The 70141-nt window shown below is 48.2% G+C and overlaps 2 protein-coding genes across 9 annotated transcripts in view; one reads left to right on the plus strand and one right to left on the minus strand.

The window, feature by feature from the left end:
• Positions 1-406: 406 nt before the first annotated feature.
• PRDM11 (PR/SET domain 11) lies at positions 407-51865 on the plus strand. Of its 6 annotated transcripts, XM_074809769.1 has the most exons (9): positions 407-1176; positions 18750-18868; positions 19448-19551; positions 20473-20735; positions 21705-21772; positions 37702-37889; positions 40988-41638; positions 42474-44239; positions 45102-51865. In XM_074809769.1, exons 1-9 carry the CDS (start codon positions 928-930, stop codon positions 45111-45113), a joined length of 3420 nt encoding a protein of 1139 aa, XP_074665870.1. In that variant the 5' UTR covers positions 407-927; the 3' UTR covers positions 45114-51865. The 6 variants fall into 6 exon arrangements, with proteins under 6 accessions (XP_074665870.1, XP_074665868.1, XP_074665871.1 ...); XM_074809767.1 differs by having other exon boundaries at positions 42474-51865; XM_074809768.1 differs by having other exon boundaries at positions 643-649; positions 42474-51865.
• A 5551-nt stretch (positions 51866-57416) lies between these two features.
• The window catches only part of SYT13 (synaptotagmin 13), a 20117-nt gene continuing 7392 nt past the window's right edge, over positions 57417-70141 (minus strand). Inside the window, exons 3-7 of one of the 3 annotated variants that reach the window (XR_012621223.1) lie at positions 69728-69868; positions 67827-68140; positions 63601-63730; positions 60506-63321; positions 57417-60378 (exon numbers count right to left, since the gene is read on the minus strand). Coding sequence is in view for 2 of the 3 variants with exons in the window: in XM_074809802.1 (XP_074665903.1) it covers positions 63017-63321; positions 63601-63730; positions 67827-68140; positions 69728-69868 (890 nt within the window). In the remaining variant the exon portion in view is untranslated. Of the gene's footprint in view, positions 63322-63600; positions 63731-67826; positions 68141-69727; positions 69869-70141 lie in introns of all 3 variants that reach the window. The other 2 variants (XM_074809803.1, XM_074809802.1) reach the window with 2 other exon arrangements.

The following is a 70141-nucleotide window of genomic DNA, read 5'->3' on the forward strand; positions in this document are numbered from 1 at the left end:
CCTACGTTTTGTCATCCGTCGTGTTGCCCGTAATTTCTGCACAGCGCTCGAGGGTAGGGTTTGTTGGTTGTTGTTGCTGTTGGGTGGGTTGCTTTTTTTTGGGGGGGGAGGGGGGGGGGGGGGGAGGTGTAATTTGAAATACTACCGAGCTCCGAGCATCGGGGAGACACCGCGCCTTCGCATTTCTCTTTTTGCTCGCAGAAGGCCATGAGCCTCCAGACGGGCGACCAGAGGCGCGCACCGGCGGGGGCCAGCGGCCCTCGCCCGGGGCTACTCGGACTCGTGCCCCGGCCGGCGGAGGCTCGAGCCCCGCGACACGGCCCCGGGGGGGGTTGGAGGCGGGGGGGGGCGCGTCTCACCGCCGTCGCCCAGCGGCGGGCGGCCCCGAGGGCGCGGGCGGGCGGGCGGCTCGGTCCCGTTCCGCGGTCGCCGAGCGGCGGCAGGTGGTGGCCGCGGGGTGTGTGTGTGTGTGTGGGGCGGGGGGAGCCCAGTGGCTCCGCCGGGCCGGGCCGGGCCCCCTCGGCCGGCGGCTCCCCCCGAGTGCCGCCCGGACGGTTTTTGTCCTTAAGAGCCCCCCCGAGCCCCCGGCCGACCGCGGGCGCAGATCGCCGCCGGCTCCGCGCGGAACTCGCCGGCTCCGGAGCAGGAGGTGGGAACCGGGGACGGTTTGGGTTTGCTCGGCTTTTTTTTTTTTTTTTCCCTGCTTTGTGCGGCTTTTTGGGTTTGTTTTTTTATTATTTTTTCCCTCCCCCTCCCCTCTCTCTCTCGCGCTCCACCTCGGGTATTTGGAGGGAAGGCGGGAGCGCCGCGGCCCCGGGAGAGCCCTGGCGGGCCGGGCCGGGCCGGGCCGGGCGGGCCGGCGGCGCCTCCCCCCGGTTCGGGGGGTCCCCGGGCTCGGCCCCCGAACGCCCCTCTCTTCCGTTCTCCATGTCATTTCCTGTGCTAATAAGATGGTGGTCACGGCCGGGAGGGAGGGAGCCGCCGCCGCCGCCTCCGCCGAGCCCGGCCCGGCCCCGGGACCCGTCCTCGCCTGGGACTAGCCAGCGGGGCCGGCGGGGAGGGAGGGCGCAGCCAGCCGGGCTCTCCCCCCCCTCCCCTTCCCCTCCCCTCCCCATCTCCCCGGGCGGAGTGGGCCCCCCGACGCCGAGGCGGGCCCCCCGCGCCCGCAGCGCCGAGGTGAGTCAGCCCCGCTGGTAGCCAAGGTGGCCACGAAAATGGCTGCGGAGCGCTGGGCGGAGGGGGGGGGGGGGGAGACCCGGCCAAGCTCCGGCGCGGGGGAAGGGGGTGTCCGGGTGAAGGGTGCCCGGCGGAGGGGTGCCCGCAGCGGGCACAGGTAGCCCCCCCTCGCCTCCGCTTTCCCCTACGGGGCGGGCGGCGCTGGGCCCGGCCCGGCCCGGCCCGGCCGCTCCCCTCCCGCCCTTCCCCTCATCGTCCCCCCCCTCCCACTCCTTCCCCTCCTCCCGCCCTTTCCTTCCCCACGGCCGTTAGACGGGGCCGGTGACTGACGCGGCCGGCGGCCAATGGGCGGCGGAGGCGGGCGGGCGCGCGCCACATTGGAACGCGCGGTGGGGCGGGGCCACGCGGGGCGCTCCCCGCGGGTGACGGCGGCGGCGCCGGGAGCCCGCCGGGATGTTGCACCGGCGGTTGTTTTGGCGGGGCCGAGCGGCTTCGTCGCGGTATTCCCGTCGCTCCGGGCTTCCCGCGGCGAAGCCCGGAGCGGCGGGAACCCTGCCGGTATCTGCATCGAGCCCGCAGACATCATGCCCGCAACATCTCCCGTTGCAGAGTTGCGACGGAAAGAGTTGCCCTTGCACGCCTTAGCCAGGCCACTTCGTTGACTCGTGTGGAGAAACTTCACCAAACGCATATTTTTTCGGCCTTTTCCCCCTCTCTTTTAAGTTATTGAATCTTTCTGGCTTCTTTGCTGCACAACACCATGATTTATATATATATATATAATATTTTTTAAACCCAGGTCCTCTATCCCTTGGCGTATTCCAAAGGGAAAAGGAAGATGCTGCCAGCGTCCCATTTCAGATCCCTGGGGAAAAAAAAAAAAAAACAAAAACACCTGGCCCATGGGCAAAACTGTTGGCTTGGTGTTGCTTCCTCTTCATTCCCAGTGATTAATGCTTCTCATTAATGGGAGGAGAACTGGCAGAACCAGCTTAAAAAAAAAAAAATTACCGACCTGACCGTAAGAAAGGGCTGTTTTCCAGCACTGCAGGTGCGCGTGGCATTTTGTTGAGCAGCAAAGGAGCCCCAGCCCCAAATACGCGGCAGCAGCCTGGGTCTGGTTCTGCCGACAAGGTGTGACTCCCCGTGAGAGCAGTGGAGCGCTGCCAGGGTTGGGCTTCGTGTCCCCTAAATTTCTATTTGGGCAGTCACCAAGACAGAAGCAGTGAAAGTGGAAAGGGAAATGACTCTTTCAGCTTTCTAATGTGTTGTGTATAGACGTGCATCCCTGATGAGTACGGCGCAGTTTTTGGTTTCAAGTGCAAGCTGCGATCGGAAACGAAAGTATTCAGATGATGCGCGTTTGCTGCTTGCAAGGGGTGCTTTGACCAAAGGTGCTTCTGCTCTAAGAATAATAGTTTAGCCACAGAGCTGAGCAGCGTGGGGCTCTTGAATCACGTGCGGCCTGCAAAGAGTTCGAGCGTCGGGACTGTTGGTGTGGCCAGCGGAAGGACTGTGTTAGCAAAGGAAAGTCTGGTTAGCTGCCTCCGCTCACCTGGGAGCATCTGAGGTAGCCACAGGCAATGCTGAAGGTTGCCCTGGCTCTTGGCTAGATGCTGAGTTGACCAATCCCACTGCGGTGTGGAGTAGCAGGATTAGAAGAAGCCACTGTTCCCTCCTGCCTGGGAGTCGTGTCAAAAGCTGCTGCTGGTTCTGACTGTCCGTGGGGCGTGAGGGAGGTCCCGCAGCTCCCGGCTCAGGGCTGGCTTTGCTGCGGAGCTTGCTGGTGTCGGGAGAGAGGCTTGTTGCTCCTCTAGCATCTTTGTGGACCATGCGTGAAGCATGGTGCTTTCTGGACCAGTTTTGGGGGGACTCTCTCATTGTGAGCCTTACTGGTCACTGGTAGCAGTTACTCGTGCTTTTCTGACAATTTAAGGGGGAGGATTATTATGAGGGTGATACCTGATTTTAAATAATAAGGACAAAAGGAAGGACTTGTCCGAAACCTTATTTTTGATGTACTGAGGCAAGGTCGATCTTACTGGGATGGGGTGTGGGCAGCTTCTTTGCTCGTATTCCTTTCTGGAAAGTGGTGGACCTGCTCGAAATGAGTAGGAGGGGGGTAAGGTTGTGTCCATGAGCAGTGCAAGAGGAGCCCGAAGCGGGAGGGCTCCTCCGCTGCAGCAGGCTGGCTTTGCAATCAGGGGGCCACGAGCATTGCGGTGAGTGGAAGTTGCCACCCTGAGTCAGGAATCACAGTAAAGTATGTATATTGAGGAGAAAAACGACAAGCCCAGGCAAGAGTGGTCTCTGGTCTTTTTATATAGAGTACCTTGTACACTTTATCCTTCTAGGTTTTTTTTTTAATATTCTTTTTTTCCTTTCATAACTTCTGTCTCATGCTGGTTAATTCCCAAGCAAAGCTGTGTCTTTCTGAGTTTTTTTTCCCCCTGTGTTCATTTATGCAAGAGAAGAATGTGCTTTTACCTATCTCTTTGTTCTTAAAGTTGCTGTTAACAGAGCCTCCCTCTTGCTGGTTTGTCTGTAAGCACTACTAGCTATTTCCAGAACTCTTAAAATACTGCCTAATATTCATGACATTATTGCCTATCTGCTGTTGTTGGCATGTGTGTGAAAATTTGCATGGAGAAACTAAACATAAGTCCCAAAGACAAAATGGTTTGGGTTTTTTTTGTTTGACAATCAGATAATAATACTGGAGATTAACTGGGGGACCTCCAGAAGAAGAAATAAGGTGCTAAAACTTGATCTAAAGATACAAGGCCGGGTAGCTGTAAGAAGTGAGGACTCCTGTTCCCAGTGGTGTGAGCGCAGGTGGAAACTTTTGATGCCTCCTTTGCGTTGGGAACATGTGTATCCCAGACCTATGAACAACCGCTTTTCCTAAGCCAAAACAAGCAAACATGGCTTTTATTCCTCAGTTTGGATTGCTGCTTTCTGGCATTTTAAGAAATCTGGAGTCAGCTGGACACGCATCTGGGTACGCTTGACGTGTCTTCTCACACCAGCGTTGAGTTCTCCGGTCAGGGCCCTCACCCGAGCACAGGTCTTTGGGACCCCAGGGCTGAGAGCTGTTTGGGGCACAGGCACAGCCGCTGAAGGGGGGTCAGCATGCGCAGCATCCTCTGGCACAGAGCAAGTGGCAGATTTCCTGCCGGCCTGCGCGGGATGCTAGCTTTGCTGCTCCGCATCTCACCCCTTGTTGTCACGCTTGTGGCGTATTTCATTGCAGGCGCTTCTGTATGGTGCTCCTGCCTGAAGCTCTGTGGTAGAGGGTGAAGTTTCTTGGCCTAGAGCTCCTGTGCAGCCGCAGACAGTTTTAGTGCCTCCTCTTGCACTGACCTCCCTTGCAGGAGTGGAGTAAAGAAGGCTTTAATTTCACAGGCTTTTCTGTTCTCCCTGTGACCTCTTCTCTGCTGCTGAAGGTGTTTTTAAATAAAGCTTCTAAAGCAATGGTCCTTCTAAAGCTGCATCGTGAAATGTTGCTTTTCAGGAATCCCTGCTAGTTAAACTTGCCCATGCAAGTGGATTCCAGTAGTAAGTCCAACCTCCCGAAGAAAAAGCAGAGAGGACAAGGTGAGAGACAGGTTCATGTTGCCCTGCATGGTGTCTTCAGAAAGAAGGTGAGGGAAAAGTGCTTTGGATAGGGAGGAAGTTTGCAGGTAAAAGAAGCCAAACAAAGGGCGATAGAAAACACAGAGCAGTCCCGTGGCTGGGAGGTGGGAGCAGCCAAGGTAGATGGGGAAGAAACATGGTGAGGAGGGCAACACGAGCATTAGAGAAGTTTTTCTTTAAAAAGCCCACCACATGATAGGCACTACATTACTAATGGAAAAGACCCGGAGGATTGAGAGCGAGGAGGAAGAAAAGCAGAGGTGAAGGGGATAAATTTTGACTTGACATCTAGAATCACATTTATGATGTGGGTTTTTAGAGGTCTAGTCACTGTCCTGACCATATAGGCTTCGAACTTTAGCTAGAGTCAGTGAAGGTGGTACTAACACTGGCGTTCTTTCTTCCTTCCATCCTAGACTACACACAGTTGCAAGAACCTATGCTTCTGCTGAGAGACAGTCACGCAATTAAAATTATTGACACTTAAAGCTTTGCTGTTGTGCTTCCTGGTCACTGGTCTGTTCGTGCAAGCAGGGTAGCTCATATCCTTGAGAGCTGTTGTTCAAAGACCTCCTCTTTCTGCAAGGCAGGGAGGCAGCACTCTGGCATTTCAGGCTCTGCAGTCAGAAGGTAAAAACATTATATATATAATTTAAGATTTAAGCTGAAGAAACTGGCAGCCTCCAGAGAGAGATCGGTAATGCGTACTGCAGAAGACTGTTTCAAGTGCAGTCCCTCGGTCATGGACAGCCATCAATAAGGGGCCCATCAGAAGGGTACTGTAAGCAAAGTCGTACAATTTGAGCATGCTCTGATAAATGGCTTAGTTTCTCTGGCCCCCTTCTTCTCTCCTCTTTAGGCTTTGGCTTTTCAGGAAGGCTAGTTTTACTTTGACTGTAGTGACTTGTACGGGAGGAGGGACTGATGTTCCGAAGTCAGTGTCACTGTCAAGCCCTGCCAGGGCCAGCGCTGCTGGCAGCTCAGCTGGGTTGCCTGTGCTGCTGGCAGCTGGGGACTGGCTTTTGCCGGTGGAAGCTTGACTGTGGGTACCAGAGGTGATGTATGAGGACAGAGTGGTGAAAGTGCAGGGCGGGTAAGAAGAGGGTAGATTTAGATTAGATCTGAGGAAGAAATTTTTCCCTGTGAGAGTGGTGAGACACTGGCACAGGTTGCCCAGAGAAGCTGTGGCTGCCCCTTCCCTGGAAGCGTTCAAGGCCAGGTTGGACGGGGCTTTGGGCAGCCTGGGCTAGTGGAAGGTGTCCCTGCCTGGGGCAGGGGGGTGGAACTAGATGATCTTTAAGGTCCCTTCCAACCCAAACCATTCTATGATTCTAGGTGATGTGGGGGATTATCTCATGTAGCAGCTTTAGAATTGCTTTAATTTGCTACCCCTGAGAGCTGGCGGTGCTCCTGCCTTGCACGGCGTGGAGCCAATGCACTGAGCATCCTTTGCTGGTCCCCAAATACACTCCCTGTATGCTGGGGAGTGCTGGCTTCAGGCTCCTGAGCGTGGATCAGGGCGCCGTGGGCACGCAGCTCCTGTGGCCCCCTGCAAACACCCTCTCAGAGTGTTGATGTTGGTCAGGGACATCAGCTGTTTCCAAGCTGATAACCAACATGAAATATTGTCCAGTACATTCCTTTTCAGTACAATGAAGCTTTATTTTGAAAATGTATCGTATAAACTGTATCATAATATGCTGAGTGGAGTTCAATGTGGTCCTTCAACTGCAGACTCAAACAACTGAGCAGACTAAGTGTACATAGCATCTTCCTTGAACAATGTCGTAAGTTTGTTTGAGATTACCTTTTCACTCCTAGCATGTTCCTCTTTACACCTTTCATTCGGATAAACCTTGACTTCCTCATGTCTGTGTATATCAGCAGGTTTTGCTGTTGTGGTTTTTTTTAATTTCTTTTGTTCAGAGGCTGCTGGCATACTTCATGTGGTCTGCTGCTTTCTTTAAATTGGAGACCTTTTGCTTGGAAAGGCTAATGTGGATGTTAAATACACCACAGTTTGCAGAGTCCAGTCCTTTTATCTTTTCAGAGGAAATTAATGAAAATGCTTGGAAACTGACTGAAGAAAAAATCAATACTGATGACACATGAACATACTTTTCTGAACAATAAAATACATTCTAGACTTGTCATGTGTACACACCTAGACATTCAGAGCTCAAATGAGATCAATCAGCTTTGAAGAACAGAAGCTTTTTAATTACCGAATTTCTATTCCCTTCATGATTGGGAAGAGAACTTTGTTATATATGGTGTGTGTATAAGTTGCTTTGTTCCTTGAGAAGTCTTTCCTAAATCATGTAGTGAAGGACCGCTGGATGGGTGCAGCGGTACCCGACCCTCAGTGCAGAGTCCCACCAGCTTATGCTGCATTGCTGTTGCAATGGCAGTACCTCCAGAAAGGTGGATCCACTTCCTGCGTCTCCTGGACGTGTTGAGAGCTAGCACCAACTAAATCAGATGCTAAGGTATCCTCCTTAGGTCTGATGGACTTCACTGGTGCTTGGTTGGGGGTTTTTTAACCAGGTGTCATTCTGTAGTCAGGTGTTGCAATACTGTTTCTGAAATATCTTGGGGTGGTCAGTGAACTTTTGTAGTCCCTCAGTGACCTGCATACGTGAAGTCAGTGTGACGTGCTCCCTCTTCTTTTTGGACTGGAATTGAATGAGTTCTTGGGCTCTTTCCATGCTTCTGCTAATCAGCATTTTAAAAATGTCCATAGTGTAGAGGACCAGGTATTTCTGTGCAACCCAATACCTTTATGTAGAAGATGCACTTGAGGGGCGGGGGTTAAAGGAATGGATCAGAACTGCTTGGCCCCTGCTGGAAATTTTTTTGTAGTTAGCTGGGTTAGGATTTAGAGGGTCTCAACACCCCTTGCTCCGAATGGAAGGGAATGTACAGATCAAATGGTGGTAGTGGTGAATTCAGCACACGGATATCTGATTTCTTGGCAGATCTGACACTGGGAGTATCTGGACTGCTGCCTGCCCCAAGGAAGAGGGGGTCGGTGTGACCCATGCTCAGCCAGTACTCATCCAAGTGGTGTAACACGAGCCCCTAACCTGTAGACAGATTTACCAGCCCTGAATAATGTCTGTTGTACGGTGAGATCTTATCTCCCTAATGGCCTGCAAGAGGGTACAAATGAGGAGAAATAAATATGGCTCTTGCTTTTGCTTCCTCTGCATTTTGTGGAACAGTTGATTTGTTCTCGTTCTGCCTGGTGTGTTCGTTAGTGGTTTTAAAGGGCTGAGCTAGTTTGTTAGAATTTTAGGAACAAATGAAAATGTGATTTGCCCCTACCTTCTCGTTTTCCCCCAAAATATTCTTTCCCTTTTTTACTGAACAAGTAAAAAGAAAGGAGCCGCTTGCCATGTCGTGAAACCACTGTAACGGACATAGAGGAACCGTCACGTAACAACCTTCAACAGAAATGAACAGGCACCAACTAGACAAATGGTACCAAAGCAGAATTTTACCTTTATTTTGCATCAGTACCCACAAGTCCCAATTGAATGGGGATCCCCCTGAAGCTGAGACTGCCTGTCTAGAGGTGTTGGTGCTGCAGAGGCTTCACAATTTGATGTTTGATTCCTGAAGCTTTTGAGTTGGGTGGTGGGAAGGGGCATTGCTCAATAGCCAGGTGCCTACTGGAAGTCTGGATGTCTTGTGGAGGGGTGGGGGTTTTTCATCTGCCTTTGGGATAAGCTTTGGGTTGCGATTTCTAAGTAATGCTGTCTGCTCAAGAAACTTCCTGTCGTGGTTGTATGAAGGGTGAAACTATGTCTTGTCATTCAGGCTTTTTATGTGGCAGAATTTAAGGGCAGTCTTAGAAAAAAACACCAGTCTGTATAAAGGCAGACCAGCACTTGGTTGTCACTGTTGAGTGTGGTGATGGCTTTGTGCAGGAAAAGGGTGCTTTGGTGAAATGCACCGAACTTTCTGACTCAGTGGGGCAGTTTGAATTTCATGCATAGCTTGGCCATGGCTTACAGATGTGTATGCAAGCCTGTCTGGCCTGGCAGTCCATCCGTCCTGCTCTCTAACACCACTAAAAATTCACCAGTAGAAGAAAAAAGACAGAGTACTGCAGGTAATCTTTTTTTTTTTAAAAAAAAAAAAAAAAAAGAAAAAGCTGGAACTTCTAGAAAAGTGTTGAGTGAAAGGCTGTCTTGTTAAAAGATGGATGTGTTCTCCAGAGGGGCTACTTTAGACACTAAGGAAATATATGTGGAGCTCATTGCTGGCCAGGTGCCAGTCACTGAAGGGCACCGGAGGCTGAAATGCCAGGCAGTGCTGGTAGAGCTGGCACTTCAGCCCATGACGGTTGGGTTGCATGAATTATCTCTCTGCCTTCCAGCTAATTTTATCCTGTTGATTTTTCATGAATCATTTCCCATCTCTGTGGGTTAGAAATTAAAGTGGAAGTTTGCTAGCCAGAATAGCCACATCTGCTATTTAGAAAGTAGTGTCTGGGGTTTGCTTCCTGCCCACCCCCACGCCTTCCTTTCCCTTTCCCTTTTTACCTCCGTCAGTGTTCGAATATGTGAATCACTGGTGTTGCTCGCCCACAGACATTTCTAGGCCGGCCAGCCTGCACAAGCGCAGGGGTCCTCTGGGCGCGGGTGAGCTGGTGGTGGGCGGCCGGGTGACACTGGCGGCGGGCGGCCGGCGGGTGCTGAGTGCTATGTGGCAGGGTCCCAGGCGCACGGCAAGGCCGGCAGGGCCCGGCCGGGGCGTCTTGAATTTCCTGCGCGTGCTTTATAAAACATTAAAGGCACTCCGCTGTCTTTTCACTCTCCCAGCACAGCAGAAGAGCAGGAGTGCTGTGTTGGCCCAGCCTGCTGCGTGCCTACCAAGTGCTTTCTCACTCCAGCCTTTTTTTCTGTCCACGGGTGAGAGTAGAAGGTCATTTGGGCAGTAAATTCACATCTCTGCTTTCTATAAAAGCATCTGCGTGATGAAAAACTTAACTTTTTCAGACCCAAACATAACTTCCCTTTGTTGATTGCCATTTGGGCTAGCAGCAAGGAAAGGGTAAGTTGATTATCTGAAAGCTAAGCCCTATAAGTAGGGATCCAGGGACCCACATAAGAGTTGCACAGCGTGAGTCTTGTGGGTAAGCAAAGTTTTGCTGGCAGCTGCGCTTAGGAAAAAGCACATTCCCTTGAAACAAAGTGAGTACTGCATAAATGTGAGGAGTCTCTAGCTTGCTGATGTTCATTTTTAATCAGTCTTGGTGGATTACAGCAAATCCAGGAGACTGGAAGAATGATTGTGTTGGGATGGTTCTGAAAATGGCCAAGTGGATGGCCCCGAAAGTGACGGGTCGGGTAGCATGACACCAATCCTGGGTAAACAGAAAGTAATTCATGCTTGAAATTTGATGTTATGGAAAATGTCTTTGTACTCAAACAGGTCTGATTTTGTTCTTTGAGAAGTTTACCGTTGGTTTAAAGAAAGATCTGTAGATGTGATATATAAGGCAGTTAACTCAGTGCATGAGAACCCAATTAATATCTGATGCCAAAGAATATCAATAAAATACGAGTGGCTTAGGAAGTGAAGGTAGTGATTGATAGAGAGTCAGCGTCCAATAAATAAACTGAAGTGGCAGTATAAACAGTAAGGAGGATGAAGGATACTCTAAGCTAAAGGACAGTATTAGCACACTAATAAATCAACTGTTTGTGGATTAACTTCAAGATGAACGTAGAAAATGGTTTTTCAGCATCAAAAGATCAAGGCTCTGGCATTGCTGCCTTAGACGAGGGGAGCAAATAATTCAGCTATTTTAAGATAGAGCTTGATCATTTTACAGAAGAGTCTCTGCAACATGATATGTGGAGACTGTGTTTTCAAAGAAGTAAACTTGATGACCCTTCCCTTGAAATGAGGGGAAAGGAGAAGCCAATTCTGCCTGACACTTACTCAGTGATGCAGAAGAAAGCATGACTCAACACTGGCAAAATGTGTAGGTGAAACAAATTTGGTGAATTGTAGCTATTGGTAGGGACAGGACGGAGTAATGCAGCTTGGTAGATGGAGCCATTGAAACAAAATCATCTTCATGCAGACAAGTGGAGAGTTATGAACCTGGAAAGGCATGTCCCGAACGTGATCTGCGAAGGGGAACTGTGTCCCCAGCAGTCCTGGGTGAGAACGTGGGGATCGGACTGGGCAGGCGGCTCCAGGGAGGTTTCTGTGCCAGGTCCTAGCTGGAAAAGACAACCACAGTTTTGGACACGCAAACAAGGAGGTAATGAATCAGGGTGAGGAGGTAGTTTTATGCCTGTAACCCTTATATTTACTTCAGACTCGGTCCTACATCAGCGTGGCTTTCTGGTGCCGGCATCTTGAAAGTAATGTAGAGAAAATTATGAGAGTTACACAGAAGAATGATGAAAATTGTTGGAAAACTAAGAAGATACTGCTTACATATCCAGGACTCTGCTATGTGTGAGTTTTTATTCAGTGCTTATCACTATTGCTATCCAAACACCTTTCAGTAGGGCCTTAAGGAACAGGGCTTACATCTGCCACTTGATTGTACCCTTATTCTGTCCTTGGGGAGAAAAATGTTGGTGGAATAGCATCTTGGTTTACTACTGGGTTTTGTGTCTGTTTGTTTTAACTTTATAAGTGTAGGTATGTATTTATGTTGAAGAAGCCAAAGGGAAAGAAGTGCCACTGGCAGTCCTGACCAAAGATGGTGAGGTTTGTTACAGCCATTAACCTGGGAAGCAATTCTTTCCATGTGCTCAAAGCACCGTCCCAACATGCCAGGTATTTCAGCCTCTCCCACTGGGTTGCAGAACTGCTGACTGGTGCCCAGAACTAGACAGACTGACATATAGCTTGTCCGTGGTGGGGATTAACAATTGAAGTGAAATTCTGATGAAGTGTAGGCTTCTATTCCCCTTGTTAGGCTTGGATGGAGATTTTGTCCTGTTTGTAGGCTAAAGGTAAGGGCTTGTGATGTACAAGGATCAGTCAGGTTGACCTAATTCTCCTTCCTACCCTTAAACTGTGAATCTGTGAGATCAATGCAGGCAGCCGAATACAGCAAAAATGAGACTTTTTCAGTTTAAGGGAATTATTTTTAATATATTTTAAAAATGCAAGTTACTTACGTATTCTTTCAGCTGCAGTAAGTAGCTGCCTTGGCTCCATGGCATGCCGCACTGTTTCTGAGGCTTGGAGGCTGCATGGGAGCTTTACATTGTCAGCATCCCCCTGTGTTGAGTCCTTACTCAGCACTTAACGTAGAGAAGATGCACCAAATAATACCCGGTTTACAGAGGCTTGTGCTGATCCATGACATTAGCTTCCTACTCTGAGATCAGCAAAGGGCAAATGCTCCCAACTGACCATAATACAGAATTTTGTGTCAAATCCTGTAAACTCAGCAGCATTTTCCACCTTCACTAGAAGCCACCATAAGAGAAAGTTAAGACTAGTTCAGGGGTTCTTCTCCTTCTTCCCTCTCTGCAATGCATCTGTCATGAGGTAGATCATGGCAGGTTTTGATGACATGTTTTGCCAGTGAACCATGTAAAAGTGAAAGTGTGAACTCATCTCGCATCCACTTGAAATGACAGGAGGAATTCCAGATTGGCAAACGGGAATTTCCCTGTCCCCAGCCTATCTGCAGTCGGGATGACACTGGGAACTTGGTGTTGTGGCACCCTGATGCTGTTTGTTGTGTCAGTTGCTGGTCTTGAGCAAGTCATTGAAACCACTGGGAACTCTCAGCCCTCCCTGCTGTAAAATGGGTTTAAGTCTCATGGTTTTGAAGCTTGCTCTCCAAGCTTCTTCAGAAAGCTGCAGCAAAACTGGTGGTGCTTCCAGGTATCTTCCTCATACTCCTAACCTTCTTCAGTGTTATCAGAATTTGAAACTCAAAGAAAATGCTCTCATGGTGAATTTATGGCTACCAACTCTAGTGGAGTAATTGGCAATGATTTAAACAAGTCCTAGTCGCAGCCCATGGTGCTCAAATCCTACATCATCCATGCCCTATAATTTTCACTGATTAAGTTTGAATTGGTGACTGCTCCAGCTTGTCTCCAGCTGCACAGGCTGTGTTCAGCCCTGCTCCACGGCTGTCGGCGAAGAGCCTTGGCCTTGCATCAAGCTGGGAGGCAGGTCGTTGGGTCTTGCCCTGCCACCAGCCTTCACCGTGCCGGGACGCTGCTCTACTACACGGCTGGTTGCAGGACAGCTTCCCCCACAGGAATGTTGTACTTCAGGGGGGAAAGTTAAGCCAGCGCTTGTGGCAACTGTCAAGGCAAAAGCAATTTTCCTGGTGGAGCATGGGGTTAGTGTCTGTCTGTGGACAGCGGTCCTCCTCTGAGCGAACTGGTTCTCCCTCTTATTTTGTGGGATCTCTCGGTGTTTGCATTGGCTGTGAGTGTGAGCTGCGTACCCAGCTGGTACTTCATAAAGTGACCTGAATTGGTTGGTATGGCTGAGGATCTTGGTAAGTGAATTCACCTCCGGGAAAACAGTCAGCCTGGGTCTTTCGTGGCTGTTTGAGGGGGAGCTCTGAGCCTTGAATGCTGTGCTTTATTCCCCTTTCTTGGCTCATCAGTAGCTGGCTGTTCTAGATTACTATTTCTGGTAATAATATGCAACTGTAGACAAAGCATATGAATTCAAGTCCATCTTTCACCATGGGCCTGCACTTTAAAACATGGTACAAGCTATGCAAGATCTTTCTTAAAAGAAGAGGGGATGACCTCCAGAAGGCCATCAGTGAGACACTGAGTGAAGGAACTGTGTGCTGAGGAGGGGACAGATTCCTATATGGCTGTTTCACATGCAAGAATGTCCCAATCTGGGAAACATGCCAGTAAAATTTAAAATTAAAGCTCTGTTTTGGAGGCTGATCCATGCAGATAAGAGTCTGTGGCTGTTAACTAATAACTACAAGAGGGGCAGTGATAAAGGCGACATGCTTGAGGACAGGAATTCACAGGTTCGTTCATGCTTAACCCCATTTGGACGGTTTTTCCTGCATTAGAGATTAACAGCTCAGATGTTCGCGTGTTTTCTACTTCCCTGATTGTGAGCAACATGGTAAGGCCACTGGAGATGTTAACACATGTCATGCAGAAACATGACAGGTCCTTGCTTCCTTTGTAAAGAAAACAGGAGAGGTTTTGTGGCACTGCCTGTGAACCCAGAGGATGCTGCTTGGGATTTGTAGCAGTCACACTGGTGTCCTGGGCATTGTGCCTCATACCATGACTGCCTTTGTTGTCTGAAGGACTTGATGTTGTCTGCAAATAGCACCTGGATCTTCACAGCATCCCTCTCACCTCGGGATTGTGTTCTCTGACATGCTGCTAGGACTCTGCATCAGGCTGCGTGCACGCTGACATTGGGAGGACTGACTGTCCCGATGGGCAGAGGGATGTGCACGTGGGAGGCCAAGTACACCCTGGGAATACCTTCAGCAGTAGCCAGGGAGCCTGCTCTGCTTATGCTTGCTTACGTAGTGCTTCACATCATCTGCAATCTTCAGAGGATCTTCATATTTAGGTGTTAGAACAAACACAACTATAAAAATTGCAAAAAAAATCCCCTAAAACAATGAAGTGGAGGGAGTGAAAAGTGCAGAATGTGAACTAGACTCTTTTAGTTGTGGAGAACTAAAGGGGAAGGAGAAAGGGCAAGAAAGAGAAACTAATGGGCAGTGAAATTAGGGAAAATTAAAAGCAACTTTGAATACATCAGAAGCTAAGAGAGTCCTAAAATCACAGTCATCTCCTGATGCCTGGAACTGGAGAAATACTGAATCTTTCTTTCCTGTAGCTGGCAGAAAAGCTAGGTGATGGTACCGACTTGGGAAATTACTGAACAGCAGCTACTACAGCAGTACATTTTTAAGTTTGCTGCTAGGGCTAACTTGCACTCAGAGGTTTTAAAAGGGATGGCTGAGCAGCACTCTCGGGGCCATAAATGCTAATGTAGTTTTTCTTTTAAAAAAAGTATACATAGTGAGTTAGACTGAAAAAAAAATGTGTGTTAGTCATAAACAAGTAAACTAATACCAAGACTAATCTGGGCAAACTAGAATACTAAGCTACCTGCAGTCTGATGTTGGCTTCCAGTAAAGTAATATAATAGCTGATAGGGATTGGATTGATCATAATTTAAGGGTTTGTTAATCGTAATAATCAGTCTGCACAGATTTTTCTAACATGGTGTGATTTTCTGTTGCTGTTATAATTTTGCTTGATAAAGGTAGAAGTGTTGGTATGTTTTGCGTGTTTGATGCATTGAAATTGTGCCACAGGTCATCGGAATAAGCAGCTGTAATGTTTCCATGTGTCTAACACTGCTGGAGTGGGTCCAGAGGAGAGCCACAAAAATGATCAGGGGGCTGGAACACCTCTCCTACGAGGGCAGGCTGAGAGAGTTGGGGGTGTTCAGCCTGGGGAAGAGAAGGCTCCGGGGAGACCTTACAGTGGCCTTCCAGTACTTAAAGGGGGCTACAGGAAAGCTGGGGACAGGCTTTTTAGTAGGACCTGTTGCGATAGGGCAAGGGGTAGTGGTTTTAAGCTAAAAAAAGGGTAGATTCAAACGAGATCTAAGGAAGAAATTTTTTACGATGAGGGTGGTTAAACACTGGCATGGGTTGCCCAGAGAGGTGGTAGATGTCCCCTCCCTGGAAACATTCAAGGTCAGGCTGGAGGGGGCTCTGAGAAACCTGATCTAGTTGAAGACGTCCCTGCTCATTGCAGCGGGGGTGGGCTAGGTGACCTTTAGAGGTCCCTTCCAACACAAACTATTCTGTGAATAAACGAAAACCTGACTAAATGAAAGGTCACAGTGTGACAAGAAAAGGAGAGCCATTGCTCATAGTGTATTTCTAATAGTGGCAGCTGGGAATTGGTTTTTTGGCTTGATGCTAATCAAGAGGTGGGTGTCAGTCTCTTCTTCCAAGTAACAAGGGATAGGACGAGGGGAAATAGCCTCAGGTTGTGCCAGGGGAGGTTTAGATTGGATATTAGGAAAAAAATATTCACTGAAAGGTTATCAAGCATTGGAAGAGACTGCCCAGGGAAGTGGTTGAGTCACCAGCCTTGGAGGTATTTAAAAGATGTGTAGATGTGGCACTTAGGGACATGGTTTAGTGGTGGACTTCGCAGTGTTAGAGTTACAGTTGGACTCTAAAGGTATTTTCCAGCCTAAATGATTCTGTGGTTCTAAGTTTGTCAGTGTCCTGGAAGAAAACAGAAAGTTAATTTGGATTATGTTTGTGGGCAACACAAAGTCTGGGCAAGTCGCAAGTAAAGACAAGAGGCAAGTTATTATTGGTGGAGTTGTAATCGCATGTATGCTGGGTGAGACAACAAGGAGTTGTGTGAATGTCTTAAAAAGCAGGCACCTTGTCGCAGAGCAGGTTGGAGGGCTGGCGGGAGGCCTGTGGTGGCCTGGGAGCTGTTGCAGGATCTAGGGCTCTTATGGTGGTTCATTGAACATAAAACCCCAGCTGGGCACCGTGGCCAGAAAGTAAATGAGGTACTTGGACGCACATATGGAAATCCTGAGCAGGGGCAGGGAGGGTGTTATCTCGGTGCAAGGTGCTACTCCCGTCAGTGCGGGAGTGCTGTGGCCGGTGCTGCACAGGAATGTTGCTGATGAGTTGGAGGGAGTTCAGGGAGGATCATGCGAGGGGAGGGCTGCAAAAAGTGCTGTACAGTAAAATGAGGAGTTCTATGTGTAAAATAAACACTGGATTTTATTTTTTTTTTCCCCTCTTGTTGGAGGTACACTGTAGTTTAACCAGCAGTTCACTGAAGGAAGCGTGGGTCAGACTGTGCCGTCACAGGGTCTCTCCCGCTCCATAGTGGAGGAGTCTCCGTGAGGGAAGAGTGGGAAAGGAAGAGCCATTGTCTTTTCAGAGACAGATGTCTGCATCTCTTCCTATTGAAGCCTTGGGGATCATGGGTGTTTTAACTCCAGGTGCCCTGTCTGCCAGGCTTCCAAGATGGGTGGGTTTTCTGACCGAGATCATCTGCCTCGCAGTGAGCACCCACCTCTCCTGTGTCATCATAGCCCCCACAGCTAACCAGTTCTGGGGGCAGCACCTGCCTCTTCTTGGTTTTTAACTTTTTCCCCCTCCCCCAGCTGCCGCTTTTTCCCTCCTGAGCTGCTTTACCGCAGACTTTGCAGAAAAGATTTTTTCTTGTCCTCTAGGAAGGGCAGGTAGCCCCTGCCTGCAGCACCGTCTGGTGCATGGGGACAGGACTGGAGAGCTTCCCTCTCACTCCGGAGAGCGTGGACCAGGGGCTCAGCCTGCCAAAATAATGAGCCCCTCCTTGCCCTTAGTATCGCTTTCCTTCTCACTGGCTGTGGTAATTCTGAAAGAAAATGTGTCTTGTTTTAGGCATCTTGTAAAGGCTTGAAAGTGCGTGTGTTTGCATGTATCTAGTTGTACTTATGCTGAGGCCTTGCTTTCAGAGCACTATATGAATATTAACTAGTGCTTCCTTGATACAGGCTCGATAAAGGTCTTTCAGGCTGCACATTGGCATGTGAGAGGTTGGGCTGGAAAAATTAATCATTTGTCACCTGGCACAGAGAGGAGCCACCGAGGCTGGGAATAGCATTCCTTCTTGCTATGAAGAGGGCACAAATGCAGAGACCAGACTTCCGTGGTTTTCAGTCCTGTACAAGCATGTGTGGAATAAGAAAAATTCCTGGCTTCAGGGGTTTGTGGCCTCAGAACACAAATTTCGGGATGCCCAGACCTAGTCGTGATGGGGTCGGGCTCTTCCACCAGCTCCCCTGACAAAAGGGGTCTGATCAGCTGCTGAGGCCCCTCCGAGTATGCAGCATAGCAGAGCGTGCCATCAGGCAGCAGACAGGGACAGGGAGATCACAGGGGACTTTGCGGGGAGCAGCTGTGAAGTCTGTCCGATCAGGTATGGTGCCTGAGAGCAGCCAGTTTGTGTGCCTTGGAGGAATATAAATGCAGTGAAGAGATGAGCGGTGCTCTGCTTTATTCCTTGTCTCAAGCTGGGATGCCCTGAAGCTTAGTGGCCCTTCCAAAAATCTTAATGTTAATTAAACCAGTTCTGAATTATCATCACTTGCCTTATCAATTATTTTCTCTTCAGTACCATCCCATGATGGGGGGAGGAGGGAAGTGTTATCGTTTTGGAGCTTGCTGTCCTTAGACATGATTAAGTGGTTCCCAGCTCTTGCGTTGTGCTGAGAGAGAAGCATTTTCACCACAGCGGCTTGCGTACCAGAAGGGTGGTGGTAGGTCAGCTCTGGTGGTTGCAAGGGACAGAAAGATCAAGAGCATGACTTGTGCAGTTTTGGTGGAGTCTGGCAGGGCACTGTAGGCACTTACCCGTTTGCCAGAGGTATCTGGAGCACACGGAAAGCTCCATCTGCAGGGATGTAGTACAACACAGCCTGTTCTCAGATGGATACTGGCATATGTTATATTTGTAAACGGATCCTGGTTCATGTCACGACCTGCATTCCTCTTTCTTGTCATTCTGTCCCCAAAGACCTGCTCTGAGGTAGTGGTTCTCTGTGTTTCCATAACACATCCCACCCATCCGTCTTAAATTCCACGTGCAACATCTTTAATGGGCACTGTGGAGCATACTTCAGATTCCCCGTGCCTTAGGTTGCTCTGTGGTGTCTCACGCTCTTCACTTGACCTGAGACTGAACTGCTTTTTCCTCCCCAGCGCGGGAAGGGGTTTCTACCTACATTCACACGTAGGTGCCCCATCATGGGATGGTGGTTCTTGGTGCCAGGAGGGAGCCTGGTCTTCTGGCTGCATCCTGGCCTGGGGGAGGAAGGCTGTGGTTCCTGGGGGAGGAAGGTTGTGATTTCCTGGCCGCTCATTTTTTCTCCTCCCTTCCTTCATTCTTTTTCAGAACATGAGTGAAAACTTGAAAGACTGTTTGATCCAGACCCAGGCTTCCTTAGGGGAGATGGTGACGATAAAAACAGAGGCCTGCTCTCCGCGCCGGGACCAGGAGTACGGACAGCCTTGGTATGCAGCTGAGCTTCAGTCCAATGTACTCGTAACTCCCTTCCCTCCACCTCCCCCGCAGCTTAAAGTTGGTTTTGAAGGGATATACTTGAACTTCTCAAAGTTATTAAAACCCTCCTTTGTGAGGTCTGCCTTGAGGTGTATGACAGGGGTGGTCAGCTACTCATGTGATAGGTACGTGTCTGCTCCATATTCTAGTTTGCATCAGGCCTTGCGGTGCCGGCATGCGTTGGGGGTGATGCCTTGCCTTTGAGCAGCATGTTTCCCAGGCCGTAGCAGAGCGGCGCTGCCTGTCTGCTGGTGGGAGTCCCGTCTGCCACTGTTCTGCCCAGTGTGGGACGTGTCAGGTGTGTGCCATGTGTGGAGGTGCTTGGCTGAAGCCACTACCTGCTGTAGGCTTTAGCCTTAAGCCATCTCTCATACCAGCTTTTGGCAGGTGGGATGGCAAGTCGAAGCATTTCTCTGCTGTAGGTGTGGGGACTAAGAGAGTTGGTCAGGCCCCATTGCCTCTCCTCCTCGCTGTGTGCAGTCCCAACGTCTTGGTAGGTTAACATCATCTTTCTGTTGTTCCCTCCCCAGCTCTGGAAGGCCTGACCCGCAGTCCATGGAGGTGGAGCCCAAGAAACTGAAAGGGAAACGGGATTTGATCATGACCAAGAGCTTTCAGCAAGTGGATTTCTGGTGTAAGTGTCTTGTGAGTGAGGAAAAAGCAACACAACCACTCATATAGACTTTGGTGTTTCCTAGTCAGTGCCCTGCCGGTTTGGGGTGAGAAGCAGGGAAGAAGAAAGCTGGGAACAAATTTGTGTGCTCTTCTGAAAAGACCGGCCCTTTTCGTAGGGAAGCTGTTACACGAAAGCAGCTTGTCCATAGCGGGGCTTTGCAGCGGTAGGGAGGTTGGTGGAAAGTGTGCTGGAAACATGAAAACACACGTGGGACAACCCCAAGAGTCTGCAAAACCCAAAGGCTTGAATTCAGAAACCACAAAGGCAGTGTTGCACAGACAACAACTCTTTCTCCCCATATTCTGGGAAAGAAAACGTGCCAGTTACGTTGGCATGCCTACCAAATATCAAATTGTAGGCCTGAGTCCCTCTCTGGCCACAGGGCCAGTGCCTGGGGATGCTGTCTCTCTCCCAAGCACAGAATGAAGGCTGTATGATGAGGGTATTTGTTTTCAGGGATGTTTGTTTTAGTCCCTCTCTGGTGTGTGGGGAAACAAACCTTTCAGCTTGACGACATTGCTGCTAACCAGGGATGTGCAAGGAGCCCCCACCCTCTGTCTCTGCAGATGTGACAGGGCCTTTCCCTGTGCGTGTAGCCATTGGTGGCAAATCTGTGTAGGGCACCAGGGCTCACGCAAGCGCTGCGTTGGTCGGGCAGGCAGAGCCCTTGCTGAGAATTGTGTGGCGAAATGAGTGAGCAGCTGGTGAAGTGTCTTGTGTGCGTGGAGGCCCAGCTTCGGGGAGAGGGCTCAGCTGGGCCGGGGGGAGGACAGGGAGCTGGAGTGTGCTGGCCCGAGCGCTGCGCGTCCTGTGAGCTGCGTGAGCATGTACGGGCACCCCGTCTGCCCAGCCTAACCCCTGCTCCCCTCGTACCCACAGTCTGCGAGTCCTGCCAGGAGTACTTCGTGGATGAGTGCCCGAACCATGGTCCCCCAGTGTTCGTGTCTGACACCCCAGTGCCCGTTGGCATCCCTGACCGGGCAGCGCTGACCATTCCGCCTGGAATGGAGGTGGTGAAAGAGCCCAATGGGGAGAACGACGTGCGCTGTATGAACGAGGTGATCCCCAAAGGTCACATCTTCGGGCCATACGAGGGGCAGATCTCTAGCCAGGACAAGTCCGCAGGATTCTTCTCATGGCTGGTGAGTGACGTGTCTCCTCAACGAAGTGACACCCCAGCCATGCAGCTCAGAGCTGGGGGACTTGCGGGGCTGTGGAGCCAGACCTTAACCATCTTACCCTTTCTCTGAAGATCTTCTGCCAACTCACACGGGCATTAGGCAAGCATCGACCTGCCATAATTACTAGCAGCTTAAGGGTGTGAAAGGAGACCAGGTGCCATGGCACATGAGTTCAGTTCACAGCTGTAAGAAGCAAAGCTTGCTTCTCCTCTCCTCCTTGCCGTGTTCTTCCATCCCCACTCAATCTCTAGGGCTCCTCCAGTACCTTTCTCTGCTCTGGTCGTCATTTTGAGGCTAGAGGAAGGGTTGTGCCTAGAGATTGCAGAGCTCTCTCATGGGCCTGCAGCAGTCCTTCTCAGATTGCTTGAGCAGACCAGGTGGCCCAAGGGGGCCCAGAAAGAGGAGATTCAGTCCATCAGGAGCTGATCTACATGCAGACTTCAGCACCAAAACCTGTTTTTTTTTCACTAGTACTACAGGCCTTGGTTAGCCTATGAGATAGAGATGTCACTAGATCAACGGATATTAATTATTGTGAGAAATGAAATGTGGGACTTGTTATAGGTGGGAAAAAAATTGAGAGCTGCTAATACAAAATGCTGCTCACACTTTCCTGTCTGTAAAATAAATGTGTGTCTCAGCCCTGTCCAAGTTAATCTTTTATATCTCAGGACTGTTAGCAGTTTCATCAGCTGTATCCGTAGTTCTGTGTTACAGGTATTTGTACATAGGGAAATGCCTCTTACTCAGTTCAGAGTAGCCTCCACACACATATCCAGGGCAGCAGCCTGTAGTACTAGGAGAGCAGAGATTCATGGCATAGTTTCACGTCCTAACTTAAGGCTGGAACTCAAGCAGTGATTTGAGAGTCATAGACCTCCTGTCTGGACCGGATAGTTGACGCGCTGCATCTGTTCTCTTGTTCCGCAGATCGTTGATAAGAACAACCGCTACAAATCCATCGATGGGACGGATGAAACCAAAGCAAACTGGATGAGGTGAGTCCAGTTCTCTTCTGCCTTCCCTTTTGGGGCTCTGTCTTCCAGAGAGAGGCCATCAAACACTCCTTGTTGTTTTGTGTGACAGAAAAACAAACCAGAATGCCACAACCCCTTCTGTAAAGGCTGTGCTTGTGCTCTTCTAGTATTTATTGTGATGAGAATCCTTTGGAGTTGGATTCAGTGAAAGGGACTAAAACAAGAATATGTGTATGGAGAATGGCTGTTTTCTGGAATGAGAACAAATGATAAAGATGATCCTATTTATCCACTCTTACAAACACTGACAGTTCTCACTCTATTTTTTAAGATTTTTTTTTTTTTTTACTTTATGTTCAAATATTTGCAAAATGCTTTGCATTATCCCCAAGGTAATATTTGATTCTGTTTGGGGTTTTTTGTCCTTTCCCACTTAACAGACGTTGAAAGAGGTGCTTTTTTTTGTTTTCTTTGCGGGCTTCACTTGAAACAATTGCCTGTGGTTGCTGACTGGGGTAGCGTCAGCTTTACTGTGTTAGGAGGAACATGGAGTGAGTTGCTGCAGCTCTGAACTGCAGAAATGATGCATGTGCTTGCGCTCCCTCTGCCGGCACCGGGACTCATCAGAGCAGAACCCAAATACCAGTCAGGACTGAATCAGGACTGGGGCTGGCTCTGGTTTGTTAACTGCAGCAGTGAAGGAACGTGTTTAACCGTGATGCAGTGCTTCAAGTGTCGGCATAGATCTGCAAAATGTAGGTCACTCTTGCAGCTTCCTGAGGCGGAGGCAGAGCACTGAAGCACCTCGTGTGTGTGGCGAGTCACCAGAATGGGGCTTTGCTGCATACTGAGGCCCATCCCACGTTCGGACCAGTCCTGCTTTCAGGGGTGAATTTTGGAAGCGATTGTTGTATGAGATGCCTTCTTGACAAGAGTAAAGCAGCGTGGGAATTAACTGCCTTGTTGGCCTGGATGTCTAGGATTTTCAGTTGCCACTCACTAAGGGAGGAGAGAGCCTGAAGTACAGGTAGATGCAGGACTGACCTAGCTGGTCAAATCTGGTTGCACTGCTTTTGCTCTATTTGAGTCTTCGCATGGATAGCAGCTGTTCTGACACTGATGTTCATAAAGTTCAGCAAAGGATCTCATTTTTCTGTAAGAATTCCAGCCATTACAGTTGTTCACTACTGGATGGATGAGAGAAAATGCTGGACCTGGTCTGAGGCTGGAGTTGTCACTCCAAAAAGAAGCAGTGGTACAGTGGACAGATAGGTAGGGGGTTGTTTATCTTGAAGTAAAGAGCGCAGAGTTCAAAAATCAGAGTGAGATTTTTCTGCTTAGATCTGGATCTTTATGTGATCTGGATGACAGTGAAGCTGGGGGGAAAACACAGTCTTGGAAAGCAAAAATCCTGTGATGAACTCTTCTTCCTACTGCCATGAACATAAGCTTGATGTCTGGATTTAAATGGGCACTACTCATGGTCCCAGCACCAAAGAACAGAATGTTCTTGTCTAAACTTGTATTTGCCAGGGTTAAGTCTCAAGATGAGTGTGGTCTGGGCCATTCGGTACAGCCTTGAAAGGCAAGGAGGTGATGATTTTGTGGAAAGGGGATGTTTGCAACTCTTCTGGGAAAGGATGTATCAAAGGACGTGTGCAGGCTATACCAGTCTTACTGATCTTTCTGGTTTTACTCTTGAAAATCGCTTCTAATAGCAGTGTTGTGTAGAATCTGGCTGACAGTTCAAGTGGAGATAGCAGTCCTCAAAAAGCCTTGGTTTTCTTTGTCAGCAGCTTTCAAACAGAGGTGCACTCGATATCCTGCGCTAGGACGTTACCTGTCACGGAGATTACCCACAGAAGCCATACTTCCAGGACGCTGTAGACAGCGCTCTTTTTGTTTTTCAGATGGTGCTCTTTGCCATCACTCACAGATGGAGTGCTTTGCAAAGCAGATCTACTCACCCTCTGTGTAGGTGGGTATGGCATGGGAAGGGCAGCTTGGGCTGACTCCTCTCTCTTCTTGTAGATCTGGCTATTGTTTTGTTGTTTGACTACCACATCTGAGTCCATTTTCATGTTCCCACTGAGGACGGTGTGTATGCTGCAGCACTTGCTGGTTTAATTTCAAGTGACTGTTTACCCAGGGCAGTGGATGTCAGGGAGGAAGGAGAACAAAGCATAGCAGATGGCACGACAGTGGTAATGTCCTCTTGCCCTTTCCCTCGCCAGTCAGTCAGTCAAGACAAACTCCTGATGCTGGGAGCATGTTGTCCTAAGCTGGCCACTGGCACAAGAATAATACACCCTTCATCTCTGTTCAGAGTAAAGTGCTGTTGTTTCCAACACTTTATGAAACTCTGTGGCTTTGGCTTCCAGGGATGTGTGCAAACCTCTTCCTCTGTTTTTATTTTTCTGGGGGCTCGGGGTGACTGATTACCATGGATCACAGCAAACCTCAAGCGAAATTGGTGCTTTCTCGGACACAAACTGTAAACTGCTGTTGATGGGAGTTCTTTGGGCTTCTGAAGGATTGCACAGAACCAGCTGTTGTTCCTGGTTACTTCTGAGGAAATTCTGTTATTCAGTTGTTGGGGACCTCTAAAAAAAACATGGATCTGACCAAAAAATGAAAGTAATTCAGAAAGTCCAGGAAACATCCCTCTGTGTATGTATCACTTGGCCCAGACTGAGATGCAGGATAGGAACTACCAGCAAACTGGTGGTGGCTAGCTGAATTGTTGGCGTGAAGTGCCTTATGTGTGGGGTTTCCAGTCTAGCTTGGGCATTTATAGTCTGTATCCCTTCTTACATGTGAGTACCTGAGTTCTCAGGCTTCAGGAACAGTTGAAATTCATCCTTTCCCTCAGCCCATGTGAAAAGGCTGGTGCAAGACTTCCTCAATGCTTTCTCCTTTGCCTTCCTCTCTGCTCCGTTTTCCCTCCAAACAGTAATAAAGAGGTTACCTGTTCCTGGGGAGCAAGACTGTTCTGTAACTCTTCCTCTATCTCCTTATAATGGAGATGTCTGTGGTTTGATCTTTGTACAATAATAGAGCTTGGAAGGGAGCTTTGGTCAGGCGCTCCTGTGGCCTGCTCAAAGCAGGACCTACTTTAGATCAGTAGATCTTTTAAGTACTGAGCTGCTGTTTCGACTTTACAGGACCTTTTTAAAATAAAAATTTTTAAGAAGTCAGGGTTACTATGTCTAACAATCTGCTCAGGGAGACTAAAAGTCACCAGCCTATGCACAGGTCATTTTGTTGAACTTCATAAACTGGTCTCTGTTACCTTGCAGCAAGTGGAGCAAATGTTCTTATCTGTTACAGACTGAAATTTATGTGGAGCAAAAAAATCCTAAAGTGCTGCAGGACTGTGATCCCTGTAAAAAAAGCTACTTCAGAGCCCTGGGAAAAGTTATATGCTTGTTTCTTAGAGACCAAGAAAAATGGAGTTGGTTGATATCTTTGTGGGGTGATCATTAAGTGCCCACTGTTCACGTAGTTCACAATGTCACCTGTGTTTTTAAAGAAATAGCTGTACTGTCTTGTACTTTCAGATTGACCTGGGCTGAGGTGTGAATTCACGGCCTCACAGCTGGGGGAGGTACTTCCAAATATCAGTGACTGCTCCTAGGGACACCCTGCATGCTAGAGGATATGCATGAGGGGAAGATCTCTCTGACTGTAATACTGTCTGCATTTTTTATAAGGAGGAAGTTAATGTGCCTGCTGGGAACCTAACATTAATTGAATTAGTGATTAAAACTGGCCAGAACTCATTACTCTTTGCGTGGTGAGTTTGCTCTTGGAATACTTGGGTTATCTTTAATTGTTTTGACTCAAGTCACGCTGGAGCAAATGAGTTGAAACACTGAAATCTGAATATCCAGGTATATTACAGGTTGTCCTAAGTGCTCTTGATGGAATGCCCTGCCTGGGAAGAGCAGAAAGGGCTCTATTTCCCCACCAGTCCAGCTTTGCTAGTGACAGCAGCCATGGGTTCAGCAGGGAAGAGGGGACGCAGGTTTCCTGACCCTGCCAGCAACTCTGAGCAGCTCGGGAGAGACCTCTGTTCGCAGGCTCGCCCCTACCCTGGGGCACTTCGCAAAATACTGTTACTCCTTTTCACCAGCTTGTCAGCGGAGGCTTGTTTCCACCACGTGGAGGCACTGATGATGCTGTGCAGTCGTGGGTACCTGCGGAGAGTGTATATGAAACCCAGTTTCGCTGAATGTGATAAAAATAAAACCATAAATGTTCCCTTGCTCAATATTCCATGTAGCCTTTTCCCTCCGTCCAGTGTTCCACTGGGAGAACTCCTTTTTCATTTTAAGTTTGGTTTTGTTGCTTTTTTTTTTCTTGAGGTCAGTGTAGCAGGTGCTTTGCTGGCTCTCCATCATTTCATTACCATCTTCCCTAAACGCTCCTTCTATCCTTCTGTAAATGAAGCTCCACCAAAACATTATCTCAAGGATGCATTTACATTTGTCCCAGTGAAATGCATCTATGCACTTAGTTCCCAGCTCTCCCTGTATGTGGCCTGGATTTGAGCAGCATTTCCAGCATACTGGTTTTCCATTTTTAACCAAGGTTAACAGCTTCTGACGCTTAACCCCGATGGAGGGCAGCAGTGGGTCTCAATAAACAGCAGTGTAACAGCACTAAGGAGAAACTAGAACGGCATCTGGCAAGGGCCACTCTGCCTTTCTGTAGGTTTTTCTTAGTCTGCAGCTCACAAGCACCTTTCACACAAGTGCATCCCAAACCACCTCTCTCCTGCTGGGCCACGGCAGTGCTGAAAGGCACCCATCTCTGAGGAGGTGCCAGCAGGGCCATCACAAACGTGGGGTGAGGGGGAAAAATGCTGAGGCCTTTGCTTATACCAGTTTTTCAGAAAGTATTTGGAGGTGGCTAAAGTATGCCTGCAAGAGATAGGGCGTACAGCCAAGATTTTAGGATTAAATGCAGTTTTTTGAATGAGGAGGGTCTGAGCTCTCCCAGCCAGACTTTATTTCCCTAACATTGCAAAATACTCATAATAGGTCTCAAATTAAATGAAACCAAAGATGCTATCTACTAGTAATAGCATCTTTGGTTTCAATTTGGGGCCATAAGCAGAAAGAAAACTTAACCCATAGTGTCACTTCAGAGATACAGTTGTTAGATGTCCTTAACCATTAAGATGTCTTATTTCTTGTATGTTACATCTTAATATCCTTTTTAAACATTAATTTTCTAGGCTCGTAGTGACAGCTTTTTGGGGCAATTTATATTAACACTGAAGACTTCTACCTGAGATGAGTGTTGTGTTCTCCACCATAACTCCATGCTGTTCTAGATTTCTATCTGAGAACTTCCTTTTAAAACATTAAGAACTAATGACATGAGCACCAGAATGGTTGACCTCTTTCAAAAAAGTTCCCAACATCCCTGCTTTTAATTGTTGGAAGATGTGTAAAAGCAGTCTTTTGTAATGTGTAGCACTAGAATAACCATTTTGGCATTTTATTTCACTCTGCTATAATTCAAATCAAGACATACACTGAGTTTTCCCAACAGTTCTGCTCCTCTGTGGCCTCTGATCTTTTCTGTGCTGTTTCTGCATGCTTATACACAGGTGTCCATTGCCCAGGCTGTGGGTTATTACCCTGTCCACAATCCCACCTTGTTTATGTGCAAAACTGCATGTTCACACAGTCCATTTTCTCCTTCCCTATTGAATAGATCTGCCGCCGCCTTCCTTTCTCCCCCAGTAAAAAGCCGTAGTTAGGACTAATGTTTTGTTTATTTGTGAAGTTTCTTTTGACCGTGGCTGGAAAAATTAACACACAGCCCCCTTTGTACAAAACTGCTTGTTCTCAGGATGGCTGCCTCCTCTTCTCAGTGGGCTGAGGCTACGAGTTGTTCATTTGAAGCAGCAGAAACTGGGTGCAGGCTCCTGTCAGCGGCAGTGACAGCAAAGCCTCGCCAGGAAAAACAAGTGGGTGGCCTCATTCCTTTTGAGAACAATGGGAAACGGCAAGCATTTCTGGGTGAAACAAGAGCTTGCTGTGAAGCAGACAAATGCAGCGCCTCTGGTGCTGAGGAAGAGACTTTTCCTTAGGAAAAGTGAGTTGTAGAAATTGCCCATGAGTCTAGTTGAAACCTCCCTCCCCTGAAAAAAATCTAATTTGATGTAGCCTCTGCATGACATCCTGTAAGTTTTCACAGAAAGGGTGGTGTTAAAGTTTCCATTGCATGTTGTGTCAGGCAGAACAATAAGATGTGTTTTAGGCCTCTAAATTCCCTCAAGAAGCCATTTTTGAGCAATGTCACCTTAGGAGCTAATTCATCAATGTGATTGCAAGTTCTCATGCTTTTTTCTGTGCACAAACTGTGGCAAGTGATGTGAGGTTGTACTGAAATCATACGTAAGTCAGGGCATCAGACGAAGTGTAAAATTCCATTTTAACTGTAAAGTTGAGAAGGCTCCTTCACACTGGTGTTGCTTGGTGTTTTTTTCCTTAAGCTTGAAAATTGCCTCTTAAAAACAAAACGTCTGCCTTTTCCTGGTGCGATTGAGGAAAACTGAGAGGTTATTGCGGGTGGGGGGAGCTGGATCCCACCGAACTCCTCTGCCCCAGTGCTGCACTGGCCAAGTGGTTGGATGCAGGGGGATGCTTTGTGCTGATTTCCTTTTACCCAATTGTGCTTTGTGGGATGTTCAACCCAAGGAACATGGCTGAACGAAAGAGGAAGCCCAAGTTTTCCAAGGAAGAACTGGACATTTTGGTCACTGAGGTGACCCGAAATGAAGCCATGCTGTTTGGGAGGGAGACAATGCGTCTATCCCATGCTGACAGGGACAAGATCTGGGAAGGCATAGCCAGGCAGATCACATCAGTCAGCCAGGTCCCCAGGTCTGTAAAAGACATTAAACACAGATGGGACGACATGAAGAGAAGGACCAAGGACAAACTGGCATTCATGCAGAGGTCCCTCTCCAGCCCTGGCAGTGTGGGGCGGCCCTCGGCCATCGTCCTGACCGCCCACGAGAGAGCCATCGAGTCGACGCTGCATTCGTCACACCAGATGCACGGCTTCCGGAGAGCGGATCTGGACGTGGTTGACAGCCCGTCAACAAGCAGTAAGTATCATTGCCTTAACACCTCTTTGTCTTATGCTTGCATATCTCAGTTTGACACCAGAAGAGCGTTGTGTGTTTTGTGAGATGCTGGGTTGCCTGTCAAGCCAGGTCCTACTGCCGTGTTTGGTTTCAAGACAGCCTGCTCTGGTGATCATGGGGTGTTGAGATGGATTGAGGGAAAGCTGTTTCCAAGATCATCTTATTTATCTGTTTATCTAGTCCTTTTCCATACTGTCTTCTAAGGGTAGACGTTCAGATTCCACTTTCTTAATGGGTCGAAAGTCTGAACTAATCCCTACAAGTGAGGGAACATCTTTAGTTGAAGTGCAACTACCTCCAGTCTGTGAAGAAGTGTTTGTAAAGGATTAGGAGTTCTTCATCTTGCATGCACCCCAATAAAACAGCAATGCTGTCAAGCTGAGAATCATGTGGCAGTCACTAATGGACCACTGCATGGTAACCATCTTCCAAGAGGGCTGTCGGGAGGCTCAGCGATCACTGGTGTTCATGCTCTGAGGTCAGGTCACTAATGATTTCTCACTAATGGTCTGAAGGGTCAGCACAAGTGCTGTGAAAATGGTAGATGATAATGACTCCCGTCTTCACTGTTTTTTAAGAAATTACTGGCCCTGCTTCCTAAGTTAATCTTCTTACACTACAATTCTCAGACACTTTCCAGTGCTGAACCACAAGCTGCTTTTTGCAGGTTCTTTCCCCAGTTGCGTACATACGGTTTTCTTGTGTGGAGGGGCAGCTTCTTGGTCTGTTAGCTTTTAGGGATACAAAGGAGAGAAAGAGGGGATAAATTCTTGGGAACTGAGCCAACCAACACTTCATGGGTGGCACTGTCCTACCGCATTAGGTCTTACCTCATACTGAGGTAATGTTGTTAGTGGGAAAGCAAAGACAAAAATCTTAAAGAACTGACAAAGTGGGACTTCAACATTCTTTGCTTCTATCTTGGAAGCCAGTTGTGCTGTTTCAGAGGTAAAATGAATACAGCTTGTGCAAGGAGGTAGTGGGCAGTTGGAACAAGTGAAGTATTGTCTCTTCTTACTCTTGATGTGCCTGTACCCATGAACTGGCACATCACTAGATATTTATCAAACTAATAAGAACTTTCCCATGGTGTTTTGCTTTGGGTTTGGTGGTTTTGCATCAAGTATACTTGCCCGATTAATATAGGACCTGTTGCTGCTACGCCTGACTGCCTGGTTATCTTAGTGATGCCAAGCCACATCGTGGCTTTGCAGTACAGACTTTGTGAGCAGCAAATACTACATCTATGCTTTTCTCAGTGCAGAGGATCTAAGAAGTGACATGGGAGCAGAGTTTTGGCATGAGGAACCAAATGTGTCAGGGTGTTCTGAGACTGGACCGAAGGCCAGGAGCCTTTGTCCCCCCAAAATGTTGGAGTGTTCTAGCTACTTACGGTTTTGGGGAAGGGGAGTCATTGCTACTGTCTGAAATGGATTTATATTCTAGTAATGAACGATGCTGTGTACAGGATACCATGGCAGCTTGGATTCCTCCTCGGTTGACTGGGTTCACCTGCTCTTCAGGCCTCTTACAGCTAAGCTTGTCACCCAGATGCTAACGTTGCAGCACGTGCATGTTGAGTTACGCGTCAGGAGCTACAGGCTTGTCTCAACTGGCAGACTCGGGGGAGGGGAAAACCCTTTTTCTGTGTGTGCTTTGAGATACCGTGAAACAGAAGTCAGAGCCGTGAGGGATTTCACATTAATAATTCATGCTTCCTCTTCTGTTTAAGCTGACGAAGATGAAGAGATGCCAGGCACTTCTCGGGAACACCTCTTCTCATCGCTGCAAAGGGCTGGTGCAGGAGTCGGCCAGCTCTCTGGGCCCTCCTTCCTCCACACTTCTTCCTCATCAGAGCACTCGGAAGCTACCAGCCAAAGGCAGGAACTGCACCGTCCATCCTCACGCACCACCTCGTCCTGCAGACCCCCGCACCCCCGCACACGGAGCCCGCCCCTCTCCAGCTTCGATCGCCAGCTTCTCCATTCCCACATGCAGCAAACAGACCTGTTCAGGCAGTTCTGCCAGGAGCTGGTGGCTGTTCACAGAGACATGGCCGACAGCATGCATGTCATCGGTCAGAGGATGGCTGACCTCACCAGCCAGGTTGGCCAGATGTGCCAGACTCTCTCGGAAATCCGTGATGGGGTCCAGGCTTTCCGTAGGATACAGGATCCTAGTGTCACGCAGGGTTCTGTTCTGCAAGCAGCTTGCTCAAAACAGCCCCCTGAGCCCAGTGCAGAGTCTAACCAAAACCCCCCAAAACAGACTCCTCCTGCACGGACTACCAGGTCACGAAAGAGAAAACACCATTTCTAGTCTGCTTCGTGTAACATAACGAAGGGTGCTCCTTCCTGAGCTGCTGCATGCTCACGTGGCCTCCCCATGTGTATCAGTACTCCGTGGGGAAGGTCAACAGCTGCCCCGACCCGTCCATCCCCCTGCTAGCTAGCAGAGCAGTATGAATCGTGGCAGCTGAATAGTAGGGCTGGCCCGCTGCAACGGCAAAGAGGAATCTTAAATCTTACAGAGCTTGGGATGTAGCACATCTTTCTGTTCATGGAGATTAGGAGTTTTCACTGGCTTCCCTGTGCTTTGAACACTGTATAAGCTAAGAGATGCAATAGGAATCATTATCTTGATCTCTTCTCATGCCTGTGAAATGGTATTTACTAAGACAGTGTACTACAGAGCTTCCTTTGCAATCAACCCACAAATTTACCCTACTACTGCCTTCCCATCATCCTCTCCAAATTACTATATGCACTGTGTAGAGATGCATCCTTACTGCTCTGAAGACTTACTGCTCATTATTTTTATCTTGCGTTCAGCAATAATGGGCAACCCGGGGCTTACTGTGACTTACGCACAGGTTTGGGGAGAGGGATGTAAAAACAGAGCTTGTGCAGGGAAGGGAAGAAGGCCGGGAGGACAGGTCTGAGCACTGTGGGGTTTTAGACTGCTGAGAATGGCTGCGATGGCACGGCCTGCATCCTGCAGTACCACATGCACTTATATCAGAGTTTAATCTTTGTCTGCTCCAATCTGAAACCCCTACCTACCCTTCACAATTGCAGTTAAAATACAATTATTTCACCATATGACAACATTTAAAGAGAATTGTATCATATTACTTTTTTGCATGTTATAATCTTCAGTTTTGAACCACCTCACCCTCTTCAAAACGTGAACAACTGCACAGAAACAAGGAAAGATATAGGGTCTGCTTCTGACCTCAGGAACAGTTTGGTTTTGTATCACTGTAATTCTGTCAACTTCAGTACAGTTACTTGCACCTAGTGTTATTTAGGGTGGGATCTGTACTGTGTTCTCCTGTTGTGAAGAGTTTACAATCTAAATTCACAGCTATACAGGTTAAAAGTTTAGACATGTTGTGTTTGTACTGCTTGCTTCCCCCATGCAGATTCAAGAAAGAACTGTGTTACAACATCTGAACTGCTTTAGTGCTGCGCGAGGTTCCCATGTACAACCCCGATTCTGAAACTAGGCTTTAATAATGTCACCTCAGGTGGTGATGACAAATGTGGCAGCTTTTTTACAACATGTCTGTCTTCTCCTTTTATTTGTACATCTGCACCTACCATGCTGCCCCCAACTCTGGAAAAGTCTGGACCATTATCACGAGATGCTTCAACAGGGAAAAGGGCCAAGGTGTTACCCACACACAGCTAGCACGCCGCTGCACTTCAGGGCTGTCCTACTGGGTGTGGAGGTGGGCTGCAGGAAACTATTCAAGTTAATATGAATGAGCATCGTCATGCCATGTCTGGCCTACAGACTTGGCTAAAAAGTTGTATAAACTTCAGCGGCAATTGAACATAGGCAATGCAGTATAGCAGAAGGATGGTTTGCTTTATGTGATGTTGAAGGATCTTCTTTAATCTGTCTGGCCTGTCCTTTGAAAGTATAGTGCACTAGCTTCTCTTCTGGAAAGTTCACTGTATGCCTGCTGTGTCAGGCATTCCTGACGTGCTTTTCCTTTTTTCTTTTTAATTGTTCTGTAATTATGATTCAAGTAATTTATTTTTAGTGGTGTGGTAAAAGGCCCTTGCTCAAGGAAGTAGAGGTCTGGCAAGGAGAAAAACCTTCTTTCTGAGGTATGACCCACACTGGTTTCATGCAGAGGGTATTCCTCGTGATGCTGGTGCCAGACCAGGGCAGTACTTGTTCACCTTCCTCTGAGGATGTCATTTTACTTCAGTTGAAGGGAAGATTGGGAAATCTGATAGAAATGGACCTAATTTATGAATTGCAGAGAACTGAAAAAATGGTGTTATGTCTAAAGGCTTTCTGAGTCAATATAGTGCTGCTGCTATACATTAGAAGTAGTATTTTATATTTTCATAATATTTGGTCCCTGCTGATGTTTTCCTATGGGTATACTGATAGGATTAGCTCCTCTGATGTTGTCCAGGGGGATTCCTTCTGGGAACCCTCAGGTCTGCAGAGGAGGAGACTCCTGCAGGTGCTGGGTGCTGGAGGGAGTTGACATTGTCACTGCCATCAGTTTGCCCACACAGATGTGTTTAGAGAGAGAATCCTGGTGCAGGATGCACAGCCTTCAATAAAAAACCCCAAAGGCTGGGCTATGGTCAGGAGGAAAGACCTTCTACTGTAAACTGCCTGATGTCTCCCCCAGTTTCCTCTGTGGACTATCACAGATTGGCCCACATCTGGGGACATGTCTCCTGTTCTGTGTAGACCCCTCTGTGGAGTGGCTTTTCTGTACTGGCTTGCAAAGGATACTTCCTCCTGCACCCATCATGTTAACTGGCTGTTGAAGTAAGTGCCTGTGTCAAAGCAAACTGCTGTGCTCAAACCCAGTATCTCCATGTCTTGTACATGCTGAAAAAATTCTCTCTTTAAAAAGTATTTTTGTTAAGAATGCAATAAATATGTAACACTTTTAACACAGCTGCTGTTGAGTCATTTGTTTCTCTCCTATAATATGTGGGTGCGGCACCCCGGGGTGTCTGCCTGGGCTGGTGGCAGCGCTCTTGCGCGGCATCTCCTGCCCTGTCTCTGCACCCGGCGTTGATTTGAGAAAAAAACAGTGGCCTTTTCCCTGCAGTGCTCTGTCCTGGCAGGATGTCAGCCGAGCATCCGCAGGGCCGGCCAGAGGGTGAGCAACGGAGGGGCCAGCGGGCAGGGGGGAGGCATGGGGCAAGTCCTGGCGGGGCAGGGTGGGCAGAGGCCTGAGCCTCCCTCCAGTTGCAGGGCTCTCCTTCCTCCACGCTGTCTCTCCTGGCTGCTCTGGTCCCCTCCTGGAGAGGAATGGAATGATCCCAGCTGCCAAAAAATACCTTGATGTTTTTCTGGGCATGCTTACTGGCCCATCCCAGAACTTCGCAATTTGGAGTCCTGAGTGGGTTGCGGCTTAGAAGAAAGGGAGATGAGGATGTTTTTTGCTGCTAGCTAGAAAAGTTATGGGAAAGGTGGCCCTGTAGAGCAAGGAGCAGTGCCTCTGACAGCCATGGGGTTGATCCAAGCCCCAGTAGCTGCAAGTGGGTCATAAATGGTCTCCACTGGTACAGTGGCTGGTCCTGAGTAGCCTGGGCAGAATTTGTGGTGGTCTTGAGCCTGGGGCCAGGGACTGAGCAGAACATGAAATGACCCACTTGCAGCTGGTGTCCACAGGAACAGGAGCAGCTCTGTGTGGTTGGGGCTGCCCCAACGGTGGTCCCAACCCTCCTCTTCCTCTGGGGATCGCTGTCCGTTGGGAAACCTGCAGTGCAAGCAGGGCCGTGCCCGTCTGCGCGCGGTATTTGTGTCAGACTAGCCGTGCCTGGCCTGAGCATCTAAGCCAAGGCAGCCGCCTTGCCTCAATTCAGCTTGAGTGTTTGGCATCAGGAGGGAGACTGGCTGCTTTCCAGCCTTCGCAGGGAGGGTTGCTTCAGGACGTGACCGCTTCAGCCTCAGGAAGATATGTCAGTGAAGGCAGACTGGTACAGTCTCTCCTCAGCAGACAGTTTGTGTGCCCCTACCTCACCAAGCAGGCATTGTGTGGAGTGACTTCCTCCGTCCTCAGACAATTGCCTGCCTCTAACCTGTGGCGTGCAGCGGCCTGAGGTGTCTTAGACAGGTGGAATTTGGGTTTTATGCAATCCTTCCTAACCTATGTCATTTGTGCCCCTGGGGTCCCCTTCCTTACTGGGCTAGTTGGAAAGCAGTTCATTGATGTGGATGATCTCATCCCCATTTACGTTACCTCAGGGAAGTATCACAGATGTAAAGCTTCCTCTCAGAGCGTAAACCAGTTACTAACAGCCAGCAGCTGTGAAGAAACTGTGAGTTTGTGACTGGACTATTCCATGACTGTCTCTTAAGGGCTTGCTTCACCTCCGGGTGAAATCGGTAGCGCTGGCTGCTGCAAATCGCAGGGTGGGAGCGGGTGGCTGGGCAGCGTGCTGCAGGGTGCAGCAGTGATGCAGGGCTGCAGCTCGCACCCTCCCTCCTGCGCTCTCCTCCCAGCTCCCCACCGCTCCAGGAGCAGCTGGAGTTGCAGGACAACAGGGCAACAGAGCTGAAGGATACTCTAGGGCAGAAACTTGGAGGGGTATAGAGGCAGGAGAGTAAGTGGAAAAAGCGTGCTCATGCTTAATAAAATACTTTGTAATAAAAGTAAGCCCTGGTGGGAATAGTTAACCAGGCTCCCCCATTCCCACGCAAAGTTGTGTTTTAGAGAATTTTCTAAATCTCGCTGTGAAATGCAGTTTGCTGGGAAGGCACCAGATTGTCCTGCCACTGCCCCGTGGACTCCTCAGTGCCACTGGCTGTGGGTCCTGTATGTTGTATTAAGGAGCTGTGAACAACTTCAGGGTGATAAATCTTTGCAGGTAACCAGGCTCCTTCACGGGGCAGCCTGATCTTGTCATTGCTCTGGCCAATGTTTGGGCAGTGGGATGCAGAGCAGCTGCAGAGCCTCTCCTTAGCTGGTGCTAGGAAGCATCCTGGCATTCTGCTTGGACTGGGGAGAGCATCCTCTAGGATCTCCTGTGCTGCAGGTCATCAGACTGACCGCAGCACACAGCTGTATCCCAAGGGTTGTGTATCTCCTGGCTGGCTGAATGCCTGATACACCTTTTGTGGAGTGATGGTTAACACCCAGAAGTGACAGCCTGGCAGTGCTGGCTGTGTGCCATTGCAGGACCTCCTTCCCACCACGCTGGTCCAGGCTCCTTCTCAAATATACAAACCAGTGGTTTAAAAGTTCCTTCGTTTTGTGATGAAAAGTAAAATAAGGGTTAACAAAAGCCAACCTTCGGCTAATTTTGGCAGTGCCAGAGCCTGCTGTTTAAATAATTACTGAAGATTGCGGAGCATCTTGGGTAGGAAAAATTAGGAAAAATACAGCTGATTGCAGGCACATGCACAGTTGCTTAACATTAAAACCAGAATTGCTGGAGCCTCGGGCAGTCTGAGACACTGCAGACTTGTTTTCTGTGTTTTGCAGGAAGTTTCACCAAGTTTGTGACCTTATATGTGTGGGTTGGTGTGATCATGTGCAGGTGGGCTTGTGTCTTGTGCATGCACATGGCTGGAGAAGGGGAGAGCATTCAAGGAAAAATTGACAGATTTCTTAAGCTGAAGAAACACCTGTGAGCTATAAGGGAATGTTTGGGCAAGGACTAGTAGGAGCAGATGTCAGAGGAGCCATTTGCCACTTGGCTTCGTTAATATTACTGCAGCAGGAAGTGCTGAATAATAGAGGCAAATGGCATAAGAGAAGAAAAAGCTTTTAGCTGTGAACCACTCAGATCTGCTTTTGGGTCTATATGACAAGGCCTCCTCCTGGCCCTGGATGGGTGTTATGAGCTCATGTTGGGGGCAGCTGGAACTGGTATTACCAGGCCTTCTTCATGTCCTCTAGCAAGAACAGGAGGAGTGTGAGAGCAAATAATATGATCCTAGCTGTAGATCTCTGTCGTACCAAGTTGCACAGAGACACAGTTGCTTGGAGTGGGAATTAATACATTTCTGCTGAGCTGAAATATAGCTGTTTTAAATCTGGAGAATAAATACCATGCCCAGAAAGCGATTTTTCTGTCAGCACTGCCAGGAGATCCCTGCAGTGTGGTGCTGGGCTTTCCTGAGACTTGCAGGGCTGTTTGTATTTTTATGTCACACCCCACTGAATGCCCTAGTGCAAAACCTCCCAGTACTGGCATGTCCTTGGCTTCCTTTTGGACAACTAGTGAAATTTACACTTGGTTTCCTTTTGGACAACCCATGCACATCAGGTGTCCGTGTTTCTGTCCTGAGTATCTCAATTCTGCTTGTCTGAAAGAAGCAAAGAAATCTGGCATCTACTAAAAAAGGAAGACAGTGTTTTGGGGGAGAGGGACCCTGCTATATTCCAGGTGTTCCTGAGAACAAGGGAGGAGGCCCTGGGATGTGAAGTGATGGTAGGGAGTCCAGAAGTCCTTGTTTCCATCACTAGGTAAAGATATTTCTGCCCGTGAGCGTCTGTGTCACCCTTACTGGCAGAGATACTCCTTCAGGGTGGATGTACGTCGTTGTCATCCTTTCCGCAACAGAAATGGCCCTGCTGGTTTAGTGTTCCCTGGGTATCCATTCTCGTTGTCCTGTATCTCTGGCAATTTGCACACCATTACTTATAACTCCATGCTTTCCAGTCTGGCTGTGTTGATGGCTCTCTCTGAAGGTCATTCTGGCTTCATCGTGGTTGTCATTCTGGTGCAAGGGGGGGGCACAGGAGAGAAGTTTGTGCTTCACGCCTGCCTTGTCACCTCGCCCTCAGGTATGTGATCATCTCCCGGGAGGAGCGGGAGCAGAACCTGATGGCCTTCCAGCACAGCGAGAGGATTTACTTCCGTGCCTGCCGTGATATCCGCCCTGGGGAGAAGCTGCGGGTCTGGTACAGTGAGGATTACATGAAACGGTTGCATAGTATGTCCCAGGAGACCATCAACAGAAATTTCATAAGCGGTGAGTCCTCTCTCTTTCCACCCTTTCCCCCGATCCCCTTGGGGTGCCACACTTGTCAGACCGAGTGTGGTGGGTGAAGTAGGTGATGCACAAGCTGTGCGAGGAGAACGGCATTTCTAGAAGCAGAGCACCTCTGGGTGAGATCTCTGCATGGCACGGATGGTGGGTGTACAAGAAGAGTAATGTAGCCACTGTCGTGGAGATCAGGAAAGAAAGATTTGTGCTGTGTTGTGTCGTGTCATGTGTTGTGTTGTGTTGTGTTGTGTTGTGTTGTGTGTGTGTGCTGCAAGGGCCTGAGGGATCACAGTGCTCCTCTGCCACAAGACTTTCTGGCCTGAAAATTGCCAAGCTGGTGGTCCCACAGACAGGGATTAGGTTTTTCTTCTGAACATGCTGCTTTCTCTGGCTCCTGTGAGCAGCCTGTTTGAGGGAGCTCTGGCTGGTTTTGTGTTCATATGAAAGTGAGATTTCCTTGGTGTGTTTGTATGTCCATTTTCCTCGCTTAATTTATCTCCTCTTTCTTCAGAAATTGGGGATCAGCGCGACATCAGCTAGAGACTCCTTAGTCTCACAACCTTAGAGTGCGTGTACAACGTACAGGAGGCTGTGTACTTGTCAGACTGATTCTTCCCTGGATAAAAATTGTTATCTTATTTTAAGAGTAGCCATGCTGGAACAAACCCAGCGGTCCTTTAGGTCAGTGTAATGTCAGCAATACAGGAAGCTTTAGAGGAAGGCAAAAATTCTTAATGCATCTGTTCATCTATACAGTGCTGAGACCTGAAGTTAATTAAGGGCATTTCTTTCCAGGCCTAGCCACAGAATGGCAGGACCTCAGCGGGGCAGCCACACTAAATATAACTTTCTAATTAAGATTCCCGTGTATATTATTACACAGCTGCTGTTGCTGCCTTGACTTGGTAAAAGGTGTCTCCTCTTTAATCGTGGGGTGGACAAGGTGTCCTGAAAAAGCTGGTTATCTATCCTCCATCACCTTGGAGTTATTATGCACTTGCAGTGTTACATCTTGATGGTTGTACTTGGGCAATTCCCACTTCTGAATGAACATCGGTATGAATGTGCTTTGTTATATTAATGAACATCACTGAGTGATTAGGTACAGGCTGCAGTGATTTTGCTGCATCCCATGCACACGTTAGTTGTCCAGATGGCTTAGTACTTTCTGAAAGTACTGCAAGAGGAAGACTGTGCCCTTGGAGCAGCGGCTCTGGAGGGGCACCAAGGCTATGAGTGATTGCCCTGCCGTACAGACATGCCTTTAAGTCATAGCTTGTCACGGTTCGTGGGAGCTGAAACGGTAACTCACAGCCTGCTCTGTGCTGCGAGTGCAATGAAGATCTGCCTCTGGGCTGCTCAGGACCCGCCGTAGCCTACCACACACTCAGGTAGAAACCCATGTGGCTGCAGAGACCATCCTAGAACCCCTCTGACATCTCGGTGAGCTCATCCTGTGGCAAGCTGGGCTCAGCCTGCGTTCACAAAAGAAGCGCAGAGACGTGGTTAGAACGGAGCATCACTTGGGCTGTTGCTAGACTTGTGAGAGACATCACAGCCTTATCTGGGAGGACACTGGGAGGTGGTCAGGAAGCAGCACCAAAATCTGTTGAGTCACTTTCTATTTAAAAGATTTCAAATCCCCTGCAGGCCAGCCTGTCGAATAAAGTGACGTGCTTTATTAACTCACAGGAAAATAACATGGTTCCCAGGTTTTGTTTCTGTCAGTGGTTTCTGACCCACCTCATCAGTGGAGTTGAGACCAATAATATGAGGGATCACCTTGTGATTTCTAGCTTTTCCATAGGGCTGATCCACTCGGTTGGTTGGGGGAAAAATCACCGAGAAAGAAGAAGAATCTGTTCTCTAAATCCCTACCTCTGCCAGTAGTCATTGTACTCCATAACAGGGGGAATACTAGGGCATAGACAAAGTTTTGCCCACAGAAATTCTGTTGAAAATGAGATCTGTTGTTACGGATTCACTCAAGAAGTGGTTGGGTTTGCCAGCCAGCGTCCAAACCCAGTGCAAAATCCCTGCCATTCGGGCCAGCCCTTTTTATGGTGCCTTACTCTAACTGTTTTGAGACTTGCATCTTTTCTGCATTCTTAGCATTGCTCTCCTTAGAGAGGGAATGGTAGCTTTTGCTCCGTAACTCTTATGAAAGCATGAATACACTTTAAAAGCAAACAAAACCAAAAATCAGCATAAAGCAGCGTCTTGTTTGGGAAGCCATCAATGCTTGAAGTTATTTACAAGATAGAAGAATGATGGAAATTGAGCCAAACCTATCGTCTTTTGAATTTCCAGGTAAGGAAATCTGGCTATTCCCTTTATTTTAAGCAATTAATAATTTGTATGAGGTTGCTTTTATTATTTTTTTTATTTTTATTCACTGACTGGCCATGCTCTTAGACTCCACCGGGACAAGCTAGATGTCCCATCCTTGGAGGGCATTCACCCGTTGTAGCTCAGTTGACAATGAGTACCTTGGGGTTTAAGAGTGCAAGTTATTTTTACTCCTTTTCCTTTGCATTTCTGGAGCAGCCTCCAAACTGAACGAGAGTAAAGGGGCTTGCAAACTGTGTGCGGTGGCGTGCACAGACGCCAGGGTTGTCATGAAACGGTCCGAATCTCTCGCTGCACTGCTGTACACTTGATACCTTTTACCAAGTCAAAACAGGCACAGGTCTTCCAGCCAGCCGAAACGGCGCTTGGGCTCTGGGTGTTAGGTTCCACCACGATCAGTCATTCACCTCATAGTCTCCTTCTAGCAAAGGTTGGTTATACCTTTAGGTTAAACAAGCTGCCTGTAGTTTTCTCTTCTCTTTAAAGTGTGTGGGTCCTACTCCGCTCTGGCTACCCAGGACTGTCTCTGTTTTTGCAGACGTGCCCATTAGCAGGGCTCCTTCTCTCGCGAGCCTCGGTTTCCACTGAGTTGTGTCAGTTCCCTGGTTTGTAACGCAACGTGCAGACCTGCAGGGATTCAGCCTGCCTTTTTGTTCTTTTTTCGTTTGAGTTTTAGATTGAGGGATGTTGCTCGGTTCCCGGTGATAATCCCCACCCCTCATTTTCCTTTCCAGGAGACAAAAAGTTGCAGAGGGAAAAGTCAGAAAAGAATGTGGAAAGTCAAGAGGACGTGAGGGGACCGCTTCAGCTTGCCACCTTAAAGCAAGGAAAGAGCCCCTACAAGCGCAGTTGTGACGAGGGGGAATCTCACCCCCAAACAAAGAAAAAAAAGATTGACCTCATCTTCAAAGACGTCCTGGAGGCTTCCTTGGGGTCCGCCAAATTTGAAGAGAACCAGTTAGCAACGAGTACGCCGCTTTCCATCAGAAAAGCTTCTAAATACCAGGCTGAAGACATCTTTGAGAGGTGTGGTGGTGCCATGCAGCACAGCTCTCTGAACCTCAGCAGAAACCGGAGTGAGGGGGAATGGAAAGTCCCCCACAGTTCCTCTTTCAGCTCAGCCAAAGAGATGGGCATCCTTGAAGATGAGGAAGAAGAGCCCCTGTCACTCACAGCAGACAGCCCGACCGAGCTGTCCCTGGCCTCTGCACAAGGCAACTCCCACGAAATCCCCACCACCTCCTTCTGCCCCAACTGCATCCGGCTGAAGAAGAAGATCCGGGAGCTGCAGGCCGAGTTAGACATGCTGAGATCTGGAAAGTTACCCGAGCCACCTGTGCTACCGCCCCAGGTACCCGAGCTCCAAGAGTTCTCGGACCCCACAGGTAAGCCTTGCCGAGTAACAGCGTTCTCCAAACCCTGCCTAAGGAGAGTAGTGAGATGCCTGTGTGCTGTGTATCCATCTAAAGCGTTTTGTTCTGAGTATTCAGGTGAACATGTGGCTCCATGGAAGGTTCGCTGTCAGGTTTTGTGACTGGGTGGGCCAGGAGCTGACACAGCTGTGGGCACAGTGGAAAACACTGTCTGGGAAAGACTCTGTATGACAACTTGCTCTATTTGTTGCCGTTGTAATTGATAATGCACTGCCAATAAAAAAGACATTCCATTGCAGACAGTTTGTTTGCTGTATTTTTGACGCATTCTCTTTCAGCGGAATCCCCTCCGCAGTGCCTCACGTGCTACCAAGAAAGTCTGAATGACTCTGTGGTAACACTGAAATGTGTGCTCTTTGTGTATGAAATGATGTCCCACTGTGTCCCTTGTTGGAAAGCCCTCTCTGTTTCCTCCACTGCCTTAACACAACCCTGTGTCCCTTTCTGAAGATATGTTTCATTTCCTCCAGGAACGTGCTGTCGAGGAGCCTTCACCAAAGGGAATATTTGGGTCACACCATGTATTGTGCAGGTGCCTGGGATGTAGTGCCCTTTCTTGCTCCCCGTTGTGGCAAGTTGGAGACAAAGTTCATATGCAGAAACGTTGATTTATTTTCCCTTCAAAGCCATGATTCAGATTCTACCCATAGTGCACTGTGGGCAGGAGAGGGCAGGTTGTGGCCAGCTCATCAGGCAATGCTTCTCTGTCACCAGTAGGATGCTTCTCTAGGTCAGCAACTTTGCAAATACCATATTTTTTTCCTTTTTTTTTCTTTTTTTCTTACAGCTTCAGAAAGCATCATCTCTGTTCCCACCATGATGGAGGACGATGACCAAGAGGTGGATTCTGCCGATGAATCAGTTTCCAATGACATGATTGCTGCTACAGATGAGCCTTCCAAGATGTCTTCTGCGACGGGCCGGAGGATACGGCGGTTCAAGCAAGAGTGGCTTAAAAAGTTTTGGTTTCTGCGGTACTCCCCGACACTGAATGAAATGTGGTGCCACGTCTGTAGGCAGTACACAGTGCAATCCTCTCGGACTTCAGCCTTCATCATTGGCTCAAAGCAGTTCAAGATACACACGATAAAGCTTCACAGCCAGAGCAACCTCCACAAGAAGTGCCTGCAGCTTTACAAGCTCAGGATGCACCCAGAGAAGACAGAAGAGATGTGCCGAAATATGACCCTGCTCTTCAATACAGCCTACCACTTGGCCTTGGAGGGCAGGCCCTACTACGACTTTCGGCCTCTGGCAGAACTACTGAGAAAGTGTGAACTCAAGGTGGTGGATCAATACATGAACGAGGGAGACTGCCAAATCTTAATCCACCATATCGCCCGGGCTCTTCGAGAGGACCTGGTTGAACGCATCCGACAGTCTCCCTTCCTCAGCATCATTCTGGACGGGCAGAGCGACGACTTGCTGGCAGACACGGTTGCGGTTTACGTGCAGTACACGAGCAGCGATGGGCCTCCGGCAACCGAATTCCTGTCTCTTCAGGAACTGGGCTTTTCTACGACAGAGAGTTACCTCCAAGCATTAGACAGGGCTTTTTCCAGCCTGGGAATACGATTGCAGGATGAGAAGCCAACTATTGGCTTAGGAGTTGATGGTGCTAACATTACTGCCAGCCTGAGAGCCAACTTGTTCATGACAATCAGAAAGACCTTGCCCTGGCTTCTCTGCCTGCCCTTTATGGTGCACAGGCCCCACTTGGAAATTTTGGATGCAATCAGTGGGAAGGAGCTGCCATGCCTGGAGGAGCTAGAAAACAATTTGAAGCAACTGCTCAGTTTCTATCGTTACTCTCCCCGACTCATGTGCGAGTTGAGGGTCACTGCTGCCACGCTGTGTGAGGAGACGGAGTTCTTGGGGGACATTCGAGCAGTGAAGTGGATCATTGGGGAGCAGAACGTGCTCAATGCTCTAATCAAGGATTACCTCGAGGTTGTGGCCCATCTCAAAGATGTCAGCGGCCAGACCCAAAGGGCAGACGCTTCTGCCATTGCCTTGGCCCTCCTACAGTTCCTGATGGACTACCAGTCTATTAAACTCATCTACTTCCTGCTGGATGTGATTGCTGTGCTTTCACGCCTCGCCTACGTCTTCCAAGGGGAGTACCTTCTTGTGTCGCAGGTGGACGATAAAATAGAGGAGGCCATCCAGGAGATCAGCCGGCTAGCAGATTCACCCGGGGAGTACTTGCAGGAGTTTGAGGAAAACTTCCGTGAAAGCTTTAATGGCATTGCTGTGAAAAACCTTCGGGTGGCTGAAGCCAAATTCCAGTCGATCAGAGAAAAGATCTGCCAGAAGACCCAGGTGATCCTAGCCCAAAGGTTCGATTCCCGTAGCCGGACATTTGTGAAGGCCTGTCAGGTATTTGACCTTGCAGCTTGGCCCAGAAGCACTGATGAGCTGATGAGCTATGGGAAAGAGGATATGGTACAAATATTTGAACACCTGGAGACGGTCCCATCATTTTCCAGAGAGGTTTGCAGAGAGGGGATGGACACCCGAGGGAGTCTGCTGATGGAGTGGCGAGAACTTAAGGTGGATTATTATACCAAAAATGGTTTTAAAGACTTGCTCAGTCACATTTGTAAATACAAACAGAGATTCCCCCTCTTAAATAAAATAGTTCAGATCCTCAAAGTCCTTCCCACCTCATCGGCCTGCTGTGAGAAGGGGCGCAATGCCCTGCAGAGAGTGCGCAAAAACAACCGCTCTCGGCTCACACTGGAGCAGCTCAGTGATCTTTTGACGATTGCTGTCAACGGGCCGCCCATTGCCAACTTCGATTGCAAAAGGGCACTAGATAGTTGGTTCGAGGAGAAGTCGGGCAATAGTTACGCGCTGTCAGCCGAAATGCTGAGCAGGATGTCGTCTCTTGATCAGAAGCCGATGTTGCAGAGCATGGACCATGGCTCTGAGTTTTACCCCGATATTTAGGAAGGAATGCCTCAGATCAGAAAGCTGTTGAATAATTTTTGTAATCTATACTCTAAACTTTGATATATTATATAAAATATATATATATTATATATATTAAGGAAAAACCCACACTGAAAATTTAAAAGTTAAGACGATGTGCGTCTGATAGAAGCTAAGCAGAATTTTAAAGATTGAGACAATGTTTAGACATTTACTGGTGTCTCCAACCATGGCAGCTGCAGTGTAGGTGGCAACATTTCATTCTTTAGAAGCATGTGCTGGGGCCATACTCTACATGTTCAAACCTAATGATCTATAAGCTAGACGACGGGTCTTTGTCAGCCTCATCCTCCCGGCGGTTTCCTTTGTATGTGTGTTGTTGGTTTGTTGGGTTGGTTTTTGTGTTGTTTTGTTTTGGGGTTGTTTGTTTGTTTGTTTTTTCCCCTCGGTTTTAATCTCTGCCTCTCTTTCTGTTGTTCAGTCCAGTTATTGAGCCATTTGAGCCTTTTGTTGACGACCGTCAGATTTCTGATTTCCGACAGAGCATCCCGTGCGTTTATGTTGCCCTCGGCTCTCCAGCTCCACCCAGTTCTCTTCACTTGAGTGGGAGCTTTCTTCACTGGTAGAGATTACTGGCGGGAGGGAAAGGCTGGGGACATGGTTTTAGGTTTTTCTTCTGATTTAGAAAAAAATGCCTCCACTAAACTGTGATGCCCCTTTCTCAGTTCTCCCTACTTTTGGGCTGTAGAGTAATACTTGGCTTTCAGCTCCTTTTATGATAAACGTAGTACCAGTCTATCATACATATATTATAACATGATGTCATGTGCAGACTATAAAATAGCAAAATAGAGAAGGCAGGGGGAAATTTTTGCATTTATATTTTTATATTGTAGGAGATAAAAATATATATATATACAACTATTCATTCAAAACCAGGGCTGCTGTGGAAGCTAGACAGCCAATGAGTCAAGAGCCATCTCTGGGCAGAGATTCAAAGGCTTAAAAAATTATATTCTAATTTACATTATTTATACTATGTCTTTATAATCCTAGATTGTTGTGGGTTTTTTGTTTTGTTTTGTTTTGTTTTGTTTGGAATGACTGAAAGAAAAACCTGCTGCAGTTTGGTGGCAGGAGCTATCAATGCAAGATTATCTTGGATTATATTCATGTGATGATGTTGTACAAAGGTTCACGTATTCTCTTGTGACCAAGGTAACATGTTCCACAGCACAGCAGACTGATGACAGCAGGAAGAAGGGATGCTCTGCTTCTTCCTGCAAAATATTTCTTCCTTTCTTGAAGGGATGCGGAGTCCAGCTGAAATGCGAATGGGGGACTTGCACCTTCCATCACAAAGAGATTGTTCTGTGGGCTCGGGGTTCTTCTTTGTTTTATTCTTTTAAAGTAAACGAGCTCCAGGCATTCACACAATATCACTTCAGGTTAGAAAAGCAAAAAAAAAAAAAAAAAAAAACAAAAAAAAAAACCACAAATATAAAAGGTGCAAAAACTCCACAGATGCTAGTGCCTTGCCCCGCTGATGTGGCATGGACAGCACCAACCTGACCAGACCATCGTGAGGGTGAGAACCTGTTGTCCAGAAGGTGTCCGAGCTGACATGTTCTCACTTCCTAGAGGGACGAGCTTTGTGCCAAGCTGTGTTGTTTGGAAACATGATGGTGGTATCAGCAACACTGAACCTTTCCTTTCTCCTGTTACCCCCCTGCCCTTGGTCTTGGTGCTAAGATATCTCTAGAACCGTTGCTGCTAGTTGATAGCTTTTCATTTATATAAATATATATATATATAATATTATTTTATTTTTTAAACTTTTTTGTTTGTTTTCAATGGAGATGTAGCATGTTTGGAATCAATCTCTCTCGGAGTCACTTTCACTGCCAGGGTTCACGCACTGTCTTCCCCAGGAAAACACGCACTTCTACCTAGGTCTCGCTCACCTCCTGCTAACCCCTTTGCCTTCAGCAGAGCTACACAGCCAACGCCGGGCAGAGGCTTGCAGCCAAGCCGCTACCCGCTGCCTCAGCTTTCGGACCCCACAGGAACAGCTAGACCTGCGTTGGTCAGAGTTTTGGAAGTGCTTCCCCGCTGTCCCTGCGGGGCTGAGAAGGGACTGAGTCTGCTCAAAGCACTCGCAGTGCCCAGTCCTTTCGTCCTGACTCCACCCCCTTTGCTGTAAAACAGGGCTCTTTGGCCAGGCGGCCCGAGGGGAGCAGAGCGGACCCCACGAATGTAGCGGCGAGGGCTGGGCAGGCAGCGTACCCTCTGTAGCACTTACTCCATGTCCCCTCTGCCTTAACTCAGGTGGCTTGTGCAGCCTGCGGGCTGGCTTGGGCAGGAGCAGGCACCTGCACCGGGGTGAGGAGATCAGCTTCTTCCGGCGGTCCTCACGGGAACATTGCGAGCTAGGTCAGGGCATCGCGCCGTCGCAGTGCAGGGGCATCAATACACAACACCTAGCAAGCAAAAAAATGGCTTTGTTAGCATTTTTTCCTGTCTTTCCCAATAAGTGATGTGATGTGATCGAATTGACCTGTTCATCTAGAGGAGTGAAAATTAAACTGTCTGCCGGCTTGGGTGGTTGTTTGCAGGACTGTAAAACAGGGATCTCTCCCCATGAGGGGCTTGTAGCCCTCCAGGCCCGGCGAGTCAGCTCTGCTCGGGGTGCTGCCACAGAGCTCACAGAGCGGCTCCCTGGCAGGCTCCCTCCTTAGGTAAAATCTGAGGAGTTGTAAGAAGAAGAGAAAAGATAGATGAATTGCTGCTCCGTTAGTCTCTGGCCTGGAGAAGGGCAAGGTGAATGTAGATGTTGGAGACAAGAAGTGAATTGATGTGCCGGAGGGGAACGGGCAGGTGGGGGAGAGTCTTCCTTGCCGAGTGTGCACATGGCAGCAGACGCAAAAGTTACAAAGATATTTGATGCAAGCTGCTGTGGCTGTTGGAGAGTCTGTAAAGACAGTTTCCCTCCTCCCCTTTTTTTTTCATTTTTCTTTGCTCAACTCTATAGGTCTTTGTGGGGGAAAAAAAAGTCACCTGCCTTTCTGTTTGCAGCAGTGAAAGCTCCTCGGTATGTGTCTCTGTCACAGAGGCCCGTCAAAGTGCCTGGCCTACGTGGAGGGAAGGTACACTTGCGTACAGTCTCCCGACACCTTTGCAGACAGGAGCACTCTCCCAGGGCTTGTGGTGAGCCACCCAAGAGGCCTGTTTACAGCTCCTGCTCTGAGCCTCTTTATTTTTGCCACTGGGGAGAAAACGGTGCCTTGCCTTGTCGGCGAGGTGCAAGCTGCCAGAGGCTTGTTCAGAAACAATTCCTCTAATATGTCACTGCTTTCCTTTGGTTCATTTGCAAATCCCTCTTTCATCAGTGACATCTTTCACCGGCTGCCCTTACTCCTAATGGCAGAGCAGAACGTGCAGTGAGTCGTGGTTCTTCTCCAGGCAGTCATCTGGCATTGGGAAAGCCCTTGTTTCTTTTGCAAATAACTTTGCGTGCACCTATGAGTGGTGTCAGGAGGAAGCACGATTCCCTGCCACGGGATGTTGCAGATACCCGTGATGGGAAAGGTCAGAGACCCCTTTCATTGGCGATGGGGGAAACGAGTGCTTGGCAGAGCAGCTGGCCCGGCCCAGCCCAGCTCCTCCAACACAAACAATTCCCCCGTCATCCCCACATCAGAAAATAAACCCAGCCTTTGTCCTAGGGAACGCAGGTGCTTTGCAAGCTTTCCCTCTAGGTTTACCCACCTATCTCAGATCTGTAGCTGTTACTCTCCCATGGATAGTCAGTGGATGAGAACGTGACTGCCGGCATGAGCAAGATAGGGAGAAGGGAGGAATACCAATGCAAAGTGCCCCTGGCTTCCCAATGCTCCGCCTGCCCAGCCTTTCCTTGGAGCAGATGCGTTTCTGTGCCCTGTTTGCAAACCCCGGGGCCCGGACAGGCAGCAGCAAGGCCGGGGGGCAGCGACAGGCATGGGGAGGGCTTCTTCTTGGCTCCGAGATGGCCATGAGTTGGGTTTAATCCATGCCTTTCCTGCTGTGCTGAGCGAGCGAGAGGAGGTTGTTTTGAACATGTTGCTCACAGCATCTTGAACTGCTTTGGCTGCAAAGAGAGAAGGGTTTCGTTTTTCTCAAATGAGCTCTTTATTCTCTCCTTTCCCCCGCGTCTTAGGTATGGCATCTGACTGTGAATAATACACACTTCTCCAGACCCTCGGGTTTGTGTTTCGAGCCCGTGGGCTTTTTGGTTGCCAATTTTCCCTCCCCACTTTCTGCTCAGGCTCCTTGCCTCTTTTACCCTGCTGTGAAGCAGAAATCCATGAAGCACATGCAGACATCTCCTTCTGCAGGGCTCGCCAGCGGCCACAGGGGTCCAGGCCCTCCGGCCACGAGACCGAACTCAGCAGGGATAATCCTCACAAGAGACCAAAGCTCTTCCCATACCAGCAAAAGCACACAGGAGCCACGGGGTGTTGCGAGGCGATGCAGTGGGCAGGGTCCCAGTGTGTCACCTGCCTTGGATCTCAAGCTGGCCATGGCCATGTCCCCTGTGCTGGTTGCGCTTTTGCTGATACGGCTCCTCAGACGTGATTCGGGCTCAGTCCATCTCTCACAGCACAGACTCAACCAAGGTGGCCTGCAGGGTCGTTGGGGTCCACTTTCTTTCTTATCTCATGAGGATTGCTGTTTGTTTGACCAGTGGGTAAGACAAACTAGACAGCCGACTTGCAAATAAGCAGCAACAGCCTCTGCTTTTGCAGATTCCCCTCTCAGCCCTGTCAAAAGAGGTCTTAAAAGCAGAGAAACGGTACGTTGCTCCCCCAGCCATTGTATTCAATGCAGTAATGCCTATGCAATTCCTGTCTCCCTTGGAGACACGTATGATGTGTGTGCATGTAAGCTAGTGTATGTATACAGTACATATGCATATGGTCTATATATTGTATATACGCACATCCCAGTACATATACACACAATACAAAAGATTAAAATCACATGCTTATATATCTATAAATAAAATCCTATATATTTATATATTTCTATGTTTTCGATAGATATAAAGATATAATATAGAGATAGACTCAACCACCCTTGTGTAAGGCTGGCCCTGTGTTCTGGCACAAGGCACGTAACACTGAAGACTTCGGACTTTGGGATCGTTTTAGCCATACACTGAGGCCTACATTTACATGTATAGCACTCTATGGAGAGGGGCTTTGCTGTGGTTAGGGCAAGGGGTTTCCTTGCTGGCATGTTAACCAAGTGCTAAATAAGGTTTGTGTAATAGGGGGATGTTTTGGTGGGGGAGAATGCTCAAGTGTCCTTGTCTTCTCCCGAGTAAGCCTCTGGCTGAGGTTCTGTGTGTTCACACTTGGACAGATACATATCCCACCCTCAGATGCACTTTTCTCTCTCTGCAAGGATGCAGTTGGCAGCTGCAGGTACCAGTGCCGTGAAAACGTGGCTTTGCTGTTCCACCCGACGTTCCTCGACAGTCTCCAGCAGGCTGCCAGGGACACCCCGCTCGCGGGCACCGCTCAGCGACACAGCCATGGCACTGGGGTAAAGGCAGCAGGAGAGCAAAGGCATTCCTGAGCGGAGGGAGGGTCGCCGCCGCACAGTCAGAGGTGGCAGGGATGGCGTACGGAGCTGGAGCAGCACGAATGAGAAGGGACCGCGATTCGGAGCGATAGGGATGGGACCGTGCAAGCCCCGTTGGGGAGGCACATGCAGCTCTGTCAGGTCGGGCTGGCCTATGTTCTGCTGCCGGAGCTGCTCTGCTCCCTCAGGTCTCGCAGCCGCTCCTCGGCCGACGAGCAGCTTGCCTGGCTGGGGGCCTGGGTGATTCTTCTGGAGGAAAGGGAAGGATGTGATCGCGCAGAAGACGTGGTCAGTGGTGCATGTGTGCCTTTGGGCCGCAACGCACAGCACGCTGACCTTGCCAGACTGAAGCACCGAAGGGTGCAACCCTCTTGCCCAGCCTGTGCAAAGAGAAACCTATTTTTGCATGACAGGCGTTTCCTCACCAGGACTGGGGGTGGATCCGGGCAATGGATCAGCCTTCCCTGAGTTTCTGCCGATGCCTGCGGGATGAACAGCTGCCTTGTCCCTCCATCCCTCCCTTCGCACGGCCACTCCTAGGACACTGACCCCACTGCAGAGTGAAGCCCTTGGCTGGTGCCTGGGGGGGGACCTGAGAGGTGCCTCTGGCCGGGCTGGCAGCGGGTGGTGGGTCACCGTGCTGCTTCCCCACGAGGGTCGAAGGGAAGGCATGGAGGTTTGGCTTTGCAGCTTCACACCAGGCCTAGCAACTCCTGCACTCCTCACTGTTTGTTTTAATTGTCGGGCTTTGGTCGGGAGGAGGGTGAGTTGTAATTCCGACGGCTGAATGACTCGTTACACTGGTATTGCATGAGCAGATGCTGTGCAAGCTCCCCCCAAGCCCTGTCACACACCTCAGAGCCCTCTCCCAGGCCTCTTTCCTCCACACAACTGGTAATCCACCTCAGCCGCAACCCGCCCGCCGGAGCTCCCCGGCATGTGTTCCTCACGAACCTCAAGAGACGGTTTCCTCACTCCAAGCCCCCCTCCTTCAGATGCCACTGACACTCACGTAGGCTCAGCCCACGGCCTCGCCGCCCGCCCGCCCGTGCCGGCGGTGCTGCCGCCTGGCGAGGGGCTCCCATGCACTGCACCTCATGTCGAATAAGCTCACTGGGCTACGTGGGGGAATCCTGTCTCATATGCTGTAATGTTCCGAATGCTATAGGAGGGCTGTGGAGTTTTCTGCCAGTCATGGCATCCTCATAGACTCACCCGACTGTTGGTAAAAATGCATTTCTACTTCCAGAAAACAAGAGGTTTTCTCTCAAACCTCTCCATATCCACATTCAAGCACAGCCCTGCTGAACTGTCAAGCGATCTCTCACCCACCCACCACACACACACACACACACACACACACACACACACGAAATGAGAGAAAAATATCTAGACGTCTATTACTACATATGTATTAATATGTTAATATCACTCTTTTGGAGAACATTAAAATGTTATTACTTTACAGACTATGCTTTATAGTACCTGTGTGAAAGGACCTAGGACACTGGATACGAATAGAGCTATGTTGATATATCATAGTATGTACACGAGACCTTCCTTTTGTCATATTATCCTTGTAATGTAAAATGATTGTTAATAAAAAAACATTTAAATTTATCAAGTTGGGTTGCTAATTCTTTACATTGTTCTTGGAGGTTAACGTCATTTTCCTGGAGAGAGGGCATCTAAGCTGATGCACTCCCTCTTCCCCAGCCCACGACTGTAAGGAACGGGTCCAGTGCTAATTTATCCAGAAGGGTCAGTTGCAGCCCCCCAAGGTGCTGGTAGCCCTCCCTCCTGGGTGAACCTCCTGGGCCCACAGTGGATTAACTAAAGGTTAACTGTTTTAAAGCAGTTCAATGAAATAAGAGTAATTTTGTACGTGGAGGTTCTTATATCTGCTAAAGTAGTGTGGGTGAGAGAGCCAACCTCTGAAGCAAGTACGAGTGACCATGGATTAGCACTGGGCTGTGGGTTGTGTTTCTGACCAAACAGATGTCAGAGCTGAAAACATTGTCGTCTCCTTGGGCTCAGCCCAACTGCTGCTGGAGATAGGCCCCACAGCAAGGGCATGGCAGGGACCCTGGGCCGTCCTTCCTTCTCTGCAGTTCAGGTTTGCACAGCAGTGCAAACAGAGAGGATGTTGCAAAGGTTTAGGCCAACCCTGCTGCAGGGTGCCAACTTCAGCTAGAGAGAAACATAGGCAGAAGAAAAACCATTCCAGCTCAAACAGTTGCTCTCTCAGCTGTAAATGTGTCTGTGTATCAAGTGGGGGGGAACCAGAAAACACAGGTGGAAGCTGTGCAGCTGACTATGGATCCTGTACGTGGTGATTTGCGGAAACAGACTCTACAACTCAGAGAGAGTTATACAGCAGGTATGTTTACTCCAGCACCGGGGTGCAAGGGGATTTCTCCACAAAGCTTGCACCCCAACAGCACATTTTACCAGAAACTTATAGAGTGTGGATATACATATTCATTGGATTACAGAATACAAATATCCATATGCATGAGTAAGGCTGGGTTAGTTCGAAAGGCTGGTGTCAGCAGTTTATGTTCTCTTTGCACCTGCGCATTGCCTCCTGGGGGGCGTCGTCGGGGGCCTGTTGGAGGAAGGCTCGCAGTCTTCTTCACCTTGTACTTTTCCTCGGAGCATGCGCAGATTCTCTTAGCCAATTTCTTGAACAACAAGAGTGTTTCCTGCTGGTTTACCACCTCTATCTTATCTAAAAGCACTAGCATATTAGTTTCTACCGTCCATATATGGCTACAAAAACTCAACTTGTTAGAACCCATCTGCTTTCCAAGGACATGTCTCTTATTTTTGCCGAACACAGTAATTCTTGGTAAGTTTCCACAGAAAACTGCTTTGTCTTGATGGACACAGTAGCCCTTGGTAAGCTTCCCCAGAACAGTCAGGGCAAGCAGGATTATTAAGCCATATTCAGAAATCATTATAAGTTGCCATAAGTAAATAAGTTGCAAAGTAGGTGATCATTTCCTTGTATCAGTGGCACTGCGTACTACAAGTGTTGATACTGATAGTGTTGCTGAGCTTCAGTATGTAGAGGCGAAAGTTCTCATAAACAGGCCTTGCTCTTTAATTTAACCAGGTCTGGAGATATCTCAGTTTTCCAACTGATCCTGTGTATGGATACCTGGGAATCAATACCAGCAGATGAGCCAGTGTTACACAAAGTGAGCAAGCAGTTTAGCCCTCTAGCAAATGTTTAATGCAAAGGATGCATATAGTATAAAAAAGTTTTTGCTTCCCCCCTTGAGACTCTACTGTCATATGGATGCTCATAGTCTTGCACTTCAACCTGGTGCCCAGCTGTGTCCACTGGTGGCAGTTCTGATTGCAAGGTGCCAGCGCTATACAGCCCTCCAGTTGTCTGTGAGGGACTGTGTCAGCCATTTTGTCTCGGCATTGCTGTTACCCCATTACCCACACCCACCCCCCCCCCGAGCCGCAGGTTTCAGCCCCATGCCATTTCATAGGCCAGACCTCAATGTCCCGTTGCCGGGAGGACAAAATCCGCCCGGAGCTAGGAAAGCTGGGCGTGCGCGCAGGGCTGGGGGACGAGGGGGACGTGCGGAGGCTGAAGGCATCAATGGCCAACCCCCCACCTCGGTACGAGCACTGTGGGCATCTGGACATGCACCCATGGGGGAACGCGGGTGGCGAATGTGCGACTGAGCTCTGTGGCAGCGGGCGAGCTGCTGCTGGGGACTGGATAAACGGGGCTGCGTGCTCCTCTCTAGCGAAGCTTCTCACTTGCAGTAGTTTTTCCTTTGCCTTTCCTCTATTGCTCTCCGAAGCTTTCACTTGCTGAAGTTCTCTCGCTTGCCATGCCTTCAAGTTCTCTCTCCTGCCATGCCTTCTCGCTTTCGCCTGTCAAAGCTTTCGTCTGCTGAGCTCTCTCGCCTGCCTTCACCTGCCGGCTTTCTCCCCATCGCCTGCCCTGGGACCAGACCAGCGGCATTCATCCCCATCGCCTAGCAGGGGATTCCCCCCATCACCTGTAGACGATTCTCCATTGCCTGGGGGAGCCGCCCCCTACCTGCACCGGGACCGGACCGAGGACACGCCACTAGACACGTGGTGGCAGCTTTCCCCATCGCCTGCAGGAACCACCCCATCACCTGCACCAGGGCGGTCCAAAGGGACGCAGCTAGACTCATGGTGGTGGTAACTAGTATTGATGCATCTCTTTGTTGGCTTGCTTAGGTATTCTGACTTTTCCTTTCTTCTTCCTTCTGTCCTGTCACTATTATTGGTTTGTTTCGCAAAATAAAGCTTATAAGGTTTGTGCGGCATCTGACCTCATTTGCGTCTTAATCTCGCTCTTGGGATCATTTAAGAACCCTCCCCGATATTGGATCGGGACATCCTCCCAAAGGAAAGGAAATCTGGATGGAAATTCTGGCAGTGAGGCAGGTTTGGGCTTAGAGGGCTCTGGGCCCGGGGGAAGCATGTGTGTGGACACGTCAGTCCCTGTGGCTGATGGGCTGTGCAGAGCCCTTGGTGTCAGAGTGAATGCCCCACAGTTTTACCAGGGGCAGTAGCCACAGGGGCTGGAAGCAAGAGGCAATTTCCAGACTCAGAAGTGAAAATAGCCCAAAATCAGTGTTCCAATAGAAAAGGTTGCTTTTAGTGACTTCCTCGAAGTCATCAAGCCGTCCAAATACTACAAACAATTTGCCATTTTCTGGCAGCTTTCACCGCAGTAATTTAAAATCACTTATTTCTGAGCAGTAAGCAAGCCCAGCAAAATCCTGGTGGTTGTCAGGGCTTGGCCCAACTTAATGGGCTCCGCGTTTGCTGGGCACCCACCAGCCAGCGGTGGAAACCTCATCTCTGGGGTTTTGCCTTTGCTAGTCAATTAGCAGTACACAAAGCAGGAGGACGCTGCCCTTTCAGCAGCTCAACCGTGTGTAAAGAGTAAGAGCGGCGTGTGAAATGCATTGCTGATTTGTAATTAATTTCCTACAAGTGGTTTTGTGCTGTGGACACTTGACCGCTGCCGTTGGCAGAGATCAGCTTCCTTGCTGATAACTTCAAACCAAGGACTTAAAAGCAAGATCCCTTCAAGCAAAGTGCACAGTCTGAGCCGGTGTCAGGAAGGGAAGCTTGCACAAACTCATGTGATCCAGAGCTAAAGGTGCCCTTCATTTTTAGGACTGCTGATTCTTATGTCAATATGAGTGAAAAGGAAATTGAAAAATTCCTCCGTGATGGTTGTCATAGCATTAAAGCCTGGCACGCTTTTCCCCAGCTCTGCTGGTGTCCTGGACATGCTCCATGGAGACGGCTGTTGTTAGCAGCTGGCACTTAAAACTTGATTTAGCAAAAAAACCCAATATGTTGTTTCATCCTGGAAACAGGAGGAGTGTGGTGTCTGCAATGCTGAGGGTTTGCAGGCATAACCAGAGGGGGTTTGCAGTGCTTCCTGGGGGCTGTCTTCCCTACCTGCCTCTCCTGAGGCGGGAGGGAAGATGCAGGCAGCTGAGCACATCAGTGGGTTTAGATGGGTGCCCCCCCGAGGTGTTTAAATCAGAGGGCCGGAGCAAGCGTCGGGGCGGTGCCATGAGTCCAGCCCCACAGTGGCACAGAGCAGTGGGCACAGGGGACCAGAGGTTGCTGCTCACAGAGCTGTTGCCACATGAACAGAGCCACACCTCATCTACAAGAGGCTCTAAAAATATCTGAAGGATAATCAAAGGCTCCCGCAGAACAGCATATGCGCTAACTAGACTTTTCGGCTCTCTGAAGTCCCCCGTCTGAAGTTTCAATCCAAGGGAAAAAACAAGCGTGCTGTCAGCTGCCCCATTTCTGGGGAGACTGGTGGTCCCTCTGGAGGCATGCAGGGGTCTCCGGGAGAGCAGCACCGAGGACAGGATGGGGATGGGACAGGGACCCGTGTGTGGCGGGGGGACGGGGCTTGCAGGGCCGCGCGCCAGGCCACCGCAGCACCTCATGACGCTCAGGCGAGCTGCCCTGGAAAACCGGGCAGCAGGCAGGTTTTAGGTCTGAACTATCTTCTCAGAGGCATCTTGGAGCCCCTTCCTCCATGAGTTTATTCCATGTTCAGCGGTCACTAAGAGTTCAGAGAAGCGGAGGAACTGGCTGCAAACCTCCAGGGCTAGCACTGGTAATGGCTTCGACACAACTGCTGGATTAGGTGCCACTCGCTCCTGGCAAACAGAGGATTACGGGCCAGTCCCATTTTAATTTTCAAATACTGGGGGGGGAGGAAAAAGCTTCTAGTAAATCCAAAGTGACAATGAACAGCAGGATTAAGAGAGGAACTGTTCTGCAGAGGCTATCGCTGCTTTTCAATACACAGGGCTGGGAATTACTGAGTAACCCCGCACTAATCCCCTAGGTGGGAAGGATTGACCCTGGCAAACTTGCCACTCGTCTTCAACTTCCTGTGCGGCAAAAATACAGCTCCTTTCCCTCCACCTCTGTGACAAATGCTTCAGTAGCATCAGGCTAGCTGTGCAGCTGACAGACCGGTGGCAACCGTCTTTGCAAAGCAAGCAGCAGCCTGGGGCCCCACAGACTCACTTTGTTGTTTCTCCTTGTGCTTTAATGCTGACTGTGATGGGTGAGGGAGTGCCCCCAAACTGTCAGTGAGGTAAATACTTCCCACTCCTGCCCCAAAAATCTCTTTTCTCTTACTTTTATGTGCAGTTTTTGATCTCTATGCCTTGTCAGGAACCAGCTAATTCCAGTGACTGTATTAGGTCAGCTAAGTAGGTATTCCTCCTTAGATGCATGGTTTACAGAGTATCATCAGCACCACCTGAAAGTACAGAGACTGGCAAAAAGACTGAACCCAAATTCACTTCGTAGTTTTGTTTCGGAGATGGAGCCAGTATGTGGGAGAAAACTGATTCCCAGAACCTCCTTGCAGCTGCAGGAAAGCCTTTACAGCTTTGTTTAGCTGCCACCTTGCTGAAAAAGCCAATAGATATCCTGTGCTTGTCCAGGATAGGACTCCATTGCCAACTGCTCCCCTTCCCATTATACATCCACCCCTTGATGACACCCTTCAGAGGACCTTCTCTGTTGACTCACCCCAGTACTTTGTACCCCTTACACGAGCTGCAAGCAGAAGGGACTTACACCAGAGTAAACAATGCAGACACACTATTGATAGAATTTGGAATTATTTACTTGCAGTGATTTACATATTGTGCTGTAACATTAGACACAATGGCCGAACCTCATGCTCTGTATTTGTGCTTTGGACTGTGCCAACAATATAGTCTTGACAAACAATATCTGGCTTCATACAATAAACACATTGAGATGCTAAAGGACTGAATAAGCAGAAAAACCTTCTCATGCTGGAAGGCCACAAAGCACTATTTTACTTTGCTACTCTTCTTGCACAATTTGATTATTACCAATGGAAGAATCAATATAAAGGGTCAAGTATTAGTATTTACTCATCATGCTTATCTTTCAGCAAATGAATGAAATACATTTTGAGACTTAGTTAAATTCTGAAACACATAAAAAATGCTGCCAAACCTCTGCCCTTCAATTCAATCAAACTTCAAATGGACCTTCTAAAGAGTGCAAGCAAGTGTAGTCCAAGCCACCTTAGCTCCCAGCTCTTACTAAATGTCATCGTGCTCAACCCATCCTAGACATCAGGAAAATTTGGGCAAACTTTGGGTTGTATTTCTAGAGCCCAAATTACAAAATTCTTTCTGGAAAAAAAATGGGTGTCTTTGGACACTACTGCCAGACAATACTGATGACAGATGCTAGCAAAATACCAAGTACTTTTGTTCAAGGTGTTGAAAGCACAGTAATGCCTGGGAGAATAGTTGACCCTGAAAATTTTCCCAGCCCTGTTGAAGGGAATTTTCCATTAATTTCTGATGTGTTACCTCTTTGCAAAGCACACATGGTTCCTATCACCTTGCAAGGGTATTTGGGACAAGAAGTGAGGGGAAAACTGTGCACTGAAAAAGTGTTACCCTTACAGGACACCAGATGCAACTGCTCCCCCTTACAACTGGGGAAGCAGACTGAGGGTAGTAATGAGTCTAAAACATCCCAGAGATGATTTAGTGACTATTGTTGATCTGTGTTTTTAAAACTTTTCTACTGTAGCACAAATAGCCTAAAATCAAACCAGATCATTTGTTGGGGAAGATGTAGCTCTGATGGCAGGTTGAAGCAAAGCAACATATGGCTACAATCCGTATTTTAATCAAGTAACTCCTTAGTGTAGTCACAAGTTATTTTCTCTGGCCTCTCAGTCCCCTCCTCTGAACAGCAGCCACAGCAGGAGATCACCTCTGCCAGGTGATGCTGGATGCAATACGGGAGCTGCATTTCTCATTCTGTTTTACAGTAGTCATGTTGTGTGGGTTTTGTCACTGGATGAGGGACTGTGAATCCCTGTCCTGAAACTCACAGCTCTCTGGCCCTTTGTGAAAAGGATTGTTCATTCCGACCAGGTGGACTACCCCCTACCCCCCCCCCCTGTTTTTTTCCCTACAGTCCCTTGGCTTCCAGCTTCTTCATGTTAATGGGTTATAGTAGGCAGAATAATCAGTGCAACCACTGAACAGCCATTGGGGACTCTTAATGGCTAGTTTTGGTCACACACATATAGCTAAAGAACATTAATTGCCATAACTGGTTTTTTTGCTTCTTTTATGCAGTTTATAAGCAGCACCCTTTAATTTAAGACATGTTAGTGATGCTCACTGATGCTCCTGCATTTACAGCTTCAGGAGCTGAAAACCATGGGGCTGTCTGGATTGGTTCTCTGGCTTTATTGCACTTAAGTGACACTTTAACAGCTTGTGTTGCTGAAGTTGTTTGATATGATGGCACTGAGCGTTTCCAAATACTTTGTGTTTATATTCATGTCGTTGTCATCTACCACAAGCACTGCCTGCAGTTTGTCTGCTTGGGCCAGTTTAGCACCTCCGGCCCTTGGGGTGCTGGGGCTCAGGGGCATACGAGGGTTGCTAAACAGGCGATACAGGAGGTTCAGAGGGATGAGGACAGGGCCCTGGGCAGGTGCTGGAATGTGATGACAAACAGCTCCTATTACCAGAGTTCAAAAGGGCCCAGGCTGAGCATCCCTGGCCCTCCGGTACCACACGTAGCAGCATTCCTCCTGGTCAGGCCAGCCAGCACCTTGCTTTCAGACTCAGCACAGCAAATGGCTGCCTCGTTAAATAAACACCTGGCAGTCTTTGTTCAGCCTGGGCTGAATGGGAGAAACATTCTTTCCAGGCTAAAATGCCAGAGAACAAAAATGATCCGGCCGGGAAAGATGCATGCATTTTCACTCTTCCTCTTTTCCCCATTTAAATCCCATTGCAGCAAAGGAGAGAACAACACTGTTGGTTAACACTGATGGCACTGCTTTGCTCCTAAGACAGATTTGTGGTTAAGCAGTGTGCATATACATATTTTTCTGCTGTAAAAGAGGACATTATTTTGTCACAGCAAAATCAGATTGCAAGAGGCGATTCCTATAGGATTGCTGTATAATTACAGGGTATGCCAAAATCACCAGGGGCAGAGGCAGATAATGCTGTTTACAGTCACCGAGATGTTATAAAAAGCTCATCTGCAGGAGGCAGAACTAGAGAAATCTCTTGGCAGCAAGGCAAATATTTGGCCCTTCAAGCTTTCCGGTGCCAGGCAAATATCCTTCTTATCATTATCCTAAAAAGAAGGAAGAATCACAGTGCTGCCAGGAACCACTAGGTAGAGTAGACCAGAATTACAACAATTTTTGCACTTAAATGGAAATAATGATTCTAAATGTATAGGTATATCTACAGGCAAATCATGAACACAGCAACTATTAAGAATTCACTGTCAACTAAAACCCTGTGTCTAGTTTATTCACAACATTCTACAGCTTTTTGTTAATGAACATAAACCCATAGAGCAAAACAAGAAGTCAATTTTTTTGTTTGTTTAAATCCCCTCTATCCAGTGGAGCAATATCAGATATTAAAACATGGGGTATAAGATTCATTAGCATACTTAGCTTTTCTGTTTGTTTGTTGGTTTGGTCAAAGCTATTTTTATCACTCTCTTCAAAATGATCCTGCAACTCCTGGCTACACCACCTATAAAGGGAATAGCAGTGTAAAGATAACAGTTTTCAGTGTGCATCAACCTTGTCGGTCTCTTCACAGAATCACAGCATCACTGAGGATAGGAAGGACCCCTGGAGATAATCTTGTAAAAACCTACCTCTGCTCAAAGTCAGGTAAACTAGAGCGGGTTGTTCAGCGCTGTATCCCATCAGATTTTGAGTGTGTCCAGGGTTGGGCACTGCCAACAACCTCTCTTGGCAGCTTGTTCCAGTGTTTGATCATTCTCACAGTAAAAAAGTTTTTTTGTCTTTGTTTTTTCATGTGTTCAAATGGAATTTCCTGTATTGCAATTTGTTCCCTTGCCTCTTGTCCTGTCATTGGACATCAGTGAAAATAGTTTGTCTCCATCTTCTTTTCTCCTCTTCCAGATCAGGTTTTTATACATGTTGGTAAGTTGCCCCCCTGACCCTTCTCTTGACCAGGCTGAAGAGTCCCAGCTCTCTCAGCCTCTCCTCCTACAGAAGATGCTCCAGTCCCTTAATCATCTTCATGGCCATTTGCTGCACTCACTCCAGTAAGTCCATATCTTTCTTTCACTGGGGAGCCTGGAACTAGACAGATGTGCCCTCACCAGTGCCAAGTAGAGAGGAAGGATCACCCCCACTTGACGTGCTGGTAATGCTTTTCCTAATGCAGCCGAAGACACCATTGGCCTTCTTTGCTGCAAGAGCGCATTGCTGGCTCACGTTCAACTTGGTGTCCACCAGGACACCCCATGTCCTTTTCTGGAAAGCCGCTTTCCAGATGGTCAGCACCCAGCCCTGCACTGGTGCATGGGGTTGTTCTTCCCCAGGTTCATGACTTTGCACTTCTCCTTGATGAACTTCAGGAGGTTTCTGCCAGCCCATTTCTCCAGCCTCTCCACATCCCTCTGAATGGCAGCACAATTGCCTAGTGTGTCAAGCACTACTCCCAGTTTTCTGTCATCTCCAAACTTGCTCTGCCCCATTGTCCAGGTCATTTATGAAGATGTCAAACAGTGTCAGTCCCACTATTGGCCCCAGTCACCACTAGTGACTGGCTTCCAGCTGAACTTCTTTCCCCTGTTCGTAATCTGTTCCGCCTGGTGCTTCAGCCAGTTTTCAGATGCTGCTTCTGCTGGCCTCCCCATGCTAACGGGATGGCAACCTTCACCTGACAATCTGCCAGACATGTTGGACTAAGCCATCAAAATGGGATGGATACTAGATAAAGTGTAGCTTAATATTTTGAATTAAACAGAGAATCAATCTGACACTGCCACTATGAAGTTCTTTGAGTTTTTCAGTGCTACAAACTATATTGTTCTGGTTTCAGATTTTTGGATGCCTTGTCCCCAGGGAAGTCTCTTAAAGCTGTGTCTACGACTTGAAATAAAGCAGTAGGAAAGGAGTGTGCTTATGGGGTCATAACATCATCACTACCAATGCCAGACTTTCAGGCCATCTAGACACAAAAAAGGGATAGTAAACAGTAACATTTAAACCACGTCAAATCTTGAAAGTGCACGCAAAAAAACAAGCCCTGGAGAGTCTGTCTGGTCAGTGAATTCCTTCTGTCTGGAGGTGATGAAATACATGGCAGTTCTTAAGGGTTGTCTTTGAGTAGTGCTGGTATGAGGATCTGAGTGCAATAGTTAACTGTCAAACCAAAAACATCAATCAACTGCTAAGGTATTAAATGATTCCACTTCTTTTGCGTAGTCTTAGATGTAGTTTGGAATATAATTAGAGTATCTGAAACTTTCTAGCTCAGGAAAAACTCAGAAAAGATGTCAATAAGGACAAAGATTTGGTCCAAGTTTTTGGAGGTAACATCAACAATAACTTCTTGTCCATGTTTAGTGTCTTCCTGGGTGACACTGTAGAAAGATAGAAGATATAGGTATTCTGCTAAAGGATCCTGAAGCATTCATATTTTCGGTAGTTTTAATGAATCCTAAATACGAGGTATCAAACACTCCAGGAAACAAAAGTAAAGGAAGGTATCTGACTTCTTGTTTGGCAGTGTTTGCTTCAAAGGCTGCACAGGATGATAGTGTTAACTGTCTCACTCTCTCTTCTTCCTCTGCTCTCTTCCTTAGTTCTGTATCTTTTTCTAGGTACCCATCTACTGCACATTGGCTTCACTCTCGTGGTGATACCTTGAGTCTGCAGTGAAAGTTAGTTTTGTGATCTTCATTTCTCAAAGTCTTTTAAAGTATTATGAAAAAAAGTGACTGGTAAAACATCTGCTGCGTGTCTGTGATTATGGAGCCAGCACTCATCAAGAGCCTTGGGTGACAGTGCCAGATGCCAAGGAGTGGCTTACATTTCCATGATACCTTTGCTCCCCTCTGCTTCTCTACAGAAACAGGGACCTCATAGAAATGACAGTGGGCAAGCTAATAAAATTAATTCAAATCATTCAGGCAGACAAAACCCTTGTTTGAGAGAACTACTTGATTAGGTGAGAGATTGTCCTTTAAATACATTTTCCAGACAGTTTCCTGGGCTAGGATGAGGCAGGAAAATCAGAGAAGGTGGTGTACGAAGAATGCTATTCTGAGCAACTTTGTGGAGGGGAAGGTGGAAGGTGAAATGCAGCTTACTCCCCCAGGCTCAGAGGCCTGGTGGAAATCTGGTTGAGCCTACAAGTGGAGCTGGTGCCACATGGCTATCTGTCTCCGGGGGTTCCTCAGCATTTCTTCCCAGTGGTTCCTCTCTGTTCCTGTGACATGTAAGCCCAGGCTGCACTTGCCAAGCACGTGGCTCTGCCCATCACCATCCTGGCTCAGCATTTCCAGCTCCACGCTGGAGGCACGCAGGAGCTCATGAGGCACCTCAAACATGATCATCTCATTCCACACAGGGTTGATCTTGTGTTTTGCACGTTTGGTCTGCTTCTTCTTCAGCTTCAAGGACTGGTGCCTCAGTGTCACCTTGACAGAAACATCTGTATAGGAAGTGGAGAGAGACACCATATTGATGAGCATGCAACAAAATTAATGCAAGATAATTTTAACTGGTGACATCAGACTGAGAGAGAGAACATAAGAAACTGATCTTGCAGGGTTTGATTTTCACTTTTTAGAAATTATTAAAATCTCTTTGGCTTTCTAAGCCAAACATTTTTTTTTTTTTTTTTCCTGCCAAATACCACCCTTGTCACTTTCTTCCTAGATTTACATAACAACAGAAGCAACAGTCTCTGTCTTCTAGCTATTCTACTCACCATTGCCAAGTAGATCTTTCAGCTGCTTGGAGTGGAGATTTTTAGCCTTAATAATCACCACCAGCAGGCGGTTAGCTGCTGGCAGGTAGCTGATAGAGAGCAGAACCTCCCCATGGCCTGTAGACGGCTCCTGGAAATGGAGACACAGGAAGCTTTAATTTCTTATACAATCTTGACCATACCGTTAGGAAAGCTAAATAGTACAAGGTGATGGGTAGAAGGTCCTGGACTGACCAAGTTGTCTCCTTGTCTTTGTACAGATTTTTCCAGTTACACTGGATGAGAATAAACCTGGCTAAGATATCTGAGAGGGCTGCTCCACTCATAAAGCCCTGGTCATGTGAGTTACTGGTTTCATTTGTTTCTGAAAAGTAATTGCTTCTTAACATCTACTTTTAGTGGAATATTTAGCCAGAAGAAGAGAATTTGGGGCTGAACTACATGCGAGTAGATGAATATTCTTTTTTTGAGAGATTACCTAGCTGCCCTTTGTTAACGTCCCCTACTTCCGTTACTGCTTATTTCACTCTTCACTTCAGCTGCTCTTTTCATCAGGAGGGTCTGACCAGACATGGACCTCAGCCCACCCTGCCTAGCAGGAGTGTAGGGCTCTCTGGGGAACAGCAGGCGATACCCAGGTCTGTGCTTCACAGCCAGACCTGGAGCTGGAGATGAACCCCCTCTGATACCCTTACTTGGTGTGGGGAAAAAGCCCAGCCAACCTGAAATCCTCCATGAGTTCGGAACAATCTTCCTTCCCTGCCTGTCTTCCCCAGGCCTGTGAGCAGCTCTCCCTTGAGGGATTTCCTCCAGGGCAAAGGCACTGAACCATCAGGCCACTTGCTTCAGGGGGCCACACTTTTTTTTTTTCCCCCTTTTCTTTTCTTTTCTTTTCTTTTCTTTTCTTTTCTTTTCTTTTCTTTTCTTTTCTTTTCTTTTCTTTTCTTTTCTTTTCTTTTCTTTTCTTTTCTTTTCTTTTCTTTTCTTTTCTTTTCTTTTCTTTTCTTTTCTTTTCTTTTCTTTTCTTTTCTTTTCTTTTCTTTTCTTTTCTTTTCTTTTCTTTTCTTTTCTTTTCTTTTCTTTTCTTTTCTTCCTTTCTTCCCATTAGTGATAGGCCTCTTAGCCTCCTGACCTTTCTCCTTTTCCTTCCCCCTTGCAATGGACAAGCATGCCCAGAGGGGGAAGCGGAGGGAGGTGACCACACCATCCATCGCTCTCCACTGGGAGAGCAGTGCCACTTCCTCCTCGGGAGCTAGCGGGGAAGGAGGGAAAGCCCATGCCAGCGTGTGCAGGGCTGCCAGCCTGTGGCAAGGGGCAAAAGGGAAGCAGTTATTCTCTCAGTGAGTAGGAGCTTGTGACAGAAATCTGGTGTAGTGTGAGGTTAATGACCCAGAAGAGTCCCAGAAAGCCAATGTCGATTCAATAGACTCCCTTTGGACTCCTTAGCATGATTTACACGCATTAGGACAGACGGCCCTTCTCCAGGCCATTTCTGTGCTCTGCACTCTTGCTTCTAAGTGAACCATAAATATTTGAAATTAAGTTTTCACCCGAGTACTTGCAACAGGCAAGGACAGGCCCCTGTATGCTCCACATGAGCTGATTGACTCTCCAGAAAACATGGCTGTCATCGCTGTCTGGTTTGAATGACTTATTTGTCGTGCACAAATCAGGTGGGAGGCCATTAGTAAGGAAGCCTGAAATTCAATCCCAAATCAGCCAAAGTAAATATTTTTTACAAGCACTAGGGTAGCAATGAAGGGCTCATATGCCTTTCACTTACATAAATCCTGTCCTAAATCTAGGTGGATCTTAAAAAAACCCACACATAAAACCAAACAGAGGTAGATTCAAATAGCTCTGTATCCACTACAAAAGAATAGGTGTTTGTACATGGAGAGCCAAATACAATACTACCTCAATACCAAACCACTTTTTAGGCAAGTCATAAGCTGCTTTTTTTTATTTATCCCCTCTACATCTCACCAGGTCCCACTCTATAGCTCTTGGCTAGAATTTGGTTCCTGTAGCTCCAGGCACGGATAGATACAGTGGTGATTGGGGGATAGGGGGTGGCAGGGCGCTGTAAACGTGCACACAGGCACGCACTCATGCACACACAAACACACACATTGTACGTACGTGTCACATCTTGTACTTATGGCTTTCTAGCTCTTAATATTCTCAGCAAGTTTTTGACCAGCCTCTATCCACACGAAACCAAAATCTACAGTGGTTGGTCTCTGCTGGAGTTTTGCATGAAGAGACCAAGCCAGAGGTACTTTTCCTTCCCCTTCCTTATGGGTTTTTGTTTTATTTTTCCTGTTAAATCCATAACCTGCACTTTGTGCTGTAACCCTGCAAATTCACACAACCACTAGAGCTTCAGCTTCCTTTCTGTGCAATAAGGATAAAAAGCATCAGGGGGCCATCAATGAATTACGTGGTGTACAGGGCACTGTGAAATCACAAAAGGGAAGGTGCTATGCAAGGAGCCACTATCATCGCTGTCATTAACAAAGCACTGGGAGGAAAGGAAGACAAGATAAGGATATCAGTCTGCAATATCTAGGCTTTGCATTGCTCACAGCAGTCCATGAATTCCTGAATACTAATTACATTACCCGGTTAGCTGTAAGCTCCCCTCTGAGCTTGTGTGTGTGGGAGAATTACTGGGAAGGTAGGAATGAAATTTCTGCAGCTCATGGCTTTTCAAGGAAATGTCAGACTTTAAACAAAGCCCAGTAACTTTGTTCCTGGATGGATGCTGTCAAAAATAGCTCCTTTTTTTTTTTTTTGATCAGCTCTTCCTCACTCCCTCCCGCTCTGGTTCTTGATGAATGATTCAAGATCTGTATATACGCTATCTGTGCAATGGTTGGCTCTCTCAGGTCCCAGATGACGCAAATTCAGCTTTCACTGCACATCTTCAGCTCAAACTGGGGCACTGTGCAGCAGTACTGTTAGTGTTAACCTTGTGCTGTCAGCCTGGAGAAGAAATGAATGCTGCCCTGTTTCTATGCAGGAGAAGCTGGACCAAGGCAGAGTACCCAGTATGTCAGGACTCTGTCAGGTGTACTTGAGTCACAACCGACCATTGCTGTGAACAGGCTCTTCCTTGGGCATTGCTTACAAAGCACACACTACAGTAGATTAGTGGGGCAGGGGGGGGGCTCCATCTATCTCAGTTTAGGAATTTAAATCATTATATTGAAATAATTTCTTTTGGACATCTCCTTTTACAGCAGCAGACTGGAAATTCATTTCAATTTACGGCTATTATGCAAATGTTTAACCTTGTGCTTGAAGTTTATTAAACTGATTCAGACCACCCATTTGATTCTGCTGCCTCTCTCTCTGCCAGAGGTTTTCTAGAGTGGCCAGCCCTATTAGCATTCAAGTGGCGATCAGATAAATTAGCATTATCGGAAATAAGAAATGCTAACTGTGTCTGTGGCCAACTCAGTGGAGATTCCTCACCCCTGATAGTGACAGGCAATAATTTATATTTCAGCATGCTTAGCGACAATGCTGGTGTTGTTTTGCATTGCTCACTCCGTGCTGTACCAGAGCACAATAGGTACCTGTTTGTAGCAATGTACTAGTAGTAACAATAGCAGTGCCCTGCTGCCATGCTGTTAAGTGTGTTGTTGCTGCTAGAAGACTTATCTAGTTCATGTCAGGGAAAAGGCTCCTGAGGAAATGTGCAAGAAGTTAGGAAACATGAAGCATCCCCTGTACCTACTTCAAGTACTGTTGGAATCCTTCTCTCCATTTTCCCTGTCTGTGCAGCAGGGAAGGTGTGGATAAGGAAGGAAAGGGAGGTTTTGACATTTAAGAAAACCAACACAGTGCAGTGATTGATATTTGACATCTCCCAGAACAAATAGCACTTCTGGATTGATTCCAGTAGGGATAAGTGGCCTTCAGTCAAATATTTCATTCCCAACAGTGTATTTCACTCCTAACTTAAGGGTCTCTGGGGTGCCACCACATGCCCTACCTGAACCCAGCTCTGCAGAGTCCCTCCGTTCCTGCTCTGTAGGCACTCTCTGTTCTTGACATCGTGGTCCTGCCCCGCTGATTCACAGAAACTCACATAAGTTTTTCTGGACATAGGCTTTGAATTACAGATATCACTGTCAGATTTTCATGTAATTGAGGGGAGGAGGGGGAGTTTTGACACATCTTATTTTCCAGACTACCAACACAGACTTAGTCCCTACCTTCTCTGGGGTCTTTAGCCTTTCCCACCGGGCCATCCCAAAGGACTCCTCCATGTTAGAAAGACTCAGTTTGAGTTCCCCCACAATGCTGTGTCTGGAGAACTTGTCGCAGTTTCTCAGGGTGAGAGTCAGCGTCCCCTCTGGCATCTCTTCCTCCATTAATGGGAATTGCAAAACCTCCTCCCAGATGGTGTGAAGTACCTTCTTCTTCAGCTCTGTCTGGGCCTCAGCAATACCCGACTTGCTCACCAGTGTGCCCAGTATGTAGCAATGGCAGCCAGCATCTTGGTCCCCTCTCATTCTGCCATGCATAGCTGGAAAAGAAAGACTGATTTTAAGAACCTCTTACAAAAGAGAACCCTGAAATATCTGTGGCTAAATTGCTTATTTCATGAGAGTCATAAAATAAATCAGCTGCATAGATATTGACCCCTGTTCCTGCTTGCATGGGGCAGACTAAGCCATGAGACCATGTTGTGTTTTCCTCATGCTGCACAATGTCTTGTCCTTCTGCCACTGCAGAAGGATTCTGTCAGTGTTTGGGGGAGAAACAGCTGAGTTGAAGTAAACATGAAAGATGCAGAGCAGCAATGAGATGAGACACAGCATGGCACAGGGATGGGCAGCTCTCATTTACTTTTTCCCTGACATGCAAAGAAAGCTTCTTACAAAGTGTTTAAAAGCAGGGTGGTCAGTCACAGGCATCAGAGTTGGGGGAGACCTCCCTCTTGTCACACATCCACCTCTGCAGGCCAGTCTGGGATACATCTAAGGGTTATTACATTCTGCTTGTCCAGACTCTGGTAAATGACTCCTTCAGAAGCCATTCCACAGCCCAACTTTCATCCCTAATTTTATATCCCCTTTACATGAAAAGCCTAGAGTGAGAATAGCATTTCACACTCCTTCAGTTGCATTGACAGAGTTGTGCTGCCCCACAGCAACAGGAGCACACCTTCCTCCAAGGAGTTCATGGAACAGCATGGCTTTGTGGGCAAAGCTGAAGCCCTTGCAGTCTGAGGACAGCTGCACCTGAGATGCCAGGTGCCATGGTTCATAAGGGTCTTCTGGCTTCTCAGGGGAGTGGAGCTGGGGAGAAGAGACAGATCCTGCCTGGGTGGCAGTGGGGCACCCAGGGTGGAACACGCATGGGGGAAAACCCCGGGTGTCACCAGCAAACCCGGGTGTCCACCCTGGAGGGGAGCTGTGGGCTTGCTGCTAGCAGGCAGCCCGCAGCAGCGGCTGCCATTTAGCACCCTTCCAATTCCTTCAGAGGGTGTGATTTGATTAGGCTTCCACGGAGATCTGCACTGTGCATGAATTATTCAGTCAGCTTATTTTACTTTCCCAGAGGAACAGATAATGCTCCAGCCCTGAGCAGAGAAGCTGTTACAGTTGTCAGTTCCCACTTCAGAGAGTGACACAGAGCCTGGCCAGGCGCAGCCAGAGGGACCTTCCTCAGTGCCCTACAAGATAAGTCTGGTATCTCCAGCTCAGCCTTTGACTGGACTTGAGGAAGAGATCGTAGGGAGTGGGTCATGTTGAAGAATGAAAGTTATAGAGAGGAAGGAGATAGCAACCCCCTTTCCCCTGCCCTGAAAGTAAAAAATAAAAATAAGATGTTGCTTTGTACCATGTCTGGGGCTGGAGGAGCCCAGCCTGGTTCCTGACATCTGCTTTTGAGCTGTGCAAACAATTGTTCCCAAGCCATGCCCTACACGCTCACTTCAAGCAGTGACATTGCCAGGTATTTCTATTCTGCGAGCCCAGAACCAGTGAGACATCCAGTGGTCCTGGGGCCACATGTTGATTTTAAGGTAGGAGGGATTGTCTCTATAAAATCACAGATGTCTTGTAGCTTCCAGATGGAGAATCACCAGTGGAAGATCTCTGTGCCTTACCTTCCAGAAGGGCCACACGCAGCTTGGCTTTTTGTTGATCATATGCAAGGGAGTAGCGCAGCTCAGGGGCCTGGTTACAGCTGCCTGCCCTCTCGGGGTTCAAGTGTTCTGTGACACACACATCCTTTACGACACCTGGAACTGAAATAACCCCTTTAGCAAGCAGGTCTTCACCTTCCAAGGAGAACAAATCCACATCCACCCTGTCATGACTCAACTTTTCTAACTGTCTTACTATTCCTGCACCTTGTATGCAGGAGTATAATTTATGTTCCTTCTTCCTCCATCACCATATCTCCTTTTTGCTCTGTTTTCTCACACTTTCAGCTCTTTCTACAGCATTTGAACAAGCCTTCCGCTCTCTACTACCTTGTGCTCTAAGATGGTTCACACACTTTCTCTTCCACCTTGTGC

This window comes from Strix aluco, chromosome 31, assembly GCF_031877795.1.
Source record: "Strix aluco isolate bStrAlu1 chromosome 31, bStrAlu1.hap1, whole genome shotgun sequence".
Taxonomy (NCBI): Eukaryota; Metazoa; Chordata; class Aves; order Strigiformes; family Strigidae; genus Strix; species Strix aluco.

Bases quoted from the DNA above. Each gene is read 5' to 3' on its own strand.
- PRDM11 (XM_074809767.1), top strand. From the start codon at position 928: ATGTCATTTCCTGTGCTAATAAGATGGTGGTCACGGCCGGGAGGGAGG. The intron at 1,177-18,749 runs GTGAGTCAGCCC...ATTCTTTTTCAG, and splicing joins CCCGCGCCCGCAGCGCCGAG to AACATGAGTGAAAACTTGAA. The intron at 18,869-19,447 runs GTATGCAGCTGA...TTCCCTCCCCAG, and splicing joins CAGGAGTACGGACAGCCTTG to CTCTGGAAGGCCTGACCCGC.